The sequence below is a fragment of the Gossypium arboreum genome, chromosome 3 (assembly GCF_025698485.1).
Source record: "Gossypium arboreum isolate Shixiya-1 chromosome 3, ASM2569848v2, whole genome shotgun sequence".
NCBI lineage: Eukaryota > Viridiplantae > Streptophyta > Magnoliopsida > Malvales > Malvaceae > Gossypium > Gossypium arboreum.
The window spans coordinates 43,309,402-43,381,490 of record NC_069072.1 but is presented as its reverse complement, the minus strand read 5'-3'; the positions used below and the strand labels follow the sequence as shown (position 1 = coordinate 43,381,490).

The 72,089-nt window shown below is 33.9% G+C and overlaps 1 protein-coding gene and 1 non-coding gene across 2 annotated transcripts; both read right to left on the bottom strand.

Annotated features, from left to right (window-relative positions):
- Positions 1-14,174: 14,174 nt before the first annotated feature.
- LOC128291219 (small nucleolar RNA R71) lies at positions 14,175-14,280 on the bottom strand. The gene has a single exon (XR_008280995.1). It is a non-coding gene; the product is annotated as a small nucleolar RNA R71 (small nucleolar RNA).
- A 22,640-nt stretch (positions 14,281-36,920) lies between these two features.
- LOC108460029 (protein BIG GRAIN 1-like E) lies at positions 36,921-38,316 on the bottom strand. Its single transcript, XM_017759415.2, has one exon. It carries the CDS (start codon positions 38,092-38,094, stop codon positions 37,153-37,155), a length of 942 nt encoding a protein of 313 aa, XP_017614904.1. The 5' UTR covers positions 38,095-38,316; the 3' UTR covers positions 36,921-37,152.
- Positions 38,317-72,089: the final 33,773 nt, after the last annotated feature.

The following is a 72,089-nucleotide window of genomic DNA, read 5'->3' as shown; positions in this document are numbered from 1 at the left end:
TCATTGGAGCGAATATTCAACGCACTTACTCATAGTGTGCAAAGCACACACAAAACATACCTTGTTGGGAATTTCACAAGTGCATTAAGCGAAAATTTTCCAGCAGCTTATAAATTTCGAATCACATACCTTCGGAGTTTATCCGGATATAGCTACTCATTCAAAACACCTTGGGACATAGCCCGGTTATGGTAACCCGCACAAATGCCTTGGGACTTAACCGGATATCACAACTCGCACAATTGCCTTGGGCTTAGCCCGATATCATAGCTTCGCACAATTGCCTTTGGCTTAGCCCGGATATCTGGTCGCACAATTGCCTTGGGCTTAGCCGGATATCACTCGAACATTCATGCACATCTTTGTTTCATTTTCACAACAAAACTTTTATGCACAATTCACTTAACAAAAATATCATTTCGGCTCAATGGCCATATACAAGGCGAATTTCGATTGCTTATTACTTCATTCAATCGAATCAAAATCTAAGTTTCGATACTCGAAAACTTACCTCGGATGTTGTCGAGCGATTCCGATGGCTATTCGACTACTTTTTCCTTCCCTTTATCGGATTTGGTCCCCTTTGCTCTTGAGCTTAATTTAACAAATAATTTGATTCAATCATTTGAGTATCAAAAGAAGAACTCAAGGCACTTAGCCCACATATATTCACTAGACATTAAAGTCACATAAGTACGGAATTCATGAATCGACTTAACACACAAAGCCTTCAACATGCTTACTCATGGCCGAACAACACAACCTCTTAGGCACTCATTCATGGCCGATTATGCATGTTGATGTTGAGGCCAATTACATGTTTAACACCACACATGAATGGCACACATTTTACTAGCTAATGCTTTACATATTGTAGCTCAATACTTATAATATAGCATCAAGCACTCATATGGCCGATTATTCTTAGTCATACTTGCACCAAATCAACAATAAATTCCAAGATTTTCACATCATATGTGTACTAGGCCGAATGTACTTGCAATTTCACAACCATTCTTCAACATTTTCTTCTTTAAGCAAACATATTTATCACTTACTTCATAACCAAAACATCATGTGCAAACATATACACATATAGGTGCATGGCCGAATCTCAAGGTGTTCATAACCATCTAAAACACAAATTTTTTACCATTCAAGTAACAAGCATAAATCATGCTCATGAATGCACCATGGCCGAATACATCACAACCATACCCTTTCAACTTCGGTCATGGTTAAACAAAGATTTCAATGCCCTACTCAAGAATACTAAAAAGAAATTTCAAGAGTAGTCAATCCATCATTACATGCATCATCAACAAGCTTCACATTTAGCATGCAATGGCTTTAACACAATATCAACCTTGGCCAAATACCATTTTCATGGCATAACAAGGATTTGAACCATGGCTAACATGCACATCAAGTTACCAACCAAAACAAGCATGAACTTCATGACACAACCTCAAACATACCTTAATCTTGATACAAGTATAGCCAAATCTCCTTCTTGTTCTCTTCCAAACCAAGCATGAAGCAAAACTCCTATCTCCTCCCTTAGTATTTTCGGCCAAAAAGGAAAGAACAAGGATGAACAATTTTTTTCTTGTTCTTCTTTCACTTGCACGGCAATGGGGGGGGAATGCCACACTCACACACATTTTTTTATTTCTCATCCAACATCATTAATTTTTTTATCATTTAATACATCATGCATTAACAAAACATGTTTCAACATGTTTTCTTTGCCCATAAACCATGTCATGGTCGGCCACTATGCCATCTTTGGGGAATTTGACATGCAAATCCCTTAATTTTGCATGCATTTTCAACTAGTCGTCACACATTTCCCCATCATACTTTCAAAGTTTACTACTAGGTCCTTTCTAGTGAAATTCACCTTTATAACACTAAATCGAACCATCAAAAATGTCACACATGAATACACACATATTATAGGAATCAAAATAAATTTTAAATTATTTTTATGCCTCAGTTTTGTGGTCCCGAAACCACATTCCAACTAGGGTCAATTTTGGGCTGTCACATATATCATCATCGGCGATGTCCCAGACATGGCCTTACACAGGCACATATATCATCGCCGATGCCATGTCCCAGACATGGTCTTACACAGGCACATATATCATCGTCGATGCCATGTCCCAGACATGGTCTTACACTGGCACACTTCTCTGATGCTGATGCCATGTCCCAGACATAGACTTACACGGAATCTCATTTAGCACGGTGTTACGACATCTAAGTCCTAAGTATTCTTTTGGGTCACTCGGGACTTCCGAGATACAAGGCTTTCATCAAACTTCCATTAGATCATCACAAGCCAATTTCATTAGAGTATACATACATGTATCATACAATGTCAAATATTAAATATGAAATATTGAAATTGTTGAATTACTTACACATAACTTACCTCGATACAAACACAACCTTACCTTTTCCTCGGTCAAGGTCTATTCCTCATCTCTCTTAACCTATAATAGAACATTTAGTTCATTTAATATAAACAATATTTGATTTAGTCCAAAAATCACAATATGACAAAATTACAATTTTTCCCTTAAAGTTTCACATAATTACGAAATTACCCCTAGGCTCGTAAAATGAAAAGTATCCCATTTTCTCATTACCCAAGCCTAGCTGAATCATTTATTCTCTTATACCATCTCAAAATTTTCATTCATTCACACATTTATACATAGTTTTACAAATTTTACAATTAGGTCCTTTTTATCAATTTCACCAAAAACCACCTAGTAAAAGTTGTTTATCACACGTCAAACCTTCATCATCTTTCATTAGACATCAAAACACAAGCATGTCATTCATGGGTATATTTTTAGAAATGAACCCTAGCTCAAATTAAGGGTATAAATAGCTAAATCGAGCTACAAGGATTTCAAAAATACAAAGAACATTAAAAATGGGGTTGGGATGCACTTACTTTGAGCTTAAAAAATGAAAGAAACCCTAGCTATGGCTCCTTATGAAATTCAGCAAAGGATGGAGAAGATGGACTCAATTTTTTGGCTATTTTTCCCTTTAAATTCTTTTAAATACCAATGGACCAAAATACCCCTCCATTAAAACTTTGATATATTATCCCTCCTATGTCCATTTTTGTACATAATGACATATAATGGTCTATTTACTAAATAAGGATTTCAAATCTCAAAACCCATCACATTTAAGTCCCTAAACCAACTAGAACATATATCTTTTCACTTATTGTAATTTAGTCCTAATGATTCAATTGGACACCTTATCGGTAAAATTTGTCATTGATATTTTCACACAATTATTTAATCACACAATAGACTTTAAAACTTTATCAATATAAATATTCCTACCTCGAATTTGTGGTTTCAAAACCACTGTTCCATTTAGGCCCTAATTTAGGATGTTACAATTCTCCCCCTTAGGGATTTTCGTCCCAAAAATCTTACCGGTAAATAAGTGCAGGTATTGATTTCTCATGGCCTCCTTGAGCTCCCACAAAGCCTCCTCAAACCCATGCCTATGCCATAACATCTTCACTAAGGTGATATTTTTGTTTCTCAATTGTTTGACTTTCCGAGCCAAAATCTTGATCGACTCTTCACCATAAGTCCTGTCCGGTTGAATCTCAACCTCTGTTGGTGAAATCACATGTGAGGGGTCCGATCTATAGTGGCGCAACATAGACACGTGAAATACATCATGGATCATTTCCAACTCAGATGGCAAGGCTAACCGATAAGCTACCGGTCCTATCCTTTCTCTGATTTCATAAGGCCCTATGAAACAAAGACTCAACTTGCTATTCTTGTAGAATCTCAGAACCTTTTTCGAAGGGGATACTTTCAAAAATACCTTATCGCCCATTTGAAACTCAATTTCTTTCCTTTTTAAATCTGCGTAAGACTTTTTCCTATCTGATGCCGCTTTCAAACAACCTTTAATTACTTTTACTTTGTCCTCAATTTCCTTGACCAAGTCAACCCCGTGCATATGGTTTTCCTTGAGTTCTGTCCAATAGAAGGGAGTCCGACACTTTCGGCCATACAATGCCTAATAAGGTGCCATTTTTAAACTCGTCTGAAAACTATTATTATAAGCAAACTCAACCAAAGGTAAGTATTTTTCCCAACTACCTTGGAATTCTAGAACACAACATCTCAACATGTCTTCCAAGGTTTGTATCACCCTTTCGGATTGACCGTCGGTTTGTGGATGAAAAGCGGTATTAAAATTCAATCTCATGCCCAAGGCTTCTTGCAACATTTTCTAAAACCGCAAGGTAAACCTCCGATCTCTATCTGATAAAATCGATAAAGGTAATTTCAAAAATATATAACTCAGCAATTTATCGAGTGAGTAGTCGGTACGTACCGGGATAAAATGAGTCGACTTAGTCAACCAATCAACTACGACCCATACCACATCTTTCTTAATCGGTGTCAAAGGTAAGCCCGTTACAAAATCCATAGTAATACAGTCCCATTTCCACTCAGGAACCATGATAGTCTATAGCAATCCTGAAGGTACTTGATGCTCAGCTTTTACTTGTTGACAAATTAGGCACCTTGCAACGAACTCGAAAATACCTCTCTTTATACCGTTCCATCAATATATTTTCTTCAAGTCATGATACATTTTTGTACTACCGGGGTGTACTGGCAAACGACCATTGTGTGCCTTATTCAAAATCTTACAAAACAACTCAGTATCCTTATGAACACAAATCCTATCTCGGAACATCAAGCAACTATCGGTATCAACCCAAAAATCAGATTTAGAACCCGACTCACACTGAGTTCTTTTAGCTTGCAATTCATTGTCATTTCTCTAGGCTTCACAAATTTCTTGGAGGAATATCAGCCTAACTCTCAATTCTGCTACGACCGTACCATCATCTAGTAAAGCCAACTGAGCATCTATGGCTCTCAAAGCAAACAAGGATTTTCTACTTAAGGCATCGGCAACTACATTCGCCTTTCCCGGATAGTAGTCGATTATTAACTCATCAATTTTTATCAACTCTAACCATCTTCGTTGCCTTAGATTTGAGTCCTTTTGAGTCATCAGGTATTTCAAGCTCTTGTGATTGGTGAATATTCGGCATGTCTCACTATACAAATGGTGTCTCCAAATCTTCAATGCAAACACAATGGTGACCAGCTCCAAGTCATCTGTCGGGTAATTTTTATCATGTGGTTTCTATTGTCTAGATACATAGGCTATCACTTTGCCTTCCTGTATAAGCACACACCCCAAACCATTCAAGGATGCATCACTGAAAATTACAAACTCCTTTCCCGGCTCAGGCTGGATTAGCACCGGAGCCTCAGTCAACAACACTTTCAGTTTTTCAAAACTCTATTGGCACTTCTCCGTCTATTCAAACTTAACATCCTTTTGCAATAACCTTGTCATTGGAGTAACAATCATTGAAAACCCTTTAACAAACCTCCTGTAACAACTTGCCAAGCCTAAAAAGCTTCTGACCTCTATCACATTCTTCGGTGGTTTCCAATCAATAATGGCCGAAATCTTATTCAGGTCAACTTTAATACCGTCTCCCGAAACAATGTGTCCTAAAAATCCAACTTCTCAAAGCCAAAATTTACTTTTAATAAACTTGGCATACAACTGTATGTCCCTCAAAGTCTACAAAATGGTTCTCAAGTGCTCGGCATACTCTGGTTCATCTCTTGAATAAATCAGAATGTCATCGATGAACACTACAACAAACTGGTCCAAATATGGCCAAAATATTAGGTTCATTAAATCCATAAACACGGCAGGAGCGTTGTTTAACCCAAACGGCATAACAAGGAATTCGTAGTGGCCATACCTAGTAGTCTTAGGCACTTGACTCTTTAACCCGCAATTGATAGTAGCTGGACCTTAGGTCTATCTTTGAAAATATGGTGACTCCCTTCAATTGATCAAATAGATCATCAATCCTTAGAAAAGGATATTTGTTCTTTATTGTCACCTTGTTGAGCTATCGATAATCTATATACAGCCTCATTGAACCATCTTTCTTTTTCACAAATAGTACAGGAACGCCCCAAGGCGAAAAGCTCAGCTGCACAAAACCCTTGTCAGTCAACTCCTGTAACTGAACTTTCAACTCCTTCAATTTCGTTGGGGCCATCCTATATGGAGCAATCGAAATAGGCGTAGTACTGGGAGATAAATCAATGTCGAAATCTAATTACCTAACAGTAGGTAACCCAAGCAATTCCTCCGAGAAGACATTTGGATACTCACATACTACCGATAAAGATTCAATCTTTAATTCAAAATCTTTAATTCAAACTCTTTCGTGTTCAATACAAAGGAAAGGTAAGCTTCATACCCCTTTCTCACACATTTCTGAACAGACATGGAAGAAATCACTGTAGGCATACCATTTAATTCATCTGATTCAACCCGAAGAACATTACCATTCTCACATTTTAGTTCAATAGGCTTTCTTCCACAATTCACTACCACATCATGAGCGGTCAACCAATCTATACCAAGAATTACATTAAATTCATCAAATGGCAATAGCATAAGATTAGCCAAGAAATAATGACCCCTAATCAACAAAGGGAAATTCTTACACACCTTATCCATTGACACATACTTTCCTAACGGGGTTGACACTTTTATTACGAATTCAGTAGATTCAACAAGTAAGTTCATATCAGACACCAATTTCATGCAAACATACGAATGGGTAGACCCAAGATCAATCAAAGAAACAACAGTAGTATCATAGATAGAAAATGTACCCGTGATCACATCAGAAGTTGAGGCCTCTTCGCGAGCGCGAATGGCATAGGTCCTCGCAAGTGCCCTGCCCTCGGGTCTCATAGTACACTCCCTAGGTGTAACCTTACCATTTGTCCTACTACCCGGGTTTCTCTGAGGTTTTCCCTTATTAGCAGTGTTATCTGATCTTTTTCCTTGAAAATTTCTTTTCTCTGTCCTCTTAAGACATTCCCTAACAAAGTGATCAGGGGAACCACACTAAAAACAAGTTCTATCGCCCTCTCGGCACTCGCCGAGGTGATGTCTCCCATACTGGGAACATCCTGGTCGATTGGGTCGAGCATTCCCAATACTAGCAATTGAGGTAGTTTGAGCTTTCAAAAATGAGTACTTTTTACCCCTATTCTTGCTCAAATACCCAGTAGAGGCATTAGGTCGAGTAGTATACTCTCTCGACTTTTTAGATGAAGACTGAAAAGATTTGCTCAGTTACTTTTTCTTCAAGTCTCGGGACACCAAATCAACTTTTCACTTTTCTTTGGCCAATTGTTCAACCTTGCATGCTCTTTCGACCAAGACTACAAACTCTTTCAACTCCAGGATGCCAACCAACAATCAGATGTCTTTATTCAACCCATCCTCAAATGTTTTTACACATGATAGCTTCAGTTGACACACACTCTCGAGCGTATTTTCTAAGCCTCACAAATTCACGCTCATACTTGGTAACTGTCATTTTACCCTCTTTTAGATTGAGGAACTCTTTCCTCTTTTGATCTATAAACCAATGACTCATGTACTTCTTGCGAAATTCCTCTTAGAAAAACTCCCAAGTCACTTTCTCCCTTGGGACATCCGACTCGAAAGTGTTCCACCACTGGTCTGCCGAATCTCTCAGAAGCTATACAACACACTTCATGCACTTTTCTGGTCTGCACGACAACTCATCAAAGACCCGGATGTTGTTCTCGAGCCAAAACTCTACTCTTTTCGGATCATCCTCTTTGTTAGCTCAGAACTCTTCAGCTCCTTGCTTTCTAATACGGTCAACCAGAGGCCTTTCCCTTCTCACCATCTTAACAACTTGGGGAGCTACAGGGGTAGGCTGAGGAATAGGCAGGGGTGGGGGAGGTTGAACACCCGGGTTTGTCCGAAAAAACTCGGTGTACCAATTATTCATCATGTGGAGAACGGCTTCTCTATGTCTTTCTCCTCTACTAGCTGTCCCGAGTCTACTATCTGAGGTACTGCTCCTTCAGTGGGAGCAGGCGCGTTGCTGTCTACATCATCAGCACTACTTGTTTGGAATCCATTTACTATATAAAATACAATTTCAATTGTCAGAAGCTGTCACACTATCATCATATACGTATGGCATGTATAGCTAGACTTCCACACTAGCTATGTAGTCTTATAACTGACTAAACAGTAGCTCTGATACCAATAAATGTAACACCCCTTACTTGTGTCTAACGCCAAGATAGGATACGAGGCATTATCGGACTTGAGCATACACTAATATGTAAAATCGGGCCATAAAAGTTTGTTCAAATTTAAAATTTATTCAAGAGCATGCATGTCGTCCCTTATATGGCCTACGAGGTCCAAAACATACATTAGGGGCGGTTTGACACTAAACTGTGAATTTTAGAAAAATTTTCATAAAACAGGGTCATACACCGTGGGGACACAAGGACACGTCCGTGTGCCATTTACATGCCCGTTTCCCCTGGCCATGTAACTCTTTGTTTATGACGTCAGCATCAATTAAGGGTCACACAACCAAGTCACACAGTTGTGTACTAGGCCGTGTGGCGAATTTAATTTTCGCATTTAAGGTGCAGACTTCATACGGCCGGGGCACACGCCCATGTCCTAAGGTCGGGTCCTTCACACTGTTGAGACACACGGCCGTGTCTCTGCCCTTGTGTTTACTACCATGCTGACTTGTGAAATTAGTGTACAGGGGACACACAGCCAGGTTACACGACTATGGGGCTGACCGTGTGTCACACATGATCCAGACACATACCCGTGTGTCCACACGTATGGACAAATTTTGAGGCTAATTTCCAAGCCCTCTTGTCACCCATAATAACACAAACACACTTTCTTGCCAATGGTGATAAATTAGGCAATGGTTGGGTTACTTAGACCTCCAAACTTTACGTCATGCTTGACATTCACATATCAAAGTATACATGTTTAAAACTCTTCACTTGTCAAGTTCAATCATTTCATTTCTTTACCCTTGTTCATATTATGACTATGCTAATTAGTATCATTTATCTATCAAGCATCAATTCCACCTTTTATCATTCATTATTAGCAACCTACATAGCACACACCACACGAATAATAACAAATCCCATGCATGTATCAATATTTAGGGATTTCAACCCAATAATCAAAATGAGTCATGTTTCATGGCCATATACAAAATGGAATAATATACCAAAAGGAGCCATCACTTTGGCTAACAAATATGACACATATAACTAAATGCTAAGTCCCCTATACATGCCATACTTAAAAGCATTAAACCAAATATACCTCAAAAGATTTGCTGATAGTGTGACTTAAGCTCTGACTTTTACGATCCCCGAGCTAGATTGACGATGCTAAGAGAAAAGGGAAAAGAGAGAAAGGTAAGCACAAGGCTTAGTAAGTTGCATGTAAATAATAAACAACATAAGTCAAGATATTCATGAATTAAACATGTTATTAGTTATCACCACAATATCATATTACACATATGAACATAGTCAGAATTGACATTAAATGTCATTAAGCATCATACTTAACTTATTCCTTTCTACTCATGCTAAATTTTGCCCATCACAAATAGAGTTTAATACTCATGGGATTCACGTACATACCTGTACTATGCATTCTTACTCATATCACTCCAATTCTTACCCCAAAATCTTGAATGGCCCGTTGAACCACCCCGAATACTAAAGGACGCTCGGAATTATCGTACACCAAATAAAGTACCAATGCCATGTCCGAGATATGGTCTTATAATGGCACATATATCATCGTCGATGCCATGTCCCAAACATGGTTTTACACAGGCACATATATCATCGTCGATGCCATGTCTCTGACATTGTCTTACACAGGCACATATATCATCGCCGATTCCATGTCCCAGACATGGTCTTACACAGGCGCATATATCATCGTCGATGCCATGTCCCAAACATGGTCTTACACAGGCGCATATATCATCGCCGATGCCATGTCCCAAACATGGTCTTACACAGGTACATATATCATCGCCGATGCCATGTCCCACACATGGTCTTACACTAGCACACTTCTCAGATGCCGATGCCATGTCCCAGACGTGGACTTACACGGAATCTCATTTAGCACGGTGTTACGACATCCAAGTCCTAAGTATTCTTTTGGGTCACTCGGGACTTCTGAGATACAAGGCTTTCATCAAAATTCCATTGTATCATAAAATGTCAAATATTAAATATGAACTATTGAAATTGTTGAATTGCTTACACACAACTTACCTCGGTACAAAATATAACTATTTGCGATTTAATCCAGAACCTTGCCTGTTCCTCGGTCAAGGTCTATTCCTCATCCTTCTTGATCTATAATAGCACATTTAGTTTATTTTATATACACATTATTCGATTCAGTCCAAAAATCACAATACGACAAAATTACAATTTTGCCTCTAAAGTTTCACATAATTATGAAATTACCCTTAGGCTCATAAAATGAAAAGTATCTCATTTTCTCATTACCCAAGCCTAGCTGAATCATTTATTCTCTTATACCATCTCAAAATTTTCATTCATTCACACATTTATACATAGTTTTACAACTTTTACAATTAGGTCCTTTTTATCAATTTCACTAAAAACCACCTAGTAAAAGTTGTTTATCACACATCAAAACTTCATCTTCTTCCATTAGACATCAAAGCACAAGCATGCCATTCATGGATATATTTTTAGACATGAACCCTAGCTCAAATTAAGGGTATAGATAGCTAAATCAAGCTGCAAGGATTTCAAAAATATAAAGAACATTAAAAACGGGGCTGGGATGCACTCACTTTGAGCTTAAAAGATGAAAGAAACCCTAGCTATGGCTCCTTATGAAATTTAGCCCAGGATGGAGAAGATGGACTAAATTTTTTGTTATTTTTCCCTTTAAATTCTTTTAAATACCAATGGACCAAAATGCCCCTCCATTAAAACTTTGATATATTATCCCTCCTATGTCCATTTTTGTCCATAATGACATATAATGGTCTATTTACTAAATAAGGACTTCAAATCTCAAATCCCCTCACATTTATGTCCCTAACCCAACTAGAACATATATTTTTTCACTTATTGCAATTTAGTCCTAATGATTCATTTGGACACCTTATTGGTAAAATTTCTCTTCGATATTTTCACACAGTTATTTAATCACATAGTAGACCTTAAAACTTAATTGATATAAGTATTCCTACCTCAGATTTGTGGTTTCAAAACCATTGTTCCATTTAGTCCCTAATTTGGGATGTTACAGTGGGAGTCTATTTTTACTTGTTTGACTGAGAGAGTTTTAGTCAAACAGGAATTCTGAGTAGTGGGTAGTTGCTGGAGAAAAATAAAGGAAGTAGGGATTTGGGAATTATCAATGTATTCTCCTTTTTTTAAAAAAATTTTGTTCCTCTCTCCCTCTCAAAATATCTGACATTAGCACTACCTTTCTACCGATTTTTCTTCTATTTTTCCCCTCTCTTTGTTTTCTTTATTTTTTCAAATCGTCTCTTTGGGTGTAACCATCAATTTCATCTATTTTGGTAAGTTGGGTAAGCTTGTTTTAGTTTCGGTATTCTTGAATCGGTAATTAATGGAATTATTTGACCCTTAGGCAGCTGTGGGTTCCCATCGGTGCTGAAGAAGTGCGATTTTTTATTGTGCGTTCAAGGTATGAGTTGTCGAAAATATTTGGGATTGTCTGTCCTTAATAATTCGGTTTGGTATCAGTTTAAATGACTGAAATTGGTTTTGGATGGTCGAAAATAGGTTTGGGAGTGCTCAGGGATCATTTTAGCTTCAATTAAAACTAGGAGTGTACCCGGAAACCCAGAAAATGGGTTTCGATGGAAGCTGAAAACCATTCTATTGATGCCACACGGCCCTGTGGTAGGCCGTGTGATAGGCCATGTGTCATACCATAGGCGTGTGATCGACGAGGTCAGGCCATGCGCACAGACATGGCCGTGTGATGGCTAAATAGGTCGTGTGAGACACAAGGGCTCGACCGAATTGGGCCGTGTAGGCCAAACAGGTAAACCATACGGGCCTGTAGAATTTGGGGCCGAGTCGTGTGATCCACACGGCCAAGGCCAAGTTGGGCCGTGTGGGCCACATGATCGTGTGGGCCCACACGATCAAACAACATGGGCTTGTGCGCCCATTTTCATTGATTTGTTCCCAAGGTTGCACGGGTTGCCTAAAACGACTGTGAACCTACTGTAGGGTTGGTAAGTTTACCTAGACCCCTAATTGAATGAAATGAGTGTATGATTGATTTATATGCATACATGGTATCGAGCATGATGATGTTTCACTGAATTGATATTGTATGTACTGTTACCATGTTATAGTATATCATATATGTATATTGCATTGCATTGGGTTGGGGGCTGATATTGTTCGGAGGAAGCGTACTGAAGGCCTCGATCCTAATTTACTCGTAGTTCAACTGCAAATTACTGTCTAGTGCCGCACTCAGTACTTCTTGGAGTGTAAGGATGTGTGGGTTGATTATATCCCCACATGGAGTGTAGGGTTGGATGGAGATGGTGTGTAGAGGCTGGCTGGGTAAGATTTTGTGACTGCATATCTGATACTGTTACTGATACCTTGATGGGCTAAGGCCGAACTGCATGACTGATTCTATACTGAGATGGGCTAAGGCCAAACTGAAACCAATATTGTTGCTAAAAAGGGCTTATGCCCAGAATGTGATCATGTGCATACTGTCTATTATTTAATGGGGATTTCACACTGAGTTTACATAAACTCACCCCTTCTGATATATCTGTACATGTAATCCTCACATAGGCAAATTGGTGCGGCAGAAGACTCAATGGTAGCCATACAACCTATTTCATTCTATTTAGTACTTAATTATGATTTTCATTTTATTTTGGGGTATTTTACTGTATCATGGCCTCTTTGGATTTTTATTTTTAATTTGGGATTTTTATTGTTGTAGTTTATAACTGCTAGTATTAGAGAAAACTCGAGTTTTTAAAAGAACCAAACGTTTTAACAAAATACTCACGAACACGCAAACAGTTTTAAAAGCTTCTACATATAATAAACGTTTTGAAAGCTTTCGAATGATTAATTAACACGATAATAGAATTAATAAGTAATAATGAAAAGATCCTAAACGGAAAATGTTTTCAGCAAAGTTCAATTTTTCAACACAAGCTACGGTTTTCAAACACATTAACATGTGAAACTATCAGATTCGGCCATAACGTCCAGGCTGGGTTTGGGGTGTTACAATTACACTAGTAACCAAATGAGGCATTAATATTATGTAATTAGGGTATATTAGCAATTAATTTTGCAATACTTGGTTTGCATAAACAACGCATGTGAAGACAATGACTCTTGCTCACTACTTTTTTACTTGTCAATGATTGTGTATACTTGCATATTAATTGAATTATCTCGAGACAAGTTTTTTGTGTCGTTGTCGGGGACTATCATTTTAATCATTATTTGTGAAATTATTTTTTCGTTTTGGTTTTATTTTTTATTACTTTTAACTGAAATAATTTTTTTTATTTTCTTTTTAGAGGCTTATAAGCATTGATCGAATTATCAACTTACTCCTAGTAGACCCTAAAATCGAGTGAACATTTAGACAAAGAAGATGAGAAAGACAAGCCCAGAGACAAGCTACAAATAGAATCTTGATAAAAATCAAGATCAATAAAATGAGCCATTTATGATCGAAATCCAGTCCTTGTAGCTGATGATAGGGACTGAGCCATAATGTAGTATGTTGTGCCTCTTGTCAATGAGCTTAATCCAGGCATAGTTAGACCCGAGATCAAGGCACCACAGTTCGAGTTAAAACTCGTAATGTTCTTGATGCTTTAGATATTGAGTTAGTTTAATGGGATGCCCACGGAAGATCCACACATTCACCTTAGATTGTTCATAAAGGTGATGATTCCTTCAAGCTGGTCGAAGTAACTGAGGATGCGCTAAGGCTAAAATTGTTCTCATACTCACTAAGGGACATAGCTTGAGCATGGTTAAATTCATTGTCACCCTGTTCAGTTTCTACATGGCAAGAGCTAGAAGAACACCTCCAAATGAAATATTTCCCACCTAGCAAGAATGCTAACTTACAGAACAAGATCACTACTTTTTAGTAGATGGATGATGAATCTATGTATAGGGCATGGAAAAGATTTAAAGATTTATTAAGAAAATGCCCTCATCAAGGAATTCCTTATAACATCCAGTTAGAGTCATTCTATAATGGTCTCAACGCACACACGAGGATGGTGGTAGACGCTTCAGCAAATGGTGCTCTCCTTTCTAAGTCATATAACGAGGCTTACAAAATCATGGAAAGAATTCTCAATAACAACTACCAATGGCCAACCAACCAAGCAACTTTTGGAATATGAGTACCAGGAGTACATGAAGTGGATGTTCTCACCTCACTTCTAGTTCAATGCTTACGAATTTTACTGCTAAGGATCTTAATAATGTTGCAGCCTAGCCACCAAGTCAATTTGAAACCAATTCCTGTATTACTGTAGGGATAGACACTTTTTTTAGAATTGCCCATCAAACCCAAAGTCTATCTATTACGTAGAAAATCAAAATCAGTATAAAAATGGGCAATGACCACAATCCATTTTTTATAACCTTTCATGGCAAAACCATCCAAATTTTTCTTGGATGAATGAAGGAATTCGAAGCATTACATTAGCCACCTAAGTGACTCTTTGATTAACGACCACCCAAGACACACCTCGACCTTATAACACCTTAACCTTATCTAATTATTATTTATTTATTAATGTAGAAGCAAATTATGAGACAATTTTAAACTTTTCCTAAGTAATTCACCCTAAGGGCATTTTCGTTATTTTACCATCCATGGTAAAACTAACCCGATTTTAAATCTAATCGTTTACTGACCTTCTTTTAGTCAAATTATGCAAGCTTAAAAACTTCAGCCTAATTTGAGTTCGTTTACTATGTCTAATTCAAGTTTTATTATTAGGGATTAAATTGTAACAAATGCAAATTAGTAGGACCTATTTCGAATTACAAATTAAGTGTGTTTCTATCGAATTTTACCCATTACAAGACTAATCCTAAAATTTTACTAAGTTTCCTTAACATCTAAGGCTCTAATAAGACTCATCAAATTGCTAAATTGTAACTTAAACAAATTATAATACCAATTTAAAAAGATAAAAATTCAAACCCCCCAAAACCCACACGACCATGTCCCACAGATCGTGTTTCATTAAATGATCATTTTTGCATCATGAAAAATTTTTAGGCCGATTGCACATGCTCGTGTGGAAATCCCACACGCCCGTGTGTGATAGTTCTAGTCTCCACACGCCCGTCTGCAACCCCTCACACACCCGTGTGAATACCACTGCACCTATTTATGCGAAAAACTCATTTTAAAACTTGATTTTGCATTTTTTTAATGTAGATTTAACTATGATTAATTAACATACATATACATACACCTTCTATTGAATTTATTAACATCAATTAAGCCTCAATTATATAGAATTAGGCAATCAATTTCAAGCATAGCAAACACTGAATAAATCAATCAAGTGGCATACATTAGTCTTTAGTAAACCACTCAATAGAAGCTTCATTTATACAATCATTAGTATAAATTTCATGCCTCACACACCGTGTTATCAATCATTGTGTTATCAAGCAACAATACATCGTATATCATTCAATAATTAAACTCATACATGCCTCGGAATTATTATAAAGCTATCCAAAATAAAATGTCCAATGTCCAAAGTCCAATTACAACAAAAATTAAACTAATTCCCGGGAGTTCCACAATATCCAATTACAGTCTCTAAACCGTGTAATAAAGTCTCTACCAAGCCTAAATCTCTTGGAACTCTATTTCTTGGTTCCTCAGCTCTTCAAGCCCAATGATTATGTGAACAAATTGTGATGGTGTGAGCTTTAAAAAGCTCAGATAATGTTAATAAAAACGACTAGTAAATCAACATCCAAATCATGCTTAAATCACATCCATTCAATCACTAATTATTAGCCATAATAATGAAACATGTTAATTTAATTTTCATATGCCTTATCAATATCAAGAATAAATTATTCATGGCTTACAAACATCGAATGATATAACAATAATCACACATAAATATATTGGCATACACTTTTCATGGCTTAATCGGGTGATCATACATTGGATAAACTGATCTCTGAACTCTTACAAATATCAAACACATTCCACCGAGTTGAGCGGGCTGAAGCATACGCTCCCTTATAGTGCCTCAAATAACCCAATGAGTGGAGACTCATTCTCAACACTCCCTTATCTACTCCAAACAAATCAGTCCACCTAGAGCCATATGCTCACAATGTCACAAAAAAAGGTGAGTCTCACAAATCCTATGGCATGCCAACTATATCCAATGGATCCACCATGCATGTTACCAATATATTTAGTCAAACATAGCATATACATTAGTCATTATTGTGCTCAATTTAATGTGACAAAATGCGTATGTGTAACATGTAACATAGCCATTTTAACGTCTAATTAAATCAAGCATTTCATTTTTCATTTTCGAATGTGCAATTATCAATCATAACACCAATATATAATGATCAAAAACTCCAATAAACATGCTTTAATCATCAATATAATTAGCCTAATTAAATTGCACAAAACCACCTAAATGTTTACTTACCATTATTCAAAACAAATTCAACTCTTGTACATATAATATCACTCTTGCAAAAATCAGTCATTCAACCATAATTAATCAATTGAATCATCAATTAAGTTACTAATTAAACATAAATGAGGATCAATTTATCAAATTACCCTTAGAAACACTCACCACACAATTTATTCTACCACAAATAAGTGATCAACCAAGCAAATCCAAGCTTCAATTCCAGTTAGCTCGATCCTCTTCAAGATTCAGAGCTTCAACAGAGATAAATTAGACATTATCATATTTCTAATGCTATAATAAACATGAATTTTAATAAACTATACTAATTGAAATCCTCTCACAAAGATACCTAACTGAATTTGTAACATCAAGTCGAAAACTTGATTTCTCAGAAAATCGACTCTCCAGCCCTCTTGAACACTTTCAATCATCAATACTAGACCGAATATACTTATACTAAGCATCAATTTTATCTTTAAATCAATTTCAAAAAATTCTGGAAAATCAATTCATGAAGATGATGAAATTCAGATTTTTTTAAATTACCTCACAAATCATGTTTAATCTTGATAAATAAGATCAAAAAACTTTTTAATAGATCAATTTTTAGTTGGAACATCCATTTATTTGTGGATTTCCTCTCAAAATTCAAGATTCACCATTAAAGAACAATGTGTTCTTGAAAGAAGATGACATTGATAAAATAATTTAATTGGCTCTCAAATCATGTAAAAATGTTTGTAATCATCATAAAAATAAGTTTAGGATTGAAGATTACCTTTTGTTCACTATAAATTCGTTAATTGAAAATCTTGATTCAAGAAACTTGAGAAATTTCAAAAAAAAATTGCTACTTTTGAGAATAATTTCGGGTGAATTGAGAGAGTATTTTGAGAAGAAAATTGGTTGGATATATTCTCTGATGATAGATCTTTAAAATCATGCAAAGAAAATGAATTTTAAAACTCTTTAATCTGATGTAAAATGTGTGAAAAGTGGGCTAGATACATTAGTTTTAAAACTGAAACCATCCACCAAAAATTTAAAAATTGGGAAATTTGCCTAATGGCCACTCCTACATTTCTCTTACTATACCATTTAATTATTTCTCTCCAAAATTTTGAATTTTAAGGTTTATTTTCCATATAAATACTCTAAATTTTCCCTTGATTTTACAATTAAATCCTATTTAATTAATATTTAAATTTTACTCAAATTACCCCCAATAAAAATTATCCTAAAATTCTTTTTCAACCCAAATTGATTATTCTCACTAACAATTATTTAAAATCTTTAAAATTAATTTTTTATTTTTCGGATTATTATTTAATCAATTTTAGATGAAATTAACCTCCTAAATTAAATTAAAAATTACTAGAAACCCTATAAATTCCTAGTTTCGCACTCGAAACCTAAAAAATATACCCGAAACTACTAGACCCGGTTTAGGGATATTGCAATCTAACACGTGTCAAATGCAGAAACAATTCCTCTAGTGTGTATTTATAATGGAAACATCATAAAAGTTATACTTGAATTTAATTTAATATTGATTGTAGTTGTGCAAGACATTGAGAGTTTATTTAAGAAATGGTTTGTCATTGTTTTTTTTATACGAGATTGAGAGAACACTTACTCGATTCATGTTAAGAACTTATTTTAGTGCAACTTCATTTCAAGTAAGTTATTCATGTCGACTAGCTTACGACTAAGCTTTCAAGGGGAAAGCCTTAGTAGAGAGCGTGACCTTAATTATGTACAATAATGAGGTTACATCTTAGTGAGTAAATCAAACTTAAATTATGTACAACATTGGCTTGTATTTTTTTTAATTTTAATTACTCAAAAGCCTAATGTAATAGGAAAAAATATAAATATTAAAATAAATTATCAAAAGTTTTACTTGAATATCACATCAACATTAATAGAAATAGACTTGAACAGTATAATGAACAAGAAAACTAAATATATATTTGAAGCAATGAACGATCAAACTTCATATCTTATGAAACTTTATTGATAAACAATGTTTTCTTTTTGAAGGTATTGATAAACAATATTGCAGTTCGGATTTGCTTGAATTCATATTAACTTCTATCTTCCAATATCAAACCCTAAATTCAATTATATAAAGGTACGACCACCAGCCAATGAAAAAAATGGGAGAATAAAAGCCGAGTATGAGAGAAGTGGGCGATATGAAGAGGAAGTCTTATAAGAAATTGGGCTTAATCACTTAGATACCCATTGTCCCAACCAGAGCTAGGCTCATGCAATAAGCCCAACTTTTCAGTGTAGGATTTTAAGATTGTTTGGCCCCTTGGATTTGAGAATCGGAGTAGTACAAAGCAATCAATTTATAGTTCTCACTTCACTCATATATATTATTTTTTTGAAAAATATAAATTGAGTGATTTTTTTGGTTAATGTATTATTTGGATTTGCACTTGGTTCTAACATTGGGTTTTGAAATTTATTTTTATGTTAGTTTTTGAATTTAATAAATTCTCTCACATTAGTGTTTAAACTTTCTTTTAATTTAAATTAGTCTTTGGTTGTTACTTAAAAAAATTCAAGGTTCAATATGAAAACAATTAGAAAACAATTATCAAGTTTAGGGACTAACTTAAATAAAACAATTCAAGTCTCAGTGTGGGAATAATTATCTGGTATTTACCTCAATGAGTGAACAATTCCTAAATTCAAGAATTAATTTGATAAGAAAATTAAGCCTCAATATAGGAATAATTGTCAAATTCGGATTCTAAATAATACATTAATCTTTTCTTTTCTATAACCTTTTATAAAATATTAGGGATAAAATCGTATTTGATAAGAATTAATTACTACGTCATACAAATCAATATTTCTAAAATAAACATGTGTTTTTCTTCTTTTAGACATTGCTGACCTTGAAATTCTGTTTGAGAATTTAGGCAATTGTAAATTTGTGGTAGGCTGGTAATGTTAATTTGGTGATGTCATAGTCATCACAAGCTTAGTTTGATTTGTTGCTTTCACTAATAATGCATTTGAATCACCCACTTGATTTATTTTTGGCAGTTACATTTGACGCTTTGTTATGTGAATTGAAAAAGTATGAACCATTTATTTATGCTTACTTTAAACTAAGAAACTCTTTATTAATTTCTTCAGACAGGCACCTCGAGGATAAACATGAAATAGAGGCTTGGGATATTTTTTTGTTAAAAGGTGGCAACAAACAACAATATGTACGTTACCCGGATGAAATACATGTAACACCCCTTACCCATATCCGACACTGGGACAGGGTACGAGGCATTACCAAACTTGTACTCATACATCCATGCAAAAAGTCAGGCTATAAATTTTTTCTTTAAAACAACTTCATTCATACATACACAAATTGTCTCTAATATGGGCCTACAAGGCCCAAAACAACCGTCAGAAAAGGATCGGGACTAAATCGGGAACTTTTAGAAAAGTTTGGGAAATTTTCCTTAATACAGAGCCACACGTCCGTGTGAGACAAGGGATACGCCTGTGTGCTCTCTACATGCCCGTGTCCTTCAGCCGTTTAACTCTTTGACTATGAAGTCAGCACCAATTTAAGGTCACACGGCCGCATCACACGCTTGTGTGGCCAGACCGTGTGGTCAATTAAAATTAATTGAGTTTTTCATAAAAAAAGGTGCAAACTTCACACGGCCATAGTACACGCCCATGTGGGTAGGCCGTGTCCCTTACACGGCCAAGACACATGCCCGTGTCTTAGCTCGTGTGTTTACTACTGAGCATACTGACTTGAAAAAATAGGGTGCAAGGGACACACGACCATTCCACAGGCCCGTGGGACAGACCGTATGTCACACACGACTTAGACACATGCCCGTGTGTCTACCCGTATGGACAATTTGAAGGCTATTTTCCAAGCCAATTGCCACCCTAAATCACTCATGTACTTAAGCATATTTCATAGCATGCAACATGACATACTTAGGCGCTCAATATTCAACACCATAGCACTTTCACATCTTTATAATATCATCCTATCTTACATTCCTTTAATCATACCATTTGGGAGCGTTTTATACAAACTTCATGCAAATCAACTTAATTATCAAAATTTCAAGTTGCACATTTATAACTGTTGTCATCTTAGGTTATTAAACCATTCTTTATCTCCTAGTATTTAATCCATACATCTTCATACATCTATCAAGCAATCATATTCCACATCATTAAAACAATATCTCATCATATATCCATCACACAACCACATAGAACATCATCAAGGCATCAACACATGCATGCATGAACAATTAGATATTACAACCCAAGAATAAATCATGAGCCATATCACATGGCTATTACAAAATGAATCATCAACATCATAGGCCTTCACAATTTGGCCAATTAGCATTGAAACATACCATAAAATGACAAATTCCCCTACACATGCCATACTCAAAATAACAAATTCACTATACCTAATGTTCTTTTGATAGTGTGATCGAATGCTTCGACAACTTTCGATCCCCGAGCTAGCTTGGCGGAATTACAAAAGATGGAAAAGAGAGGGGAGTAAGCATTTAAGCTTAGTAAGTCCACGTGCAAATAATATGCAATATTAGCAAACCATAATCATGCAAGACATAATAGCACAACCGCCAAGATTATTCATCATTCAAGCATTCTAGCTCATTTATCAAGTATTCATATATATATATATGAATATACTTTCTCGTCATATATCATCCTTTAACAGGGCATCACTCATGAGTATAATGTACGTACCTGTACATATCTGTAGCATATCAAATAACTTTACGTTCATTACGATGCTCATCTTGGGACTTTTATCGCATCATTCATTATAATACCCGTTGAACACTCGGAATATTATTGAATACACAGAAACTTGCACGTGAGTGCCACATAAACATACGTAGCCGAAGCTACCTCATATCATGCAACGCTCACAATGGAGCTACTCACGGGCTTGCTCGTATAAGCTATCAATCAAGGTGTAACTACATGGGCTACTCACAAAATTTGTCAGGTATCTAACCACTCAAGGATTCCCTAGCCACCGGTAGGACACACAAGACCATTGCCCTAAACTCAATCACATGTATCGCATCCATTATGAACTCGGACCACTCAACGAGCTCGGATGCCACATATATCACAAACCCGGACTACTCAACGAGTCCAGAATTCTTAATTTGTCACTTGTATCCTAAACTATTCCTAAGTTTCAAACGGGGTTTTTCCCATTTGCACATTGCGCCTCTATTGCACTTGCTCATGACATCGTGGATAGCGACCAGAATATCATTCATGCTTACAATAGTACCATTAGACATAGCATACATAATAAGCAATAAAATAGTTATCACATAATGTTAATGCCACATAACATACCACATTGTGACATTATTTTCACATGTACTTACCTCGGTACAAAAATGATGGAAATCGAGCCTAATCATTGTATACTTTATTCTTCCCTCGATCAAGACCCAATTACGTTTGTCTTGATCTATAATTCCAAATTTAACTTTTTCATTAATCACATTACGCAAATCGATCCATAATTCATGCTTTGGTAAAATTATCTTTTTACCCCTATCTTTCCATTTATTTACGATTTAGTCCTTAGTCTCGTAAAATGAAATACATGCATTTTCTTGGTTACCCAAGCCTAGCTGAGCCTTTACTATGCTCATATCAGCCCATATTTTCCTTTATTTCACATTATTACTACTTCCTTTTACACTTTTACAAACAAGTCCCTTTTTAGGTGTTTTCACTAAAAATTACCTAGTAAAAGATGTTTATCATGCATCAAACATTCATATTTCTCCATTAATCAAAAAAAAACATGGATGTTACACATGGTTCAAATTTCATACATGAACCCTAGCTCAAAATATAGCTAGAAATGGGTAGATCATGCTTCAAAGACTTCAAAAATACAAAGAACATTAAAAAGTGGCTAGGGAGCACTTGCAATCAAGCTTGGAAATGTTGAACAAAGCCCTAGCTATGGCTATTAAGAAATTTGGCTAGCACTTGGAGAAGATGGACACATTTTTTCTTTGATTTTCCCTTTTTATACTTTTAATTACAAATGACCAAAATGCCCTTAAGGTTTTTCTTTCAAATTTTTCCTATGCATGTCCATTTTAGTCCAAAATTATAGAAACTGGTCAAATTGCTAATTAGAACCCTCTAATCTATAATCTAAAGCAATTTCATGCTTAAAGCTTCTAGAATGCAAGTTTTGCATCTTATTCAATTTGGTCCCTAAAGTTCAATTAGACATTTCATGTATAGAATTTCTTCATGAAACTTTCACATAATCATGCATTCATATCATAGACCTCATAAAAATCATATAACAATATTTCTATCTCGAATTTGTGGTCTCTAAACCACTGTTCCAACTAGGCCCTAATTCAGGATGTTACAATATAGCAGCATATGAATGTACCTGGTGTTATCCGGATGAAATACTTTTTTTGTAACAGGCGACTTGTATATGATTTGACAAAAACTTTTTGATTGGATAAAGTTGGTCAAGTACTTACCAGTTTTAGACAGGTCCTAGGTTATCATTAAGTTGTATTTAATGATTGTTCACTTGCACAAGTTATTTTTATTATTCCTAAAATGTAATTATACTATATATGTACATCATATATTGATAAATTATGTAATGAGAACAGTCAATTTGTTCTTAAAATTTCTCTATCCTTTCTACTTTTGATTGCTTCTCTTGCAACTCTCAATTCTTTGAATCTCAATCTTCTTTCATTCTTTATCCAGAATTATTGCCTTGTTGCTCTAGCTTAAATAGAGCTTCATACTTTCTTCGAATAAATTGCTTCTTAACCCCAACAAATGGTATTAAGAGTCTGTCATCTTTAAGGGCCTTAGTTGTATTTTATTTTTGAGTGACTTGTGTTTGAGAGAAAAGAAGCAGAAGCTATTTTTTGTTAGTTTGTTTGGTTACTGCAAAGATGAGTTTTACACCACCACCACCACCTATGTTTGCTGGAGAAAACTACCACATTTGGGTAGCTAAGATGAAGACATACCTTCAAGCACATGATTTATGGAATGTGGTCGATAATGATGCTGAACCAGCTCTATTGAGGGTCAATCACACTATTGCACAGATAAGGCAACATAGTGAAGAATGTGCCAAGAAGCACAAGGCTATAGCTTGCCTGTAAAATGGAGTATCCGATGTGATTTTTACTCAGATAATGGCTTGTGACTCACCAAAGAAAGCATGGGAGAAGCTAAATGAGGAGTTTATGGGGTCAGACAAGATAAGGCAGCAACAACTTATCAACCTTAGGAGGGATTTTGAGAACCTGAAGATGAGAGAGTCAGAAACCATTAAGCAATACTCTGATAGGATAATGGCCATAGTCAACAACATTAGTCTCCTTGGTGATGATTTCAGTGAGTGCAGAGTTGTTGAAAAGGTCATTACAACTCTCCCTAAGAATTTTGAGTCAAAGATTTCTTCATTGGAGGACTCAAAAGATTTATCAGCCATCTCATTGTCTGAGCTGGTAAATTCCCTATATGCACTTGAGCAAAGGAGGGCCAACAGGCAGGAAGAGCATCTTGAAGGAGCTTTCCAAGAAAATGCCAAGGAAGGCTCAGGTTCTAGCCAAAAAGGAAAGAAACCTTGGGTCGATAGAAGGGAGAAATCAAGGAGAGATACAGGGAAGAAAAGGTTTCCACCATGCATTCACTGTAAGAAGACTTCACATTTGGAGAAAAACTGCTGGCACAGACTAGATGTTAAGTGTAGGAGCTGTAAACAGTTTGGACATGTTGAGAGGGTGTGCAAAAAATGTAACATCTCGAAATAGGGCCTAAATGGAATAGTGGTTGCGAAACCACAAATTTAAGATAAAAAAGTTTATTTCGATTAATTTTTATGATTTACCGAGTGATTAGATGCATGTGTTAGAGTATTGATAAGAAATTTTATAGATTGCATGTTTAATTTGCCTATTAGGGCTTATTTGCGAAGTTCTTTATATGACCGATTTAGGGCCTAAACGGAATGATGGTTTTAGAACTACGAATTCGAAGTCAAAAAATTTATTCCGACTAAGTTTTAAGGATTATTTATTTATTAAAATAGTGTGTAAAAATATCATTAAGTAATTTTACTGATAAAGTGCTTAATTGGACTTTTAGGACTAAATTGCAAAAGTTGCAAAATATGTGTTCTAATTCATAAGTACTTGATTGAAATGGGGGTTTAAAGAGGAGGTCCTTAAATGGTAATTAGACAATTATATTTTTTTTGGACAAAAATGGCATGAATAGGACAAAATTTTAAAGAAAGGCCTTAAGGGCATTTTAGTCATTTGGTAATTAAAAGAAATAAAAAGGGAAAATAAAGCCAAAATTGACTCATCTTTTTCATGGAGGCTGAAATTAGCATGGGGGAAGCCATGGCTAGGGTTTTCAAGCTTTCCAAGCTCAATAGTAAGTCCGTTTTAGCCCCGTTTTTCAAGTTCTTTACGATTTTGGAATCCCGGTAACTTGATTAAGCTTATTCTAGCAATAATTTAAGCTAGGGTTCATATTTAGAAAAATATCATAGGTGAAATGTGTTTATTTTGATGTTTTATGGTAGAATATGAAGGCTGAAATTATGTTAAACAACTTTTGCTAAGCGGTTTTAAGCAAAAATGAGTAAAACGGCTTAATCGGTAAAAGTTGTTATTGTTCATAACTATGTGTTAGAGTGAGAATTTGATGTTGCCATAGAAGGGAAAAATGATCAGCATGTCATAAAACATAAGAATAAGGTATGAAGTTTAATTCCCAAGCCTAGGGGCAAAAGTGTAAATATGCAAAAGTTTAGGGGCAAAATTATAATTTTACCAAAGTTTGAGTTAAGGAATTTTTTGAATAGTACATTAATTAAATAAGTAAAATATAATGTTTTATATCCCGGAAAACGAGATTTGAATCTAGAATGGGAGAAAAATTGAAAATCGAGAAAGTTGGTAAAATGGTCGATTTAGTATCGAGGTAAGTTCATATGTATAATAAGCATTAATTTATGCATGTTTCAATGTATAATTGATATATTTACTATGATTTCCGAGGTGTTGAAAGTAAGTATAATTATGATGATTTAAATGTTCAATATTAATTCGACATGGAAATGAGAAAGTATGTAAGTTTGTATGTAAATAATACATTATCTTTACTATGTTTTTGTATTCCAGCATATTTTATGTATTGTAGCTGATTTTTAAATCATATTTGACTATTGGAAGTATGGAATCAAGTATTAGAAAGAGAGAAAAATCCGATTGAACCTTCGGAAAGATTGGATGATACAGATGGTATGTAGCTAGGTCACATGTATGGTGCTGAGTGCACATCATGTGTACAAGAGAGCTACGAGACATTATGATGTAGCTAGGTCGTATGGGTGATACTATGTGTACACCATGTAGACGAGAGAGCTACGGGATATATGTAGCTAGGTCGCATGCGTGGTTCCAGGTGAAGGACACCATGTAGACAAGAGAGCTATGAGATAAACTGGCTAGGTCACATGGGTGGTACTAAGTGTTCACCATGTGTACAAGAGAGCCAAAATTATGTGTACAATCGAGCTAGGTCACATGAGTGGTGCTAAGTGAAGGCCACTATGTGTACAAGAGAGCTTCGATTTTAAAGGTGGTAATGTGTGCGATACCATCGCAGATATCATTATTATTCAAGCATTCAACTGGAAATTGATTAAATGAAATTGTGTATGACTTTGTGATGATAAGTGTAAGTATATACGTGTGTAACTTATGAGCAATATGCTCGATATGTGATTGGAAATTGGAAAGATTGCTATGGGAAAGTGATGAATACAATTGAAGTGTGAAAGATCAAAATTGACAATAAAACTGTTCTGGATAGTTACAGTGACATGAATCTAAAAGTTTACCAAAAATAGTAGAAATTGAATCAAAGACTGAATGAGATATAAAATTAGAGATTAATGAGTCTATTTTCATATAACAGAAACATAGCCAAGCAAAGGAATTCTATATTATGAGATATTTAAGTTTTTGAGAGACTGGTTCAGAATGACTACGTGATCCCCTATTTTGACTTGGAAAAATCATTAAAAATTTTACAAAAATAATTATGGGATATAATTATATTATTGAAATCCTCAATGAGTCTAGTTTCAAATGAAATAAACAAGAACATCCTTTGAATTCTGTACGATGAGAAAATTGATTCGTAGTGAAGAGTGGTCAGAACAGTTGAGCAGTGAAATAGGGGTAACTTCAATGAATAAACTGTACAAATTGGCTAGACCAAAAATTCTGAAAATTTTATGGTAAGAATATATGTGAATCTAGTTTCAATGAAAATTAACGAATTATAATTTGGAGTTTTGTAGCTCCATAAATAAATAATTTAGTTTCTGGTACTCTACTAGATAGCTTATTTCTGTTTATGATTGTAATAGTGAAAGTATGTGTGTTTGTAATGGTAATATTCCGGGAACATATTGTGACTTTGTTTAAAGTATGATAATGTATTGTTTATTAATATTTACATACTTACTTACTAAGCTATAATGCTTACTCCCTTCCTTTCCTTTTTCCTATAGTATTGCAAATGTTAACTCGAGTTGGTGGTCGCCGGAGGTTAAATTACACTATCAAACTATTGATCGATATATAAAGGTTTTAAAGTATTTTAAGTCTTTGGCATGTATGGAGACTCGTTTAATTGTTACTAAGTTGCTAGGAATTGGCTTAAAATACTGACCTATGTTATTTGAAGGTCTCTATTGTATAAAGTCATTTAATGTAGATAGTCTTCATTATGTTATTAATTAAATGATGCAATTTATGAATGTGCATGCTTGCCTATGTGTGTGGTTGAATTAAAGCATGATGTGGGCCTTGTAAGCTCTTTTTAAGGGACAACTTGAATGTGTTTGAAAAAGTTTTAAATTAGAGTGAAATTATGAATCGGTTTTTATACGATGATTAATGATTAAGTCCGGTAATGCCTCGTACCCTGTTCCGGCGTCAAACACGGGTAAGGGGTGTTACAAAAATAAAGGGAAGGCACAAGCTCAGCAGGAAATGCAAGCTCAGGCTACTGAGGACCTTCAAGCTCAAAAGGAGCATGTTTTTACAACCTCTTGCTTTACACCCTCAAGTAAAGTCAAATGTGACTGGCTAGTGGATAGTGGCTGCACACATATATGGTAGCTGATGTAAGGCTGTTTAAGGACCTTGATAGAAGCTTTGCCTCAAAGAACCTGATTGAAGCTAAAGGCAGGGGAAATATGGTGATCAAAACTTGTTCAGGTAACAAAGTGATTTCTGATGTACTTTATGTGCCTGATATAGATCAGAATTTGCTCAGTGTTGGTCAGCTTGTAGAAAAAGGTTACTCACTTGCTTTTAAGAATAGCTCATGCATTGTTGAAGATTCTTATAGTCAAGAGTTGGTTACAGTAGCAATGGCAGATAGGTGTTTTATGTTTGATGTAAACCAACTTGAGAAAAAGGCTTATACTAGCTTTGCCGATAATGCTGGCCTATGGCACAGGAGATTAGGCCATGTTAATTACAAGTTACTTGATCAATTGCACAAGTTGAACTTGGTTGAATACATGTTAAAAGTAAAAACCAAAGACACTGTTTGTGAAGTTTTCCAGCTTGGTAAGCAGGCTAGAATGCCTTTTCCAGTCAATAAGGCATGGAGGGCTCGAGACAAACTTAAGTTGGTCCATTCTAATATCTGTGGGCCAATGAAGACTCCTTCCTTGAATGATAGTAGGTATTTTGTGTTATTTATTGATGATCTGACCAGGTTTTGTTGGGTTTATTTCTTGAAGCAAAAGTCTAAAGTGTTTGAAGCCTTTAGCAAGTTTAAGGCACTAGCTGAAAATCAGCCTGGTTTCAAAATTAAGGCTTTGAGAACTAACAATGGCACTGAGTACCTATCTGAAAGGTTTCAGAAACCGTGTGAGCAAGCTGGGATTCATCATCACCTAACAACAGTCTATACACCTCAGCAAAATGGAGTATGTGAGAGGAAGAATAGAACTGTGCATGATATGGCCAGATGTCTGCTATTTGAGAGCAAGCTGCCAAGAAAATTTTGGGCTGAGGCTGTTAATACCTCAGTGTACCTGCTTAACAAGTTGCCAACTAGTGCTGTGAAGGAAAAGACTCTTTCGAAGCCTGGCATGGACTCAAGCCAACTGTTTCACACCTGAAAGTGTTTGGCTGTGTCTGCTATGCCCTCATCCCAGCTAAGAAGAGAACCAAACTTGAAAGAAGGGTTGTTCTAGGGATATTTGTTGGCTACAGCAGCACTAATAAAGGCTATAGAGTATTTGATCCCTCAACAAAGAGGATTTTGGTGAGTAGGGATGTCAAATTTGATGAAGAGAATGTTTGGAGTTGGAATGATTCAGATGCAAGCTTAAGTGAAGAAGATCAGCTAGATAGCAATCTAGAACCAACTGAAGAAGGGCCATTTGATAATAATTTTGATGGCGTACCTGTTAGAGACTCTAGGACACTAGCAGACATTTATGAAAGGTGTGCTATGACTATGGTTGAGCCTTCCTGCTATAATGAAGCAGCAAGAAAGAACTGCTGGCGAGAAGCTATGGAAGCTGAATTGAGAATAATCCATAAGAATGACACATGAGAGCTGGTTGATAGACTAGCAAATAGAAAGGTTATTGGTGTCAAGTGGGTGTTCAGGACCAAGAAAAATGCAGATGGGTCACTGAACAAGCATAAAGCTAGGCTGGTTGTGAAGGGATACAATAGCAAGGAGTTGATTTTTTTGAAACTTTTGCACCTGTTTCAAGGCTTGATACCATAAGGCTGTTGTTTACCTTAGCTGCTCAGAAACAATGGAAGGTGTATCAATTAGATGTCAAATCAGCATTTCTAAATGGATTTCTAAAGGAAGAAATCTTCATAAAACAACCTGAAGGTTTTAAGGTCCCTGGTGATGAACACAAGGTTTATAAGCTCAAGAAGGCCTTGTATGGCCTAAAACAGGCTCCAAGGGTCTGGTATGACAGGATTGATGCATACTTGTCAAGGCTGGGACTCGAGAAGAGTATAAGTGAGCCTACACTCTATGTGAAAAGGCTGAGAAAGAAACCTTGTTGATAGTTTTACTTTATGTGGATGACTTATTAGTTACTGGTTACAGGGGTGAGATGATTGAAGATTTCAAGAAGCAGATGCAAGATGTGTTCGAGATGACTGATTTAGGTTTAATGACCTACTTCCTTGGTATGGCAATAAATAAGAATGAGGATGGCATTTTCATAAGTCAGTAAGCCTTTGCATTGAAGGTTCTAAACAAATTCAGCATGTCAAAGTGCAAGCCTGCTAGTACTCCTATTGCACTAGGAGAGTAACTGTCGAGCACCAGTGAGCATGATCGAGTAGATGAAAACGGGTACAGAATTTTTGTAACATCTCGATTTTGGGCCTAGTCGGAACAGTGGTTTCGGGACCACAAAATCGACATAAAAAAATTATTTTTATTATATTTTTATAGTCTACAATTTCACGGTATAATTTCGTGAAAATTTCGTTCAAAAATTTTAACGTTTGGGCACTCAATTTAGTAAAAGGACTAAATCGTAAAAAGTGAAAAAGTTGAGTTCTACATGCTAGAGGTGTCCAATTGTTATGAAATTTTAAATTGGAGGTTTTTATATGGTAATTAGACCATTGGCTAAGTTAGTGGACAAAAATGGACATGGTTAGGCATGTTTTCAAATTTTTTCATTAAGGGCATTTTGGTCATTTAGTTATTAAAATGAATTAAAAACAAAATTAAAAGCCAAATTTTGTCCATCTTCAACCTCTTGGCCGAAACTTGCATGGATAAACCATGGCTAGGGTTTTTCAAGCTTCCAAGCTTGATTGTAAGTCCGTTCTAGCCCCATTTTTAATGATTTTTACGTTTTTGCAGCCCCCGTAACAAGATCTATCTATTTCTACCATTAATTTTAGTTAGGGTTCATGTTTAAAAATTTGCCCATGTGTGGCATACATGCATTTTGATGCATAATGGTAGAAAATGAGTGTTGGGCGTTAAATAAATGACTTTTACTAAGCGATTTTTGGTGAAAACGTCCAAAAGGACCGTTTTGTAAAAGTTGTAAAAATGCTATAAAAGGGTGTTATGATGAGAATTGTAGTTTTCTATAGCTATGAAAATAGTTTGGCTAGGCTTATAGAATGGGAAAATTAAATAAAAAATCATTTTACAAGCCTAGGGGCAAAAGGTACTTTTGACAAAATTTAGGGGCAAAAAAGTAATTTTTTCAAAATATGATTTTGAGTCAATTTGAATAATGTGAGTCCTAAATAGGCTATATTTGAAATGATAGATCAAGGAAATCGAGATTCAGGCTTAAGTCGAGAAAATACAAGTTTTGGACTAAAATGTAATTTTGTCATTTCCGTATTCGAGGTAAGTTCGCGTGATTTAATAAGCATAGTATTCATGTTATTATTGTTATACATGAAAAATATCTTGGTATGATTGTATTGAATTTGATGTTAATGGACATTTGATGGAAATTGACATTTTAAATGAAATGAATAAGTTTGTATGAAAACTAGGTGATATGTTATTTTTGGTTGTATAGATGTATGGACTAATGCCCAAATAAACATGAAAATGTGTTGAATTGAATGTACATTGCATGATCATCTATGCATATTGATATACTTGATGAAAAGTGAAAATCTCGGTTGAATAAAAAGGGATATCCGATGGATAAATCATTGTTTACATGACATGAGATCTTGCATGTGTTGCAGAAAAAGATTTAGCCCAGACGGGTAATCTGTTGATCTCAATATAGAAAGGATCTAGCCTGGACTGGTGTTCCTTAAGTGATCGAGCCTCCCAAAGAATATGGGTGCATTAAGGATTTAGCCCGGACGGGTAATCCAATTAAAGACTGAATTTAGTCTGGACTGGTAATTCAGATTTGAACTTATGAGAGTGTATGTCATTGTAAGGGATTTAACCTAGACTAGTAATCCCGACAACACTCTGTGAGTTATGATACGGGGGATTTAGCCTGGACTGGTAATCCCGCCGTAATGAGTGAGGTTCGCGAGAGTGGGTACTTGAAATGATCGCTTGCATGACTTGACGATAAATGTGATATCCATCGAGATTCTGAGGAATTCAACGACAATTAATATGAGAAATGGAATGGAAATACTTGAAATGATAAACTCATCTATGTTTAGATGATACTAGTATGATGTATATGATTGTCATGTTTAGATGAGTGGTTGTGCTAAGAGATAGCACAGGTACATACTCGAAACCCTTGAGCATGTGTTTGCCATGTGAAATGAAATGGACTTGTGATAAGAGTGCAAATGAATGAGTGATATTTATGAGAATAATTTCTATGACAAATTTGTGATGGTTATCATCATGTTGCATTAAGATAGATTAGTACAATACCAGCGGTCCAACTTTGAAAATCCACCAAAAATAGTGGAAATTGAGTTAAAAGCTGAGTAAAATATGAAATTAAAGCTTATCGAGTCTAGTTTCAGATAAAGGAAACAGATAAGAAAATAAATCTTATATAATGAGATATTTGAATTTTTGTGAAATAGGTTCAGAGTGATCTTGGACTCCCCTATCTTAAATTCGGAAAATCATTAAAAAATTTACAAAAATTATTATAGGTTATAATTTATATACTTAAAATACTTAATGAGTCTATTCTCAAAGGAAATAGATAGAAGCATCATCTGAGTCCCGTACTATGAGATAATTAATTTATAGTGAAGAGAGGTCGGAATTGCCATACAGCAAAATAGGGGTAACTTTAAAGAATAATTTGTACTTATTAGCTAGACCAAAAATTCTGAAAATTTTATGATAATAAAATATGTGAGTCTAGTTTCAAGAAAAATTAACAGTTCTAAATTCAGAGTCCCGTAGCTCCAGATACGAATAATTTAGTGACTATGACTCAGAAAAATAGCTTGACTGGACTTTGAATAAATAGAAAGAATTTTAAAAATAGCATGTTATCACATTGCTTATGATTTTTCATGCGAGCTTACTAAGCGTAAAGCTTACTCCCTCCTTTCCATTTCCTTAGCATTTTTAGGTCGGCTCGAGGTTGGAGATCATCTGAGGCAGCATCACACTATCGAGACATCTTTGTTGGAATATTAATATATTTATGCTAGCGATTCCAAGTGAGTGGAATATATAGGGACTTAGTTTTATGATAGATGTTGTTATGAGTAGCCAAATGTATTGGCTTATAATGATTCGTTGTATATAGCCATAAGATGTGGCTTATAATGATTATGGCTTGTAAGTCTATTTATCCATGTTAAGCCCTAATGTTTGTGATGTGGATATGCTTGTTGAAAATGCATGTTGGTGTATAACATATGTGTATGATGAATGCTTCATGACCAATCGAACTGGTCATTGCTATGAGAAATGCATGATATAGAAAAAAAAAAGATGATGATGTTGATTGAACTTGAATTCTCAAGGTCTAATGACACAAGTGATAAGTGAATAATTCTAGATTATTAGTAAATGTGGTGCAATAGTAAGATTAATGGTCATGGATGTTTGCATCTAGACTTAATATTGCACGAGCATGCGAAATACGTGAATAATGACATGTTAATGTTAAGAATATAGGTTAAATCATTAAAATGATGCCATGATATGTGTCCTTAATATATGTAATGAATTGTGGAAATTAAGGGTAACACAAAGGCTTGGAAAATAGCCTAAGTGTTAGTCACACGAGCAGAGACACGGCCATGTGTCTGAGCCATATGGAGGGCACGGCCTAGCACACGGATGCGCAGCTTGGTCGTGTGGTTAATTTTACGTGATGATGTCATAGTCAGAAAGTTACACGGCCTAAGGACATGGGCATGTTGAAGACACACGGGCATGTCCCTGTGTCCACACAGGCATGTGGCTCTACTTCATGGAAAAATTTCATAAATTTTCCTAAACCTTCAAAAGTTCTCGGTTTAGTCCCCAATTACTTTCATAGCATGCTTAAGGCCTCGTAGGCCTAAATAAGGGACTTTAAGATAAAAATTGAAAAGTTTTAAATTTGAACGAAATTTTATGGCCCGGTTTGCATGATTATTTGTGTTTAAGTCCGGTAATACTTTGTATCCTGTCTCGGCATCGGACACGGGTAAGGGGCGTTACAATTTTGGTTGGTTGCCTACTCTATTTAACAGCAACAAGGCCAGACATCATGTATGCAGTTGGCCTTCTCTCGAGGTTCATGCATTGCTGCAATGTTTCACATTTTAAAGCTGTTAAAAGGGTCCTAAGGTATGTCAAAGGAACCTTAGGCTATGGTGTGAAGTTTGAGAGAGCTGAAGAACTGAAGCTGGTTGGTTATTTAGATAGCGATTGGGCTGGCTCAGTTGATGATATGAAGAGCACGTTAGGCTATTTCTTCACTTTAGGCTCAGGTGTTTTTAGCTGGAGTTCTAAGAAACAACAGACAGTAGCTCAATCCACTGCAGAGGCTGAGTATATTGCAGCTGCTAGTGCTGTTAATCAAGCAATTTGGCTTAGAAAACTATTGGATGACTTGAATGCTGGTCAAGCAGAAGCAATAGAGATCAAAGTTAACAATCAGTCAGCTATTGCAATTGCCAAGAACCCTGGGTTTCATCGCAAGACTAAGCATTTCAAGATCAAATACCATTTTGTGAGGGAGGTAGAGTTGTCAAAGGAGATCAACTTGGTCCATTGCTGCTCAGAAGTTCAATTGGCAGACATTTTGACCAAGTCGTTAGCTGCCACCAGGTTTGAGTATTTGAAAAGGAAGTTGGAATCTGCTGTCTTGTAGCCAAAGAGGAGTGTTAAAAGGTGGCAACAAATAGCAGTATGTACGTTACCCAGATGAAATACAGCAGCATACGAATGTACCTAATGTTATCCAGATGAAATACTTTTTTTGTAACATGCAACCTGTATATGATTTGACAGATACTTTTTGACTGGATAAAGTTGGTCAAGTACTTACCAGTTTTAGACAGGTCCTAGTTTATCATTAAGTTGTATTTAATGTTTGTTCACTTGCACATGTTATTTTTATTGTTCCTAAAATGTAATTGTACTATATATGTACATCATATATTGATGAATTATGTAGAGAATAGTCAATTTGTTCTCAAAATTTCTCCATCCTTTCTGCTTCTAATTGCTTCTCTTGCAACTCTCAATTCTTTGAATCTCAATCTTCTTTCATTCTTTATCCGGAATTATTGTCTTGTTGCTCTAGCTTAAACAGAGCTTCATACTTTCTCCCGATAAATTGCTTCATAACCCAACATGGTCTCACCTATTAATTAAATGGAGCTTATAGTCATAAATAAATTATGGCCATTTTACGCAAGTCCCTTTCTTGTCCAGGACATATGGTCTGATTCTGTCTTGTTGATGTTTTTCACATCACATTTGGGCAACTCCCATTTCCCCTACTTCACGTCTTACATAGATTAGATCGATAAATGTTTAGATGATGGTAAGTCTAACAAATACAAGTAACATATTCGGCTCCATAATAGGTTTTTTTTTTTTTTTTAGTTTCACTTTTAAAATTTCACCGACTATCATTTTTTGTTCTCTTCCAAATTCTATCAAACATGGAAATCAAATGTAGTTTGAAAACTCACAGGTATTGGCCCATCTAGGCTCCACTGTCCATCCATGCCGATGCTACATGCTCTGCTGGACCCTTTTGGTGCCCCATGCATCATTGATGATGGTGTGCTATACATGCATCATTTGTTCTAAAGTCCATCAATAAGTTTCATGATCCATTTTGCTTTATGCTTGTTTTATTATTAAATCCAAAAGACACTAAGAGGGAAGGCGAATATAAAACCTATTCCTTTTCATTTTTTTTTTTTTGAACTTTACACGCATGTACTCACACAGAGAGGATGAGAGCTGCAAACTTTAAATTTGGCCATCCATCATTTGATTCTGTTATAAGGTTAGTTCACCCGTTGATGTTAAAAGCAAAATACAAAATACCTTGTTAATTTTAATTGCTTAACTAGACCGTTTAGAAGAGATTGTCCTTTGTTAATGATGTTAGTTTCCGAAATTAGTTGTTGTTTATGAAATTATTATTATTATTATTATTATTATTATTATTATTATGTCACAACGTACTTGTCACACTGTGCTAATGCAAGATGGTCTGAAGGTAGAACATAGAAAATGATTTATTCTCTAAACTTAAATTAGAACCAATCTTATTATGTAACTCAAATTTAAGGATAAGTATTTGATGCTGGTACTCTCTAACTTTTTCTATATATTCAAAAACTGAGTACTCCAAATGATACCCTTTTGGACATAACCAAAAGTATTTTGGCACAAACTTTAGCTATCATCTCTAAATCAGTTACTCCAATCAATTCTTATAGGACAATGCGAAGTTTTAAGCTTTTCTTCACCGGTTCTCCCTAGAAAATATATACTAGTGTATAAGCGTTACTTGCCTTTTATTGATTGTCTGATTGGACGGAACCTTATGTTAATCAAGCTCTTAATAATTTGGGGTTTAGTTCGAAACTGGGTATTTGGATGATAAGACGTCCGTACGATTTTTACCTCCTATGCTGAAAATTTTTCCCACCAGCTTAACCCAGTGTTCTTGCATCATTGCCTCAATCTAACACTTGCTCTACATCCAAGAATGATGAATTCTAGGAAGCCCCACAATTAAGTTCATTGAATTTGCTCAACAATGTTCTACATGGATCACATATAGGCAGGGAAACAGGACCCTAACTTTGTCCCTTAGTTTTGTATGAGGTGGCTTAATCATCAAGCATGCAAACACTTAATCAACTTCTGCTGTATAAATATTTGTTTTTCATGAAATGTAAAGCTTACATGAATCACACGTGCAAGTAGGAAATACTAATTAATTTTGTTAAACTATTTATTGTTTCTTTGTCCTAAAGTCAAAAGAAACTTTTTCTGATGTTTCTCCATTAATTTAGTGGAAAATCACTAATCATGGCACAATCTAAGCAAACAATTACATTACAATGGGAAACTTTTAGCGTTTTTGCATTACTCCATTGAGAATGAAAGAGTGACAAACAAACATTTCAAACTGTACATACAGAGAAAAGGGGAAAAGCATTAAATGAGGACAAAGAAAGCAAAATATAGGACATCAAATTTCTTTTTTCTTTTTTCTTTTTTATCAAAGCCTCCGATGGCAATGAAAACAAATGAAGCCATCAACAAGTTGAAGATGCAGCCTCTCATAGGGCACCATTGGAAATTGGTGTACCCCTCTTGATGGTGTCCATATGTGTAGTTTCATACACAGGCAAACCACCACTAGAGTAAATGCCTAAATCGTAGTTTTGCAGCTCGAACAGATCAGAGCTTGAATCACTATCTGCACCATCATCAGTCTCATTGAACGTCCTGATTTCTTTCTCCTCTGATGGATACCGATTACCACAATTCCTACCCTTCTCCTGATGACAAACATCGAGGTTCTTGTGTTTCTCTGAGTGGCCATTATTGAACTTCAGTTTCTCTGTTATATTCCTTTTGTCATCAGTGGCAGCATTTTCTAAAGCTGTTGGTTTTGTCTGTCCAATGTTGTTCTTGGACAGAGATAAAACCTCTCTATGATCCGAATAGCTGCTAAACTCCCTGTAGCTTTTCGTAGGAGTATGTGCATAAAGAGGCGGCGTCCTGAAACCAGAGCTTGAGGCAGAATAAAGCGACTTCGTTTCAGCTGTACTAGAGCTACGAAAATGGCTAATACTGCTCCTCCTTTTCCTTCTCCCACTAGGACTCTCTTCTTCACCTTTCATGGACTGTGTGGTGGATTTTGATTTCTTCTTGGAACCTGTTTGATTGAAAAGAGAGTTCAAGAAGCTAGCAAGTCTTCCACCAGGAGAGCTTGGCTGCTTGTATTTCTTATCCTTAATTTGCTTGTCCACCACATGAACTTGCTGGGGAAGAGGGTTCCTCATGGGTACATCCAAGCTGACCCTGCCTCCCCTCCATGGCTGCCTCTCTTCCCGCATGATTTTCTGAGTGAATGTCGCACAGTTATAGCTAGATGCTTCATTGTACCCCGAGAAATACCGTGCAGCTTCGAATACATCGAGCTCACCGGAGTCATTCCTTCGATGGAATGACTTCTTCAACATTCTGTCAGGGTCTGAAACTCCTGTTACAGACATGGTAGGCTTCTTCAATGGAGAGATGGATGATGGAAGTGGTGAGATTGTATAGAGAGGCAAAGGGTTTGAAATGATTAAGAATTGAGAGTAGTGGGAAGGGATAGCTTTAAAATATGTTCGTAATAACAATGAATTGGACTGTCTAATAATATAATATGATGAAGAGTGAATTTGGATTTTGAAGGAGACCCCACATTTGATGTTCTTTAGTTTTAATACAAGTGAAGTGGGGTAGAAGGGACACAAGCTTCTTTTTTTTTATCCTTCTCATACTGTGAAAACCAGAGCTAGTGTTCTGGATAGTGGGGGGCAAAGAATTGGTGTTTCCTTGGATTCTAGGGACTGTACTCTATTTTAGTGGGAACTGGCTTTTTTGAGTGGTTGTTGGCCATGGTTCCATGTCGCCTACTTGGGGAAAACTGTAAACTTGTTAACCCTATCTGTATACCATTACAACCTTAACAGGTTTATAGAATTTGGCAGATCCCAACTTTTCTCCTACAGAAGTCCACTTGAAGAGATTGGATATCAACTCAGTTAAATCCGATTTCAAACTGCTGAGTTCTTTCATTATTAGGGGCTTGCTAAGTCACCTTCGGCTGAACAATGGCCCAGAAACATCTGGCTGCCCCCTCTTTGGGGCAGCTTTGGGGCTTATTGAACCTTCGAGCTGCTCGAGCTAGCAACAAAATGTACTAGTTTACGATCTATGATTGATTGGGAGTGAACTCCAATAGAAATCTTGGGTCAGTGAATATCCATTATAGTGTATATATAATTTGGCCTGTATATTAAAACAAAATCCTCATTTCATCCTGTTGGGGGCATCCAGCATGTGCATGTGTGGGTTGTATGTATAAAGCCAAGACTCACGTGTGATATAAATGGCGAATCGGAAGGCAGCACGTTGCTTTTCATGATATTACATTTTCAGCTTTTGATGGATCTACTTATAAGATCCACCATAGGCCAAGATTTTGAGTTTGATGATCATGACAGTTGCATCTAGATCACTAGGGTCTTTCTCTCTCTCTCTAGTCAATTTATGGCTATGCATTTCAATGATGTTGGAAAAAAAAATCAACATGCAGTGGTCCTTCCAATTCCTTCTTCTAACACGAATGCAGCAAAATCAACCTCAACCTTTGGGGCTGTGAGTTAGAGGAGACTCTTCACTGTCTTTGTCTTGAGCAAATCCATGCACGATCTTGTAGGGCTTACCTTTTGATAACTTTAGCCTCCTAAAATTTGTGAGTAAAATACTCGATTTAGTGCATTTACATAATTTTCTATATAAATTAAATGAATGATTAATGAATTTATACGTGAATTTAAATATATAAATGGTGATTTATACATGTATTCATATGATTCATTGAATTGTTTTTGGTTAAAGATTGAATCATGATCATTAACTTGAATATAAACATATTCTAAATCTCCCATTATGATAAGCGAAGAGTTGGGTAGTGTCTTCATCCCCTCAGGCCGAAGTTTCACATGATATCTTGTATGGACTCATGTTTGATGTCGGGTAGCTTTCTTTAGTTATGCACCATGCATTCCTAAAGTTATCTTGCCTGGTCATGTTTGTTTAGTGAGTCCCATCTCATCTTACCCTTACTGCCTTTTATTTTCCCCCATTTTTAAAGCTCTTTTGTTGTATAGTGTAGACTAAACGAAGGGATTTTTTTTCCCAAGTTAATAATGAAGTTGTAAAGCTAATGAATAGGTAGCCCTTTTGTCTAGATATTGCGAGGACTTTAATCCAACATTGTTTGAGCCGATTTTATCTTACCTTTACAGCCCATCCAAGGTCCTTGTTGAGGGAACAAAGGCCCAATGCAAGACCCCACAAAAACCAAAATATTGTGTCTTTTATTTTATGCAAGACAGTGGAAGGAATTTTGATCCCCAATTATCCCAGAGTCTATACTGCTGGCATGCAATGCCTTTGTATTGGCCATAAATCTTATTGCCAGTATCCAATGGGATACTCTCAAACTCAATCCCAATCTTAATTGGAGTCATCAAACACATGGCAGCTTTATCTAAGAGATTATCTTGTGGATATAGTTTGATGTATAAAACTATATGTCTATACACAGTTACTTGGAAAAAAAATTATTATTATTATTCTTTTTATAAAAATGAGTTCCTTTTAGAGGTTATAAAATCAAATATTCATTGCTAATAGTAATGTTTTTGGGGTACCACCATAAGTGTCATAGACCATGAATGGCGGCATGCTAATTTGTACAATATTCCCCTTTGCTATCATGGATAAATGTAATATATCGGAAGATAAGATAATATGTGTTTAAGTATACTTAAATTTACGTTTTTTAATAGTAATGTTTATATAGAAAAATAATATGTGTTCAATAGCTTGAATCTAGATTCTTCTTGTTGTAACAATAATGGCACCATTAAATTAAGACTTAATCATTTATAGTTATTCTCAAAAAAAAATTACTAATAATTAAAGTTGTCAAAATCAAATTGAATTAGTCAATAGAACTAATTGAATATATTGGGAATCAAACGTCAAACTAGTGCCATATAATCAGAAGTAAGTCCAAACTATTTTTAACCATAAAACGAAAAAAAAAGATAAAGAACCTAAAAATCGGTTAAAATTGAATTATTTTTATTTTTCAAAAATTTGGATTTATTTTCATTTGGCTTTTAAATTTTTAAATATAGGAAATGAAAACTATTTTCTCAATTGAAATTTTAGATTTTAAAATCTATTTTAAAATTTGGAATTTTAAAATTCAAGATTGATTAAAATAACATGAGAATTTTTCTCTCTCTTTTTTCATACTGTCTTCAAAACTCAAACAATAAATAAATAATTTTACTTATAACATATCATCAACGAAACTCAAGGTTTTTAGAATTGAACCGATGGGTAAGCCAATAAAACTATCGGTTCTCAGTTCAACTAATTTGATTGAATAAATTATAAATAATAAAAATAGATAAAAATCAGTTGAATGAGTAGATCACCGTTTTGATCAGTACAACCAATCTGACCCCTTATTTTGGGTTGATACCTCAATTGATTCCCATCTAATCAACTTGACCAACAAATCTGGTTTGATTCTAAAAATAGTGACGAAATTTTATGCATTTAATTTAATAGTGTAAATATTCAAATTTTCATTTATACCATAATTTACAGAATTTCAATTTATAAACTTCTAACTTTTAATTTATATCAAAGTAAGTTCACTTATTTAAGTACAAATCAAACTTATATGTTTTCATTCAAGTGCAAACAAAGTATAAATAACTTGTATAAATAATATAATAAAGTTGAGAGTTATTTTAAAATATTTTAACCTAAAAATTTATAAAAAATAAAAATTGAAAGTTGCATTTTGTTGGTGAAGGCATAATTCAAAAAAAATTCTTTGAAAGAAAAGTAAAAGCAATTAGTTTTATCCAAAATTGTTCATAATAAAGTGTGAAAGGCATTTTTTTCATTTACAATCAAATTTTTTAGAATCGAACTGATTTATCGATGAGGTTGATCAGTTCAACTAGTTCTATTAAATAAATCATTAAAAAAATTATAATTCAATTGATTTAACTGTCTGATCAATTATTTTTTTCCCAAATTCAACCAGTCTAATGCCTTTTTTCATATGAGTACCCCTATTAGTTCTTTGTCCAACTAGTTGATCCAGTTCGATTTAAACAACTATGTCCAAAATCCTCCAAAATAATTAAATTTAAAAAAAATTAAGGCTTACAACGAATTTGAAATCCAAATCTAAACTTTAATTATCTAGATAATAAAATTAAATTATTCCAAAATCTTGAATTTCATATATTATAATTTAAAAATAATTTATAATTAATAGGATAGTAAGAAGTAGGGTTTGATATTAGCGATGGTATCGAGGGAATCAGGATTAGAATTGCATAACTGTTTTCTCACAGCAATCCTAGGCAATAGACACATCTGAACCGAGAATCTTGTTTCACGACCAAGAAATCGAACATGATAGTAGAGGAAACAAATCAACTGAACCTGGATGCAAAGGGAGATCAGTCATGTCCCAATTCGAGATGTCTGTCCAAAATTTCTTCAACGTGCCTAAAACCCCAAGATTGATTTGATTTGATAAAAAATAATTTCTTAAATTATTATATTAATATAAGAAAACATAAATTTGAATATGTTAAAGTGTATTATAATTAATATATAATAAAAATTTAATTTAATATATATTTAAATGTGAATGAGATAATTTTATAGTTAAAATTAGTTACATTGGTTGAATTATATATAAATCTTTAATTAATATTTATTTCGAATTTGATTTAATTATCCAACATTTTATAAAAATTAAAATATTTAATGAATGTTAATAAATAACGTAAAGATTCGGTATTGATTAAATATAATGAAAAACAAATTATGAATGACAATAAAACTAGGTTTTGATCAATAGAAAATTTGTTCAAGACATATTAGTGATAAATAATAATAAAAATAATCAAATCAGTTCCATTTTTCTAAAAGGCATGTATTTGGGCACATTTTCACGAAAAGAATTATTATACTTCTTTTTTTAGTTGTTCAGTTTTGCTTAAAATTAATCACCACCTCTTTTGAAGTAGTTTCATTTTTCGACAGTTGTTTATGACAGTGAGTTTTTTGGTGCGTCAGATTTGGACCTAAGCAAGCGTTGAAACTTTTGTCCATCGGCTATTTTATTCGTCTAACCAAAAATAATAATAATATTTATAAGAATGAATCTAATTAAAAAATATTTACCTAAATTATTTGAAATAAACAGTAAATTTGAGTTATGAGAATCCAATAGTCGGCACCTTCTTGTATTTTAACTCAATAATTGTCTAATGATTGTGTCAGGCTTTAAAAAATTAATTTTTTTTTTTGTTTTTGGGACATCAATGGTCGGCATCAGGGTTTTTTTTTTACACATATCATACTGGTATCCTCAAATACCAATATTTGAAAAAAAATTGGTTTCTGGCCATCTAACGGCCGGCACCAACACCAAAAATATTTTTTTTGGCCTATAGATGGTCTGCACCACGTTTTTCGGGTCTTGAAATATTTTTTTTGTTTTAGGACAATGATGGCTGACACTACCTTTTTCGGGTTCCAAAATTTTTTCTTTTGGTTTTGGGACACTGATGAGCGACACCAACTTTATCAGATTAATTTTTTTTTTGTTCTGGGACACTAATGGCCGGCACCAACTTTATTAGATTTAAAAATATATTTTTTTTGGTTTTGGGACACTGATGGCCAATACCAACTTTATCAGATTAAAATTTATTTTTTTTAGTTCCGAGACACTGATGGCCGACACCAACTTTAACAGATATATATATAGGTGTTTTGTCTTCCATTTGAGTTTTTGTTTGCTTTATTAGTTGAAAATCAAGATTAAAAATATCAGTTTTTCTTTGTTGAGAATGAAACAAAAATTTTTGAAGATAAGTTCCTTGATTTTGTTTGTTATGTTTATTTCGATTGGGAAATGATAAATACAACTAAAGAAGGCCGTGTCTTTCAAAGTCGAAAAAAATTAGAATGAGATTTAACAAGCACGTTTCACTGGCGAATTTAAAACGAAAGATCAGTACAAAGATAGCTAGTCGTTGAAGGAAGTAAATGAAACTATTTTACAAATTTCAAGTTTCAACAGATCCACTCAAGTTCTTGAAAATGGAGCTTGACGATGATGATCTAGGGACAATGATAGCAATTTATTGTCCCCTAGGATAGATAATCCTAGCCCGATTGAGTTATTCGTAGAGATAGTTGAACCAAATCCCATTCAAGTTGTAATTCCAGTAAGTCAACGTTCTGGAATTGATTTTGATCTTAACATCTGCTAGGAAGATCAGTCGGGTTGTGGAGGGTTAATGTTAATTCTCGAAAAACCAAACACCGGTGGATGTTCGTATAACATCCCAAACTCGTGTACTCATTTAAAGATCCATCCAGAGGTGTTGGCCACCATAGAAGATGGTGATGAAGGGTTTGATAATGAAAATCAGTCCCACCGTGATTCTAACGATGATTTCAGTGACCCCGATTTGGATGACATCCCTGAAGATATAGACGAGGAGGGCCTGGTGGAGGGTGAAGATGTAAATCCCCATTCAAGTGAGAACATGGGCCTCGATATAGTTATAAGGAATAATCTAGGGGCCTTCATGACCAACGTGGATCCTGATGTGGCTTTTGCAAGCGAGTTCTTGGAATATACAAACATAGTGTCGGCTCACCTACTTGATGAAGAATTCGACGGTGAATAGGTGTTCGTAAGATAACAATTCGATAACAAGAAAGACTATTTACATGCAATAAAACAATACAACTTGAAGTTAGGTGTGAACTATAAAGTGACGAAGTCGATACAGTTTTTGCACATCGGAGAATGTTGGAAAGCCTTGAGTGGGTGTAACTGGAGTGTTTGAGCTGCGTTAATGCAACAGACTCAGATGTGGACGATAAAGAAAATAGAAGGTCCACACAAATGCACATTTGCTTGTATGTCACAAAACCATTGAAAGTTAGATGCAAAAATCATATGCAACTGCATCATCCCTTTGGTGGAAGAGTCGCCCACCATTCAGGTGTCTATCCTTATTGCGGGCATGTAAACTTGATTCAAATACAAAGTGTTGTACCGGAAGGCATGGTAGGGGAAACAAATGGTGATGCGAGAGTTGTATGGTGACTGGGATGCGTCACACAACGAGCTTCAATGGTAGGTAGCCGCGACGCGGGAGTATGTGCTAGGGATGGTGACTGATTTGCAAACACTACCATATAAAGGTTTGAACGGCGAGATACAACCGGAGAAACGATTTTTTCACCGATTTTTTTGGACATTCAAGCCTTGTGTTAGGACCTTCCGTCACTGCAAGCCGATAATGCAAGTGGACGGAACCTGGCTTTACGATAAATACACACAAATACTCCTCATTGTTGTTACACAATACGACAACCGAAATGGACTTCCGATCGCTTTCGTTATCGTGGAGCATGAGTGCTTCGAGTCTTGATAATTTTTCCTCAAAAATCTATGGAGGCATGTTGTCAGACAAGACAACATTTACCTTATATCGGACAGATCAAAGAGACTACTTACTGTGATAAGACGATCGGAGGTTCTGTGAAGGTCTATTTATTGCATCTGGCACATCGTGCCAAACTTCCACAAATATTATAAGAATAAAGAATGGAAAAAAGAACTCGTCAACATGGTTAAATTTTTTTTTTTGTATTTATTTCAAAAATTCCTTTTCAAATTTTATCAATCTGTAATTTTTTTAAAATAATGATTCCAAATTGCATATGCAACTCATGAGTTAGAACCGCGGAGATTAAGGCTAAGGTTCACGTGGCTTGAATCTTATATGTTATCTTTGCCAACAGATCTTCAAACATGGTTGGGTAGTATAGAAAACTAGCAATGGACTCAAAGTTACGATGAGGGGTTTCAGTATGGCTAGATGACGACCAACCTCGTAGAGGTGGTTAACTCTGTCTTGAGGTGCACACGTCATCTGCCAATTTCTGTTATTTTCTCAACAACATTCTATAAGTTGGCCACATTGATGCCTAGGATGGGGTTGAGACAAGCTAAGCAAATTGAGGCTGGGCAGGTGTATATTGAGGTCGTCTGAAAGGCCATGGTGGTAAACAGTTGGAGGGCACAAACGATTAACGCATAATTATATTCGTGTGACTTGGAAACTTTTCGAGTTCAAGAGTACATCGACCATCGCTCGGGTTTTCTGCCTAGGTTGTACGTAGTTGATTTGCAAAACAAGCGTTACGAGTGCAGGTCTTTCACACTCTCTAATATTTGTATGCGCATGTTCATGCAGCGTGTGCGAGAGCAAACTTAAATGTTAAACAATTTATAGACAAGATCTACACGTTGCAACGCACATTGTGTATTTGGGGAAACGAATTTCTCGTAATCTCCGATGTCTCGAACTAGGAAGTTCCACTGCCTACTTTCGAGATGTTGTCTGATCGTAGTCTCCGTAGACATCCTAAACGTCAACCACAATCGACGAGAATTCAAAATGACATGGACGTTAGGAAGACGGGCCAACCCAAACAGTGCATGGTATGTTGAACATCTGACCACAACTAATTAACTTGCCCACATCATGTCTATGTTTTCGGTCAAACGTCTCGTAATGCCAGACTGAAAGATGACAAATGATTTATTATTAAGCGCATGTTCTTGTAAAAACGTTGTAAAATTATACAAGTTATACAAATGACATGCTTTATTCAAATTATACAATTGATTAAATTACAATTTAAATATATAAAAAATTGAAATTGAAAGTTGTATTGAATTGAAATTCAATTTGAAATTGAAATGAATTTATATTTGAAAAAGAAAAAGAAAAATATATAAGTAAAATTTAATTAATATATTTTAAAAAATAAAAAATAATATAAAAATTATAATACAATATACATACATATTTAATTTAAAACACTTTAAATATATTAATTCAAATAAAATTCAAATAAAGTAAAATTTGAAAGTTCTATTGAATTGAAATTCAAATTGTACTTGAAATTAAAATGAAATTATATTTAAAATGAAATTAAAATAAAAATATATTTAAAAATGAAAAAATATTGATTTGACAACTGGCTTTTGAATGACCAGCACTAAGCCTAGTAAGGCCAATCAGCAGCCCGCATATCAATTCCTGTTTTGGCTTAGATGAAGTTTTAATTAAAATTGAATTGAAAAAGAAAAAATGAAATTCAAATGAAGTTTTAATTAAAAAAGAAAAAAAGTGAAATGAAATTGAAATTCAAATGAAATTCAAATAAAATGAGAAAAAATGGAATTCAAATGAAGTTTTAATTAAAAAGAAAAAAGTGAAATAAATTTCAAATAAAATGAGAAAAAAGGAAATTAAAATGAAATTTAAAAATAAATTGAAATGAAAAAAATTGACATGACAAAATGATTTTTAATTAAAAAGGAAAAAAAGTGAAATGAAATTCAAATTGAAATGAAATTCAAATAATATTAAAAATGAAATTTAAAAGAAATAGAACTGAAAAAATTGACATGATAAATGAAGTTTTAATTAAAAATAAAAAAAAGTGAAATGAAATTAATGAGAAAGAAAATTAAATTCAAATGAATTTTAAAAAGAAATTGAAATTACAAAAAAAATTGACATGAGAAATGAAGTTTTTAATTTAAAAAGAGTGAAATAAAATTTAAATCACATGAGAAAAGGTTGAAATGAAATTCAAATGACATGAGAAAAATTAAATTGAAATGAAAAAAAAAGATTGGCATGACATTGCATGACAGGCTCGCGCTTGTGTTAAGCCTGTATCAAGCCTGTCAAAAAAGGTCATCTAATGGCTAGCACCAGCAAGCTTCAGGCTTATAAAGCCCAGGTGTCAAACCAGCCAAACAATGGCCAGCATCAACAGGCAAGGCCTGCTCTAACATGACCCGATAGGTTATGGCCAAAATTGAATTTTTCCCCCTTTTTACCCCTGCTTAGCTACTATGGTCCCTTTTAATTAATAACGTGTTGTCTATACTATACAGTTTCTATGGATGCCATAGGTCGAGGAAGGGACTGCGACATTCATACCATCATGGGTTACCGAACAGCAACATCTGTTCATGTCAAATGTTTCGTTGATTCATTACCATATGGTGGAGTGGCACGATGGGGGTCAGGTATTGAGACAGTTCGGTTCCACACAACCTATCCCGAACCCTCCTGCCGACATCAAAGAAGTCCACGAAATGGACAAAGAGGGTTTGAGTCAGGATGTAATAAATTGGGTGGAAAAACATGAACCGTGCATCTTTTTTGGGGATGATTGACATTAGAGGCGCCCTCCCTTATATGTCTTAGAGGGAGGGTTCTCTCCTATGTGCGAGTACGCAGAATGGTATATGGCAAACGGGAAGCCCTTCATATTCCAAGGTCATTATATGATGCTCCCAGAAGATGTGCAACCGGAATCTTCCCGATGGCAATGGACGAATGTACGACCGCGCTGTAATCGAGTTCCACCATTTGAGAACACTGATACCGATTCTGCCTTTAACCTAGACCCCGAGCCCCAATATAAAGCATCTGGCTCGTCATCATACCACCCGGTGCTCAAGCCCCAAATTCCTCTATCGTTCGAGGATATATTTGGCGACGATCCCGAACCTCAACATTCAACACACTCCGAATCATCCTCATACCACTCAGAGCTTGATCGACAAGAACGTACACCTACTATTGAGGATATTTTTCCATCGACACCTCTGGTTACGCAATACCTCTTAACTCTCAATTATGGTGTATATGATTATACCACCTTCCTAAGTACATCGGACGGGACACCGAATGCCAGACTGAGCAATTATGAAATGCCACAGCAAGGTGCACGGCATTGCCGATGGAGTTAGCCAAACCATTACACGCCAGTGTCGAGGATGTCGCCGGGTTCACGACAATTTTAATTTTTATCTGTAAATATTTATTTTAATTTGTAATTATTCTGTTTTTCAATATAAATTTAATTTTTCTAAACTAATTATTTGTTTGGATAAATTACTTCAAAATATTTAATAAAACAAATATATAATTTGAAAAATTAATAATACGCAACAAATTAAATTTATAAATACAAGAAAATACAAACATTCTAGAATATTAAACACGAAAATATAAAATTGAACAACAAATAATACAAACTAAATTAAATTTACAGATACAAAAAATACAAACATTCTAAAAAATTAATACATGAAAATATAAAATTCGAACAACAAATAATACAGACTAAATTTGATTTATAGATACAAAAATAATACAAAATTTTTGAATAGTACTTTCACCACAATTAGTCGTCTTCTACTTGAATCAAGTCTATGTTACATCAGTACCCCACCTATAAATTGCGGAATAAACGCTCTTAGCGAAGATAATATTCATCTGCGTTGGATATCTCGGTTAGCCATCTATTGCGCAGAAAGTCATCTACTCCTAATGGCATAACCTTTACGGTTGACATGACAATATATAATTCAACTCCGTTAAAACATGATAGTATATAATTCAACCCCGAAATTCGGTTGTACACTATAAAACACTCCCATCTACAATCCACTATAAAAAACTCATTTGATGATACACTACAAAACACTCTCATTTTGATGGCACTTTCTACAAATTTTTTATCATCCAATGGCAATATCAGAACCCAAACCAGTGCCTATATATAGAGTAAGGGAGTTCCGACCATCTGGTTCCCAAAATTAAGAGATAAATTTTTAATACTTGGCACGGGCCATCAGTATCCCAAAACAAAAAAAAAGAATATTTTTAAATCTGATAAATTTGATACTGGCCATCAATGTCCCAAAACCAAAAAAAAAAATTAAATCTGATAAAATTGGTGTCGACCATCAGTGTCCTAAAACCAAAAAAAAAATTAATCTGATAAAGTTGGTGCTGGCCATTAGTGTCCTAAAACCAAAAAAAAAAAAATTAGGACCCGAAAAAGGTGGTGCTGGCCATCTATTGGCCAAAACCAAATTTTTATTAAATTGTACTCGGTGCTGACCATTAGATGGCCAGAACCCAATTTTTTTTTTCAAATACTAGTATTTGAGTATACCAGTATGATACGGTGTAAAAAAATACCCCTGATGCCAGCAATTAATGTCCCAAAATCAAAAGAATTAATTTTTTAAATCCTGACACAATCATCAGACAATCATTGGGTCAAATATACAAGAGGGTGTCAGCCATTGGGTTCCCATAACCCAAATTTACTGTTCATTTCAGGTCATTTGGATGAATTTTTTTAACCAGGGTCATTTCTATAAATATTAATTTTTTGGGGTTAGATGGGTAAAATAGCCCCTTGTCCATCTCTTTCACTATTGTTGATGCATTGTTGGGGGAAAGTTTCATCAATGTTTAGAATTACGATCAAGTTGGCAGCCAACCAAGGCTTCAAAGAGTGTGTGTTGGCAAAGTTTTCATAGTGAATATCATTTGTTTTTTATTTACGAAAGAAAGTCCATCGAACTCAACAATTGCGCTTTAGCCTCCACTTTCTATTTTGATTCCAAAATTTTATGACCTCATTGAGCATTTAGAATCTAATGCAAGTTTTTCTTTTCTTCTTAATAAAAGCTATCAGAAAAAAATTTGTTACTTTCAAAATAAAAATTATTACGTCAATATGTGAAAAATAAAAAAAAAATAAAAAAAAAGAACACAAAAATTTTAAATGGAAACCTTTTCGGGAAAAAAACCACGGGCAGAGGAGAAGAAAATTCACTATGTCGAAAAATTTTGAATCCAATACAAGAGGAATAGACTATGTCTAGTTATAGGCTTGTAAAGCCATATTCTAGTAGGATTGAAACACCTTATCCTAATCAATATAAAATAGACGGAGTTTAATAAGGTTTAAAAACCTTATTCTAAAATAAAATAAAAGAAGTCTAGTTCTATATGGATTTTACTTTTATTTTATTTTCCATCGTATTTTATTAAATAAGAATTCAGGTCACTTAATTCTAACAATCTCCACCTTGACACAAATTCTCAATGAAGAAGTTCTTCATTGCGAACTTTTAATGAACAAGATCTCTACCTCTTCCATAAAACCCCTTAAGGGTTTAACTTCAACAATGAACACCAACCAAGTCTAAACAATGCTCAAACTTGGTTATAGGAAGTGACTTAGTCATCATATATGCAGGATTTTCATGAGTACTAATTTTGCTCACAACAATATCACCACGAGCAGTAATATCACGAACAAAATGATACCGAACATTAATATGTTTTGTTCTCTCATGAAACATTTGATCTTTTGTAAGGAAGATGGCACTCTGACTGTCACAAAATACTGTATTGATTTGAAGGTCTTCATTGAGTTCACTAAATAGTCCCTTCAACCAAATAGCTTCTTTACAAGCCTCATGAATCGCCATGTACTCGGCCTTGAGTGGTAGACAAAGGGATGTAGTTTGCAAAGTGGCTTTCCAACTAATTGCACAACCTCCAATTGTAAAGACGTAACCTGTGAGAGATCTTCTTCTATCAAGGTCTCCAGCAAAATCAGCATCAACATACCCTATGACTCCATTTTTAGTTCTTCCAAACTGTAAGCAAACATCAGTAGTGCCTCGTAAGTATCTTAAAATCCACTGAACTGCTTTCCAATGTTCTTTACCAGGATTTGTCATGTATCTGCTAACTGCACTGACTACATATGATAAATCTAGACGTAAACAAACCATAGCATACATAAGAGATCCCACTACACTAAAGTATGGAACATGTGACATGTACTCAATCTCATCATCTGATTGTGGAGACAAAGCTGATGAAAGTCTGAAATGGGCTGCTAAAGGAGTACTAACAGACTTAGCACTCTGCATATTGAACCTGCAAAGAACTTTCCCAATGTACCCCTTCTGACTTAGGTACAATTTACTTGCTTTTCTATCTCTAAGAATCTCCATACCAAGTATCTTCTTTGCTGGTCCTAAATCTTTCATCTCAAATTCTTCACTTAGTTGGGCTTTGACCTTTCTTATCTCTCCTTTATCTTTTGCTACTATCAACATGTCATCAACATAAAGAAGTAGATACACAAAAAAACCATCGCTGTTTTTTTTAAAGTAAACACAACTATCTAAACTACTTCTTTTGAAATCATGAGAAGTCATAAAGGAATCAAACCTCTTGTACCACTGTTTTAGTGACTGTTTCAAATCGTAAAGGGACTTTCTCAGCAAGCAAACATAGTCCTCTTTTTCTGAGACTATAAAACCTTCTGGTTGTTGCATGTAAATATCCTCCTCAAGTTCTCCATACAGAAATGCAATTTTTACACCTAACTGCTCAAGCTCCAAATTATGCATAGCCACAATACCAAGCAAAGCTTGAATTGAACTATGCTTAACAACTGGAGAGAACACATCTGTGAAGTCCACTCCTAGAATTTGACTGTAACCCTTTGCAACAAGACTTGCATTATATCTGGGTTCTTCAACTCCTGGAGTCCCTTCTTTCTTCTTAAACAACCATTTACAACGAATAGCCTTTTTACCTTTAGGAATTTTCACAAGGTCCCATGTTCTGTTTTTGTGGAGTGATTCCATCTCTTCTTGCATAGCAGACATCCACTTTTCTAAGTCTTCATAGCTAACCACCTCAAAATAATTAGATGACTCTTGATTTGCATCTATATCTTCAGCCACATTTAAAGCATAAGCAACTAGATCAGCCTCGACATACTTCTTTAGAGGTTTAATTTCTCTTCTAGTTCTGTTTTTGGCGATAGATTATTGTGGTGAAGAAGCAAATCTATTCTCAATTTTTGTTCTGGCTTGAGGAGTTGACTTTGTATTAATCTGATACTCCACCTGCTCTTAATTTTCTTTATTGAAAGAGTCTTTAAGAGATAAGTTAGGTAGCATAGCAGTTTCATCAAAAACAACATCTCTGCTAATCACAACTTTTCTATTTTCAGGACACTATAACTTATACCCTTTTACACCAGCTTTATAACCAAGAAAATCGCATTTAATGGATCTCGGTTCCAATTTTCCATTATCAACATGAGCATACTCAGGACACCCAAAAATCTTTAAATCAAAATAATTAGCAGGATTACCAGACCATACCTCTTGTGGAGTCTTTTTCTCAATGGCAACGGATAGAGATCGGTTGATCAAAAAACATGCAGTAGAGGTAGCTTTTGCCCAAAATAACTTTGGTAAGTTGGCATTTGGCAACATACATCGAACCTTCTCCATGATCATTCTGTTCATTCGTTCTGCAATACCGTTTTGCTGTGGAGTATGACGAATTGTCAAGTGTCTCATAATTCCTTCTAACTTGCACAATCTATTAAACTCATTAGAACAAAATTCTAAGCCATTTTCTGTGCGAAAATATTTTATCTGTTTTCCCGTCTATTTTTCTATAATATCCTGATTTTGGGCCTAGTCGGAATAGTGGTTTCGTGACCACAAAATCCGAGATAGAAATAATTATTTTATGATTATTTTGAGGTCTATGATATGATTTCATGATTGTGTGAAAATTTCGTGAAGAAATTTTATGCATAAAGTGCTTAAATTGAAATTAGGGACTAAATCGAATAATTTGTAAAACTTACATTCTAGAAGTTTCTAGTATGAAATTGTTTTGAAATATTAATTAGGAGGTCTTAAATAGCAATTTTACCAATTTCTAAGTCTATGGAAAAAATTGGACATGGATGGAATTTTGGAAAGTTTAGTAGTAAGGGCATTTTGGTCATTTAGGGTAAAATGAATTAAAATACAAAATTAAAAGCCAATTTTGCTCATCTTCAACCCCATGGCCGAATATAGCAAGGAGAAACCATGGCTAGGGTTTTTCAAGCTTCCAAGCTCGATTGTAAGTCCATTCTAGCCCCGTTTTTGGAGTCCTGGTAGCTCGATTAAGCTCATGCTAGCAATAATTTAACCTAGGGTTTATATTTGGAAAAACACCCATAGGTGAAATTTGTGGATTTTGGTGTTTTATGATAGAATATGAGGTTTTAAATTATGTTAGACAACTTGTACTACTCGGTTTTAAGTGAAAACGAGCAAAAGGACTTAATCGGTAAAAATACCTAATAGTCATAAGTACATGTTAGAGTGAGAATTTGATGTTGCCATAGAAGGGAAAAATGATCAGCATGTCATAAAACATAAGAAAATAGGCTGAATTTTAATTTACGAGCTTTGGGGCAAAAGTGTAAATATGCAAAAGTTTAGGGGCAAAACTATAATTTTGCCAAAATATGATTTTGGGTCAATTTGAATAATGTGAGTCCTAATTAGACTATATTTTAAATGATAGAGCAAGGAAAACTAAAATTCGGGCTAAAATGGGGAAAATACCAAGTTGTCGACGAAATGGTAAAAGTAGCCATTTTCGCATACGAGGTAAGTTCATATGTAAATGTTGGTAACATAGTTATTATTTTAAATGTTTTAATGTTATTTAAATGATATGATAATTATTATGAAATATTATACGGTGATAATTGTTTGTTAATATGTCAAATTATGTGATATACTTGGAAAATGTGAAATACTACCGAGTATCGGTAACGGCATTCCGTAGAAGATGGTTGAGACACATGATTGGGAAAAAGGTCCCGTTGAACCTTAGGAATGGATTAGGATACAAGTGACATGTCACTAGGATGTTTGAGCATCCGAACTCGTTGAGTTGAGTCCGAGTTCACTTATGGATGCAAATGTCCGAACTCGTTGAGTTGAGTCCGAGTTCACTCATGGATGCGAACGCCCGAGCTCGTTGAGTTGAGTCTGAGTTCGCTTATGGGCGGGTTACATAGTAGCTTGGCTACATATGTGGCACTTATGTGCAAACTTTCCATGTTTCCGAATTATATTCTGATGTGTTCAACGGGTAAAATTTTACTCAAGCGGAGGAATACTAGAGATGAAAGGGACGTATTGGTAAGTGTTGTGAAATGAATACTTTGAACAGGTATGTACTTAACCTTCGGGTTGAAAACTCGATAGAACAACAATATGGTAAGATGATAAATGAAAATGTGATATGAATGTCTCGGTGATGATTATGCAAATGATGTTTTATGTTTGCTTATATAGTTATGCTACTTGCTATTTGCATGTGAACTTACTAAGCATTTATGCTTACTCCCTCCTTTTCATTCCTTGTAGTGTTGACAAGCCATTTCGAAATCGAAAACGGTCGAGGCACGCCACACTATCCGTATACCATCTTGGCATAATGGCTTGTATATTTTGAGTATGGCATGTATAGCATTATAATCATTTTGTGTATATGGTCTTATGATATGGTTATTGAGTGGTATGGAAATTCTTGGTAATGATTAGCCGTTGGAATGGCTAATCATGATCATATTTGGTGTTATGTATGCTAAATTGCTAGCTAATCCATGGAAACCATGAAATAGATTCAGACAGAAGCAGTGACGTGAGTTTGAAAAATCACTAAAAATAGTAGAGATATAATTAGATGATGAATAATATATGGAATTGAAGAATTATGAGTCTATTTTCATATGGATGGAACAAAACAGGTATATGAGTTATATTTTATAAGATGTTTAAATTTTTGTGAAACAAGGCCAGAGCAATTTTTGGATCCCCTGTTCTGACTTTGGAAATTCACCATAAATTGTTCAAAGATAATTAGAAGTCATAATTTATATGTATAGATTCCTTATTGAGTCTAGTTTTATTAGAAGCAAACGGTATAGTCATTGAAACTCTGTACAGGGAGATATTTGATTCGTAATACACAGAGGTCAGAGCAGTCAAACTCTGAAACAGGGGAGACTTTAACTAATAAACTGTACTAATTTGCTAGACCAAAAATTCTAGAAAAAAAATTAGTAAATATATATATGAGTCTAGTTTTAGGGAAAAGTTACGGAATTGGATTTTGAGTTTTGGAACTCGAGATATGAATTTTTAAGCAACTGTGATGCAGATTGCTAGCTTGACTGAAAATTTTAAAAATAAATTGTTTGGGCTGTTTAAGTAATGAATTAAGTCTATTAACACCTCGTGTTCGACTCCGGCGACGGTCTCGGGTACGGGGCGTTACATTTTCAGTCATAATTTTCCAAGAATTAAATGAGAAAAACACATCGCTTTTCTGCTTCAGGAAGAATGCCCAAAATTTTCTGGAAAAATCATCAATAAAGGTTAGCATATAATTAGCTCCACCTCTCGAAGGCACTCTGGATAGTCCCCACAGATCAGAATGAATATACTCCAATGTTCCCTTCGTGTTATGGATTCCTCTAGTGAATCGAACTCTCTTTTGCTTCCCAAAAACATAGTGCTCACAGAAATTCAGTTTGCAAATTCCTTGCCCATCAAGAAGTCCTCTTTTGCTCAATTCTGCCATGCCATTCTCACCCATATGCCCTAGGTGCATATGCCAAATTTTAGTAATATCGTCATCTGAAAAGGAAGAGGAAGCAACAGCTGCATCACCAGTAACAGTAGAACCCTACAAAACATATAACTTGACAATCTTTCTCTGCCCTTTCATCACAACAAGGGATCCTTTGGAAATCTTTAAAACCCCACTTTCAGCTGTGTATCTGTACCCTTTTGAATCAAGAGTACTCAATGAAATTAAATTTCTTTTCAATTCTGGAACATGTCGTACGTCACTAAGTGTTCTAACAACTCCATCAAACATCTTAACTTTAATTGTTCCAACACCTGCGATTTTACACGAAGCATTATTTCCCATCAAAACAACACCTTCAGACACTGTTTTGTAAGTTGTAAACCAATCCCGATTGGGACTCATGTGGAAGGTGCAGCTTGAATCAAGTATCTATTCCTTGCTTACTTTAAAATCATTGATAGAAGCGACTAGAAGTTCACCATCGCTGTAGTCTTCTACAACATCAGCTTCACCTGAATTTTCTGGTTGTTTTCCCTTTTGATTCGCAGCCTCCCTTTTAATCTTATTTTGTAGCTTATAGTACTCAGATTTAATGTGCCCTTTCTTATTGTAGAAGTTACAAGTTTTACCTCTGTTTGAAGACTTCGATCTACCCTTAGATTTACCACGAGGTTTCCATTCCTGTGTCCTACCACGATAATCATTAGCATTCCGATCTTGTCTCCCACAAACAATGAGACCCTCTCCCTAAGAGTCGGGTTTAAGCACAAGATGCTTTATCTTATCATACGAGGTTAAAGAATCATAAACCTCATCAACTGTGAGAGACTCGCGACTATATAAAATCGTGTCTCTAAAGGTTGAATAAGACGGGGGCAACGAATAAAGTAGAATCAACCCTAGATCTTCCTTATCATACTGAACCTCCATGGCCTCCAAGTTTGATAGAATTTCTTTAAACACTATTAAGTGTTCGTGTACAGACGCACCTTCCTCCAAACGATGAGCATAAAGACGCTGCTTCATATGCAACTTGCTTGTTAGAGTTTTCGACATACATATTTGTTCTAGCCTCTTCCATAATGCAGCGACAGTCTTCTCTTTCATCACATCCTGCAAAATTTCGTTGGAAAAATACAGATGTAATTGTGTTAACGCCTTTCGATCCTTACGCTTCTTCTCTTCATCTGTTAATATCGAAGGCATCTTATCTATCCCTAGCAGGACATCCTCCAGATCCATCTGCGCAAGAACTGCTTGCATCTTAATCTGTCACAATGCAAATCTGGTGTTGCGATCCAACAGCAGAATTTCATACTTCAAAGATGCCATTACCGTGATTGAGATGAACAACCCAGAAGCTCTGATACCAATTTGTAAAAATAAAATAAAATAAAGAACACACAAATTTTACGTGAAAACCCTTTCGGGAAAAAAATCGCGGGCAGAGGAGAAGAAAATTCACTATGTTGAAAAATTTTGAATCAAATACAAGAGGAATAGACTATGTCTATTTATAGGCTTGTAAAGCCATATTCTAGTAGGATTGAAACACCTTATCCTAATCAATATAAAGTAGATGGAGTTTAATAAGGTTTAAAACCTTATTCTAAAATAAAATAAAAGAAGTCTAGTTCTATATGGATTTTACTTTTATTTTATTTTCCATCGTACTTTATTAAATAAGAATTGGTCACTTAATTCTAACACAATATTTACAGAGTTATTTGTGGATAATTAAAATTTAAAAATAATTATGACTTAAATTTTAAACTATAATTTTAATATATTTATGATTATTGAAAGTAAAAGATAATTAATGTTAAAATTATTTTATTTCATAAACATGTAAAAGAGATAATTTTACAAGTAAAATAATTTTATTCAACTTATCTATTTTTAAATGTGATAATTAATTTTAAAATTTTTATGTTAAAATTAAATTTTAAAATAGATAATATATAAATATAAATTAAATTAAATGGATAAATTATCTAATTAATTTTTATTTAAGTAAAATCTAGAATTTAAAAAACTATAGAAATTATCTTAATAAAAACTATATACATTAGGGGCGAACATTTGATTGAATCAAATGAAAAAATTTCGAGTTAATCGAGTTGACGAATCATATTTTATCATCCTAACTTGATTTGAAATTTTTTCTAATCAAGTCGAGCGAAATGGAATTCAAATCGAATATATTTTTTCGAGTAAAATTAAAAAAATGACTTTGGGTCCTTGTAACCACTGTCACCAACCGTAATCAAATTTGTTATTAACTTTTATCTCCTCATAATTTATTTATTAATCTTTTATATATGGGTTAGCTTTTTTCTTGCTTAGTTACTTCAATTATCTTCTAGTTTTTGTCACTATGTATTTTGAAATTAAAAATATATTAAATATAAAAATGTGATTTTTTAATAAAAGTTATCTTAAAGATAAAATGTGAAATTGGTACCAATATAAAATTTTAACACAAATATTTTATGGCATCATCAATAATTCAATTTTAATAGAAATTTATAAATATTTAATATGATTAAACAATTCAATAATATAAACAATACAAAATGTGAAATTTAATTTAATTTAATAATATAAATACTAGATATAGATAAAATTATTACTATTTAGGTTTAGGGATTTTTTGGATGATTTTTTATTTAGGGGTAAAGAGTGAAAAGTAAAAGTTTAGGGGGAAAATAAAAAGTTTTAAAGGTTGGGGGAGTAAAATTTTGGGGAAAGTAAATGGAGAAAAATATTCAAAAAAAAAATTGAAGGGAATATGGTTTGGGGTAGATGGGAAGCGGGATGGGAGGGACGTAAAAGTTTTAGGGGGAAAAGTAAGAGAGAGTAAAAGTATTGGGGGAAAATAAAAAAATTTTGAGAGTTTGAGGTAAAAATATAAAATATTATAGTTTTATATTCGGTTTGTTCGAATTATTCGAGTTATTCGAATTCAAAATTTAATGTAACACCCCCTAACCCCAAACCATCCTCGAAATAAGGTTACGGAGCATTACTGGACTTATCAGACATTTACAATTAATATACACATAAATACCAACACAACCAGATACACTCATAATTTGCCAAATTTAAACATTTATATATTATCCAATATTTAATTCTATTCAAATATCAAATATCATCAAATAAATCAATTTCATACCAAATTAACCAAATTCTATTATATATCATAAGCAAACCTAAATCTATTTATTTCATCCTTACATTTACAATTTCAAAATGACACACACATAAGACACCCTAGATACATGCCATTACCAATAATTAACACACTTTACCTTATTGAATTCGGGATCGGCCTGGGATGCTGATTCAACGTTCTATCTTTACTTAACCTGCGCACGAAAATAAACCATACGCTGAGTATAGGTATACTCAGTGGTATTTCTATAATCCGAACATTTAATAATATAACAAATACTTAAGATCATAATAACAATTACAATTATTTAATTATTTATTTCATAGATAAATTTCAACTACTTACTATATAAATTCTATACAAATCATATAATAAACACAATAACATAATTGTTCAATTCTTAAATAAATCCATTATTATTTATTCCATTCTTTCACTTACTAATCGGTATAGCTTTCCTTAATTTATTCACAATTCAATATCAATAAACTAGATTCAACTATGCACTTATCAATCATATTCCATTTTAATCCATTTCAATAACAGTCAATTTCATTTATATCATATCAACTTACTATCCCTGATAGTTTTAACTATATACATACGATTCATATATCTCAAATCACATTTCAATTCATCAAGTGGCATCATATATCATCAATTCGAACTCTAATCATTTCATGAACCTTTGATTCATGTTTTCAATCTCATATCTCAATTTTCAATTCTCAATTCAATTTCTCGTTTCATTTCAATAGCTTGATCAATCAAATTTATTCGATTTATCTTTTCACTTATTTACCCCTATTAACAAGACTCGAACCTTGGCGGATACACGGATCCAACCAATCACACCAGTTTGGCACCCAATGCCTCATCGGATGGTTCGAAGCGTAGTTGACACCCAGTGTCTCATCGGCCTAGCCGAAGAAAGTTGGTATCCAGTACCTCATCAAATCTATCCGAAGAAATATAATGACACCCAATGTCTCATCAACTCGAGGTCGAAGTATCCCTGAACTCTTCCAATCCTATGGCATGCCAACTATATCCGACCTAGCCCGATACTGTTAATAGGGTATTTGATTCACTTTCTCAATTCAATAATTCTTTCATCAATATACCATTCTAATAATCACATATATTCACACATTTTCACAATTTCATACATTTTCATTCAATTCAACAAATATATTTCAATTATTCATATTAATTCATAATTCAATACAATTCAATTCACTTTTCAATATCAAATATTCAAATATCACAAATCTCATATATTCATATCAATTTCCTCATATTTCCAATTAATATATTTTCAATATAACATTCATTCAATATTCAAATTTTACATAAATCATATATATTATATAATTCAATCAATATAATTTCAATCGAAATAATTTTAATTAATATAAATTCAATAAATTCATCGCATACCAAAATCAATCCATTTCAATTGTAAAACATCATAATTCTAACACTAAAATTGCCATATGTATATAAATATAACAAATAATGACTAAGTTCAGATTATATAGAAATACAAACCGTATTTTCTCGAGCTAACTCCTGTTGTCTTTGCCATTTTTCCTTGCTTAGATTAGATTTCCCGAGACAACATTAGCTACGGGAATTAAAACAATTCATATTCATTAATTCACTACTAATTTATATCTAATTAATACAATTTCTATTCAATTTCTACTTTAATTTCAATTTAATCTTAACTAAATTCACTTACTTTTTCTATCTCAATTCATACTTGATTGCTATTCAAATTTTGTCCAAACTCATACTTAACTATTAAATTTCCAGCATATTTTCCTAATTTCAAATTTTCATCAATTTAGTCCCTACAACATAAAATTTATGAATTACTTTACAATTCAATCCTTATTTCATTTCTAACTTGAAATCCTATCCATCTAACCCCTAATTCATCTTTTTATTCAACATGAACAATATTTAGAAATCTAATAACTTTCAAAATATTAATTTAATTTCATCAAAACTTTGTTCTAAAGCTTTTAAAATATCAAAATTAAGTGAAAAGGGCTATATTGACTTACCAATTAAACTTTAGAGCTTCAAACCTTAAATTTTTCCTTTTGTTTCTTTCCTTTCTTTTTCTCCTTTCTCCCCTGTTTCACGTTTCCCTATTTTGTTTCTTTCCTTTTATTTCTTTCTTTTACTTTGTTTTGTTTTATATATATATATATATGTATATGTATAATATAATAAGTTAATAAATATCTATTTAATAATCAATATTTATTTTACATTTGTATACATTTTATTATTACACATGTCACAAATTTTACCATGCATTTGTCATAATTTAATATATTTATTACATAAAATCTCTTAATATAATTATTTAATTATTAAATATTTTTACTAAATAATAAATATCTTATTTAATATCAAATACTAATATTACAATTGTACACACTTATATTTCCACATTTGTAACAATAAATTTATTACAATTGCCATTATTTAATTACTTATCAAACAAAAATCTTATTATTTAATTATTTAATTAATAAATATCTTTTATTCTAAAATTAAGTAAATATACAATTATATTCCAAGTGTTCAAATACATTTATTACACTTGTACAATTTTATCATCATACATTTGTCTTTATTTCAATTTATTTTATAATAATAATAATAATAATTAATAACTAATATATAAACCGAATAATAATTATAATATATTTACATATGACTTAAGAAAAATGTTATATTTTAATTACATGTATGCCGCCTCATCTATTGTCAATGGCTTAATTGCCATTTTAATCCTTTTACTTTCTTTTAATCTATAATTCAACTTTCATCCTTTATTCAATTTAATTATTTTTCCTAATTTCTCTTAATTAAGCTAAATTCACTTAATTAAAGCCTAGTTAATTACTCAATTAACTTCGTAATAATTTTTACTAAATATTTTCTAATTCATTTTTCAGAAACGGAGACTCGAAAATAATTTTTTCTGATAACCTTAAAATTCGGGTCGTTACATTTAAACTCGAGTTGAATTTGAAATTCGAAAAGAAATTCGAGTTGACTCGAATAACTCGATTTGTTTAACTCAAAATTTGAAATTTTTTTAATTTTTTGAGTCGAATCAAATTTTGCTCACCCACAATATATATTATCTAATTAGTTTTTGGTTTGATTAAGTATTTATCTAAAATTTAATTTATAAATGGATAAGAAAAACTATAGAAATTATCATTTGAAAAAAGATAGAAATTACATAAAAAATATAATTATACCACTTATCACAATTTTAGCATGTATACACTATAGTTTGTAAGATATTTAAATAAATATGTAAATAAAAATTATACATTAAAATATTATTTAAAAACTATATAATGAGCATTATATATGACTTGTATCATTGATTTAAAATTGAATTTTGTAACAAGATAAAATTGTGTTTAAATTATTTAAAATTTAATAAATAAAAATAAAAATATAGAAATTAAATAGAAAAATAAGGATGCAATTTGTCGTAATATCATGCTTCCATATCAGAGCTTTTTAATTTCTACAAGTAGGTTAATGGTTTGAAAAGTGTATTATAAAATGTAGTAAAAATTAAAAAATAATTACATAAATAAATATGACACTTGTTACACTCTCAATTTACTTATAAAGTCTAAAACCTCAAATGACGATATATCAAATAATTATTTTTTCTAAAATAAAATTTTGATGAAAAATTTCTTGTATAATTTGACAATATCCTTTTTCTAAGAAAACTTGTTAGAATTAAGAATATATAATGCTAAGTTACACATTGGACATTATAATTTGGTAATATCCTTTCATTAAAAAAAAAAAAAAAACTTGCCAACGAAGCCTTGGTTCAATTGGCAAATGTGGAGGTTTTGGGTTTTGAGAACCCATGTTCGAAATTTGTCATTTGTGATTTTATGCGTGGATTTCAATGTCTCTCCATGTGTGGGTTTAGTCCAGTTAGTCCAGTTTGTTGACAGTTAGTCTGAATTGTACCGGTCCTTAGTTCGATCGTCCTATAAATGTAATGGTTTCATATGCTTTGTGATTCATCGGGTAGTCTATATTGTAATAGTTTGATACTAATGGTTATTCAGACATGTATTTGTATTTGTAAAGAATAAACTAGTGTATGCAATGAACAAGTAAATAAAGTAAAATCGAAAAGATTGAACACGCAAAATTTACGTGAAAAAACTCCTTAAAAGAAGATAAAAAACCAAGGGCAAAAAGAGATTTCACTATAATAAAGGAGAGTACAAAAGATGGAGAGAATAAAAGGAGAACCCGAAACCTGAAACCCTAAAAACAAAACCTTCAAAAAAAAAGAACATAATTCTCTTAATTTAAATATTTCTATTATGTATAACCTAGAGTAACTATAACCTATATATAGGCTGAAATTCATAGAATATATGACTACAACAACCTTAGGTTGATTAGAGTTTAATTGGGAGAAGAAAATCGAAAAACTTGAGGTGCATGTCGCCACGTCGTGACATCGATTGTTCGTCGGGACGAAGAACAGTTCCTTGTTGTGACATCACACATACTTTGGTCCAAAAATACGAGGCATAACTACACAAATCTCCACATTGAGTCATATTTGACTTAACTCCCTTGCCAAGCCCTATTATGGCCCTAATTTGATCTTCGTCAGATACTTACCAAATCTAATGCTCGAACTTTAAAACTAAATGGCTCTTTGTCAACATGTCGACCATATTGTGTTCTTTTCCAATTTTAAAAATATGAACATCCTTTTGAATGATCACCTTTCGAACAAAGTGGTAACGGTGCTTCGTTCTCTTATGATGCATTTGATCTTTGGTGAGATGTATGACACTTTGACTATCACAATATATGACAATTGCCCTTTTGTTGCTTACTAATTCGTTAAATAGGCCTCTTAACCAAATTGCTTCCTTTACAGCTTCAGTGATTGCAATGTACTCTACTTCTGTAATTGATAAAGCCACTGTGGCTTGAAGAGTAACTTTCCAACTGATAGCATAATTTCCAAAAGAAAATAGATAACCTGTGAGAGACCTTATTCGATCTAAGTCTCTTGCATAATCAAAATCAACATATTCGACTAAACCCTTTTGAGTTCTTCTGAACTCTAAGCACATGTTAGAAGTACTCCATAAATATCTGAAAATCCACTAAACTGCATGCCAGTGTAACTTACCAGGATTGACCATGTATCGACTAACAACACTAATAGCATATGAAATATCAGGATGAGTGCATACCATTGCATACATCAAACTTCTGACTATGCTTGAGTAAGGTACTTTTAACATGTTCTTATCATCTTCTTCATTCTGTGGGGAATTTAAAATTGAGAGTATAAAGTGTGCAGTTAAAGGAGTACTTACCGATTTTGAATCTTGTATCTCAAATCTCTCAAATATCTTTATGATGTACCTTTGTTGCTATAAAAATAATTTCTAGAACTTTTATCCATTGAAATTTCCATTCCCAAAATTTCTTTGCTACACCTAAACCCTTTATCTCAAATTTAGAGTTAATCTTGGTTTGAAGTCTTACAATTTCGAAAGGATCCTTAGCTGCTATCAATATATCATCAACATAAAGCAACAAATATATGAATAAACCATCACTAAGACATTGTAAATATACATAATTGTCATATTTCCTTAGCAAAAAACCAATACTTAACATGAAGGAATCAAACTTTTTGTACCACTACCGAGAAGACTACTTCAAACTGTATAATGATTTTCTAAGAAGGCAAACATGACCTTCTTTACCTTCATTTTTGAAGCCTTCTAGTTGCTGCACTTATATGTCCTCCTCAAGGTCACCATTAAGGAAAGTAGTTTTTACATCAAACTATTCTAACTCAAGATTGTTTAATGCAAAAAGAGCCAAAAGCGCTTGAATGGACGTATGTTTCACAACGGGAGAGAAAACATATTGTAGTCCTTTGCAACCAATCTCACTTTTGGAAACTACATCGAACATAACATCTCTGCTAACAATAATTTTTTTCGTTTTTGGAAACTACAATTTGAAACCTCTTGTATCGGTAGAGTATCCCAAATAGATGCACTTTATGACCCTTGGATCGAGCTTTCCTTGGCTAACTTTAGCATCATCAAGACAATTGAAAATTCTAAGATTACAATAATTGGTAGGATTACCTAACCATATCTCTTTTGGAAATTTACCGTTCAATACTCAATGTGGAGATCGATTTATCAAATAGCTTACCAAATTTACGGCTTTAGCCCCAAACTCCTTCCTTAGTCCTTCATTTGTAAGCATGCATCAGGCCTTTTACAACAAGGTTCTATTCATTTTTTCTACAACTCCATTCTGTTACAGAGTGCCTACAATGGTACGATGTCTTTCTATCTATTCTCATTTGCAGTAGTCGTTAAACTCGGCTGAATAGAAATCAAGTCCATTGTCCATTCTCAAATGTTTCATAGACTTCTCGATCTATTTTTGTTATAGTGTTTTCTGTTGCTTAAAGATCTGAAGACTTCATTTTTCTATTTCAAAAAATAAACCCAAACTTTCATGGAATGGTCAACAATAAAAGTTAGGAAATATTTATTATCTCCTTTTGGAATTTCATGAGTCGGACTCTATAGATCAGAAGAGATGTAGTTAAGAGTACCTTTTGTTCAGGGAATGACTGAATTGAAACTTACTCGCGTCTGCTTTCAGTAAGTGCAGTGTTGGTAGAAACCGAACTTACAAATTCCAGAGTCTTCCAAAAGACCTTCTTTCCACAATGTTGTCATAACTTTCTCAATTATATGACCGAGTCCCATGGCCAAAGTTTGGTTGAATCAGAATCTGTAGAGAAATAATCATGATTCATCATTGCAACATCAGGATAGTTCTCGTCATGACGATTTTAGCTATTCTTTTATAATTGCAGCCGTACCAACAACCGTTGACCCTTGTAGAACACATAGGCTACCCTTTTTCTGTCCTCTCATTAAAATGAGAGCTCCACGAGAAACTTTTAATCCATTTGATTCAACAACTATCCTTCTACCATTAGAGTCTAAAATTCCCAACGAGATAAGATTTTTCTTTAAGTCTGGTACATACCTGACATCTAATAGTGTCTGAATTTTTTGTCCGTGCATCCTGATTTGTATGGTTCCTATGACGGTTATCTTACATGGAGAATTATTCCCCATCAACATAAATCCACCTTCAACTGAACTGTAGGTGAGAACCAGCCCTTGTTGGGACATATGTGCTAGGAGCACCTTAAATCTAAGATCCATTCGGTAGTAAGCTTAGAGCTTTCACTCGTCGACACTTAAAATAAGTCATCACCTCTATTTCCAGTTACACTAGCATCAGCAACTTCAGCTTTCTTCTTATCTCTCTCGTTGTTTTTAGCATTCCTTTTAATCTTATTCTGCAGTTTATAGCATTTAGACTTAATATGCCTGTAACATCCTTAACCCGTCTCCATCGTCAAATTAGGGGTACGAAGTATTATGACAAATATCAAAATAATTAACATCTTTAAATCATTTATTTATTAAATAACAAATAAAAAATCCAAATCTAACATCATTCATATTATACACATATTTTTGAGCCTTATATCGAGTATACGAGACCTAAAAATGACTTTGGAAACAACCAAGGACCAGTTTGAATCAAAATAGAAAACATGGAAAAATTTGAAAATTTTAAAACCATGGGTCACATGGCCAAGTGGCCAGGTCGTGTGACAGAGCCGAGGTCATGTTGCTCAAGGACATTGTCATGTAACTATCTGTGATTGTGTGGACTATCCTACACCTAAAAATCAATAAATCAGACGGTCGTGTGCCAGCCCATATCTCAAGTCGTGTGCAGCCAAATGACTTCATTTTCAAACTAAAACAACCACCCTTACTTAGACACCAAGCCATACCATTTCCAACCAAAATCACTTATTCAAAAACACATATAAACACACATAAAACAAAATCACACAACTTATGTGTCTAACCAATATGCCCTCATTGGCACCACAATTTTATGCATATACAATAAGCAATTCAAATAAAATACCATCATCATATGTATGTTATTCCATCAATAACAAGATTTCAAAATGCCAAATGCCAAATACCAAAACCATTTAACCAAGCCACTTAACAAAAACAAAGCAATCATTTCCATTACCATAAGTTATCTACCTAATTAGCCATACCATATTTTCAACCACTAAAGAAACATCAAAACAAAACAAAGCTTATCATTCGCAAAACATAAAACATTACCATACCAAATAAGATCAACATGAAACATAACTTATCACTTCATCACTATATACACTGAATTACAAATTTCAACTAAAACATTAACCTTAACAACTTCAAATCCTATATACATGCCACAAACAAAAATAACTAACACAAAATCTATCGAAAAGAGTCGAGATAGTGTGAGCTTTGAAGTTGATCAGCTCGACCAGTTCTGCAAACGCAACTACAAAAAGCAAGAACAAAACGAGTAAGCTTAAGAAACTTAGTAAGTCCATAGTTAAAATTCAACTCAAATTACCTCAATTTATAACTGATTACTAAATAAACTTAAATTGTTAAAACCCTGAGAACCGTTTCCAAAATCACATATCATTAGTACCAAAACATTCAATTATATAATTCATAATCCACAATGGTTCAACCAAAGCCATTCATGCTTTAATATATATAAACACAAATATCTCAATAAACATAAGTCCAATTCAATGAATAATTTAACCATAAACATATATCTCCATAGCCCATTGAACTATAGCAACTTGACTGAGATACTCGAGTTTTCCCCAAAACACACCAGGGAGCATCGAAATGCTAACAGAGGTACTGAAGTGCAAACAAAGGCACCAAAGTGCAATCTCGTACAAGCGTGCATTCTAACCTTATTAGCATGCCAAGCGTATCCTAATCGTTTACTACGTTCGAATGAACATTTTAATTGAATTCATCACATTAACATAACAAAGGCACTTCCATAATATTCAAAAATAAGTTTTAAATCCCTTATGTTCTTTTCGAAATCATATAATTTATATTCACAACTATATCTCAATTTACTAATTTTATCACTTTCATCTTATACTTAATTGTAAGAAATTTCATAATTAAAATCCATAAGAAATTTCATAATTAAAATCCAATATACAAAACAACACAAATTATAAATATAAATATAACAATACATATTCTTCTATACTATGAACTAACCTAGGATATGCTAACGGTTGACTTGTAAGGACTAATTCATGATTTTCCCTTCTCACTGGTTATCCTTCGTATGATTCAACTCTTGATCTATATAATGATTAAATTCAATTTATCAAATTCAAAAATATTATCAACTTATTTATATGCATGGCCCTTAGGTTTTTATCTTTTTACAAAATTCCCTGAACTTTTAAATTTCCCTTAATTTAATCCCTAAACCCGAAACTTTCAATTTATCACAATTTCACCCATTTTCATGCTAACCAATTTTTTTTTTAAAATAACATGCTATTCAAAATTCACAAGATTTTCATGTCAATTTTAATATTTTATCAAATTAGTCCTTTAACTAAAAACTAACTAAAATCACTTTACAAAATAGTCTTATTCAACAACCAAGATTACAATTTCATTATTTAATCTAAAGAACACCTAGCATTCATCAATGATAAGTTTCAAAATCTTTAAAATTTTTACAAAATAGTCCCTGAGTTAGCTAGATTAATCTACAACGATCTCAAAAACATAAAATTTACAAGAAACAAGTGATTGCAATGAGCTCAATTTACCGAATCTTCACAAACCTAAATAGTTACGAGCTTGGTTTATAGAAACGAGATCTCGGTACATCATTTTTCAAAACCACTTAACTTTTAGAATAAATCACTTATACTTGACTATTTATTCAATTGGCTAAAATTCATCAAGTCAAAATTCAATATAAATTTATAGTGGGCTCATATGAATTAAGTAATAATTATTACGAGCTTACTCGTTGAATTTGTGGTCTTGAAACCATAATTTCTGATACCACCGAAAACGGGTTGTTACAACTCTCCCCTCCTTAGAAAATTTCATACTCGTTTCTTACCATAAAATAGATTCGGGGATTGTGATTTCGTTTAATCTCAAGAACACCTAGCATTCATCAACTATCATATTTGTTTTTTTTACCCAAATTGGCCTATAGTGCCATTGGGAGGCCTAATGTGTGTTTGAGTGTTGCAGGGACGTGTTGGAGGTTGAAAACGAGCGAGAACGACACCTAGGGCAAGGGTATTGCAATATCCAACCCTTGGAATCGCAATACCTCTGAAAGTGTAGAAGACCAAGGATTCTCTTCATTGGTATCGTGATATCCCCTTTGGGTATTGCGATATCCACCTCTCAAAGAAGACCCCAAGTTTTAAAACTGTTCGAGGTATCGTGATATCCTCTTCTAGGTATTGCGATATCACATTTGTTAGGGGGAAAACTTGGACAAAAAGGGAAACCTTTGTCTATTCGGCCTAGTAATCACACAAGTCCCATGTAGGGGCTTTTTTGGCAATGAAAAGCCATCATAATACACTTCAAAACAGTCAAAAATTGCTGAGGAGGAGAGAAGCACACATTAGCTTAGTTTTAGGTTTAGTTTTCTCTAGGTTTTATTTAGTCTTTCTATGCACTTTTCTATGGTTTTTATTTTTCTCTTATTCTACCTTAGATTAGAGTTTATTTTTTTAAATTTACTTTTTGTTCTTGTTTTTCTTAATGTTAGTTAAGTTAATTATCACTATATCTAAGGGTTATTTAAATTTTCAATCCCTATACATTACTTTCAAGACTCTTTAAGCTTTAGTTTAATGTATTTCAATTTATTTTACTTTTAATTTGTTAAAGCTTGTTCCTTTTATCTTTATTACCTTAGATTTCTCTGTTAAATGCTTTTGGTTTCATGCTATTTAAGTTTTCTTGCATAAAAATATTAACTTTTATATTTTTCTCAAGGTTTACTTTCATGGCTTCCTCATTTTCCATGTTTATATTTATTTTCTTTACTTTGAGCATGTGTAGCTAACCTTTAAGAAGGTTGGTTGATGGAGATGTGGGTAAACTAACATCCTTTGGAAGAAGGACTAAATCATAACAAATTGGACTAATTTGAATAGAACTAAGAACTTAGGTAGCGACGCTCCTAAAGGAATATCAAGATAAAGTGAGACTGAAAGGTAATCTTGTCGCGCACCCATTCGTTAGTCCTGGATTAATCGGTGAGACCGAAAGATAAGCCAGGCTTAATTCATCTAAGTCGGTAAAATTGAGATTAGAAGATAAAATGGAGTCACTTGGTAATTTACGCAATTTATGTTCCTAGTATGAGATTTGGTGAACCACACTGAAGTAAACCAACCCCCATTAGTTATTTGCTAGATAGTCCCTCTAGTTTTACATTCCTTGTAATTCAGTCCTTAGAGTAGAATATTTAATTTCCGTGCAAACTCATCTTTTTATGAATTTTCATACTATAAAATCGTATTAGTAGCCGTTTAGACTTGATTGTGTATGTTAGTTATTGCTCAATCACCTCTTCCTTTGGGTTCAATCCTTTGGAATACTTCATGTTCCATTAGAACTATAAATATTACAACTGGCACTGTACGATTGCGGTAAAATCGGGCCTTAAAAATTGTTATATGAATTCATTTTTTAATGCACATATCCGCAGCTGGTCAATTGGCTGATCGCAATAAATGAGTCCCATGGCAGCAAAGAATATGAATTGATTTGATAGAAATGATTCATGATGCAACCTTCGACATAAGAATCGAAATGAAAAATTGCAATATAGGAATGAATATGAAAGACCATGTGGTTTCGACCCATGATAAAATATGAAATGATGTTATTAAAGGACCATATGTATATGACCCTGTATGGTAAGTTCTGTTCGACCTGAATGGTGTGATCTGTCATAAATGTTTGGTAAGGTTTGTACACTTGTAATTCTGATAAGATATGAATGATCAGATAGTTTTATTATAAGTATAGTTGAGGTAAAGTGTTATTAGACTCAAGGTCAAGGGTTAAGTAAGATATGTAAATTAATCGAATAAGTTATTAAAAAGAACTGTGTAGTTCCAAGATAATAAAGGTATTCAGCAAGATGATCTAAATGGTTAGATATGTATATATATTTGTATCGTCTGAGATCTAAGGCTCTGTCATTGATAGTTTGTTGATATTGTGGTTAATGGTTGAATCAGAGTTATTTGGAACATGTCAAGACATGATTATTTAGGATTTAATGATCTCTCGTGAAATCATAAGAAATTTGAAAAATGGGTATTCTGAATATATGTATTCTTGTAGAATGGATGTGGAATTCAACTGGATGATTTAAGTAATGTCTTGTCCGTATAAATACAGGTGGTATAGAATCAGGGCATGTTTGAGTGTCATTTTGAAGGCATTCAGTTTAATGAAAGTGCTTGCCAAATACATATATCTCTACCCAAGGTAAAAATCAGCAAATAATTGTTTGAAATAAGAGTATGTCTTAAAACATGAGTCATTAGAAGTGGATTCTGAGGATATGTGCTGTTAAGAAGTTATTATTTTGACCAGAAACTTATGGAAAGTATGATAGGATTTCTCATTTAATCAGATAAGAAAGGTTTAGTGGGATAAGAGCATGATAAATGGAGTATAATATAATGATGAAATTGGGGTGATATCTGCTAGAATTAATGACG

What these genes read in the sequence shown, in the direction of transcription:
- LOC108460029 (XM_017759415.2), bottom strand. Translation starts at nt 38,094, where the DNA reads ATGTCTGTAACAGGAGTTTCAGACCCTGACAGAATGTTGAAGAAGTCA.